This window comes from Archocentrus centrarchus, chromosome 3, assembly GCF_007364275.1.
Source record: "Archocentrus centrarchus isolate MPI-CPG fArcCen1 chromosome 3, fArcCen1, whole genome shotgun sequence".
In the NCBI taxonomy this organism is placed as follows: Eukaryota; Metazoa; Chordata; class Actinopteri; order Cichliformes; family Cichlidae; genus Archocentrus; species Archocentrus centrarchus.
The window spans coordinates 20,246,865-20,302,151 of record NC_044348.1 but is presented as its reverse complement, the minus strand read 5'-3'; the positions used below and the strand labels follow the sequence as shown (position 1 = coordinate 20,302,151).

Here is a 55,287-nt window from a genome sequence, read left to right as displayed (position 1 = left end):
TGAAACACCATTATAGAGCTTTTAGAACATGCAACGTAAAACTCAGAAAATAGTTTTAAATTCTTTGCTGCAATGTAGCTCAGGATGTAACTACTCAGGATCAGTAGATCCCGCGTGTATAGCTACATTTAAATCTAGCCACATATTAGTTAGTACGAGACTGTTTCTGAGATCTTTCTCTATTCTGTACTCAGAAATGTCTTGAGACACTGTGCCACATGCTGAACTTTGGCCAAGTCCTATTTATAAAACTAGCTACAGTTACAGCTAGACTATTCCTGACACACTGGAGGAGCTGTGAAACACATTTCACATCTGAGACAAAATCACATGAGAGGACGGCAAAAGGGGAAGACGGAGAGATTGGCATGATTGTGGCATCACGTGGTACTAGTGACATAGACAGACAAATGTGAAACAAAAGATAAGAATACAAGAAAAAGTGATACCTGATTTAAACATACATCAGGTCAGTTAAAAATGAATGTGATTGGGGATTAATGTGATTCTCTGAGTATTTTAGCAACAAAGAGAGAAGCTGGGTTTTTTTGTTTGTTTTGTTTTGTTTTGTTTTGTTTTGTTTTGTTTTGTTTTGTTTTGTTTTGTTTTGTTTTGTTTTGTTTTGTTTTTTTGGTAACTATTAAAGAAACACTTTATTTTGTCTATCAAAAATTTAGGTGAGCTTTTCCAAATGAAAGAGATTCTGAAGAAACATTTATGAAACACCAGGAAGAATGCCCGGTAACATGTATCAGCAATATAAACAAACCCCAACAGTAATTTTACAGCATATACAAGAATATCCTGCTGGAACTCATCCACAACATCTGTGGCCCACACAGATATAAATGCCTTCTCTCTACATGTCGTCAGTGTTGTGTTTCCTATACTGATATTGCAGACAAACTCTGAGATGCTGAAGCACGGACAGAATTATGTTTTTAAAAATGCCAGACAATGTAAAGATAATTCAGAGCAGACTGATTGCTTTCAGGTTATTACTCTCAGCTCTATTTAAGCACACTAACACCTTCATTGTACATCAGAGGCCTGTACTACGAAACAGGATTTTGTCACACCCGGGTACTATGAAGTTGGATCAGCATGGTAACGTTTGCCCTCAAACCTAACCTGCTCCAGATTCGTGATCAACAGGTCTGAAATCACCTACTAACAATCAGATCTCCAGACAATAGCATCACCATTCCTGGAAGACTTATATGCATTGAGAGGAGGAGGGTCACTTTTTTTTTTTTGATTAAACTGTCCTGTCTAGCAGCTGTTGCAATCAGGCTCATGTTGTGCCAAATACATTTGCTTTTCCAAGATGATCTCTTTAAACTCTCTATAGCCTAATCTTGTTAGCATTTTTCTTTTATTACTTTATTAATTATTATTAATATTCACATGCATAAGTCTGCAATACAGCTATAGTTTAAATCCACAGAGATACCAGAACTGACAGATAGGGGGGAAAAAAGACAGAGAGGGAGAAAGAAAAAAGGGGAGAAAATAAGAGAAAAGACAAGCACGGCATCAATTACTGCACCTGCAAGAAAACACAGTGCAACAATGTGAATGTCTGTGTCTTTGTAAGAAAATGTACTTGATAATGATGGTGATGAGCAACAACAACCCCCCGTCAGGAGCCAGAGGCAGACAGAGAGACCCAGGAGATCTGGGCCATCCACAGCCTTCAAGGAGCACTGCAGACCCAAAGCCACACATCCCGATGGCAACCACGTGTGCACCCTCTGAAGAAGAAGAAGGAGACAGGCCCTAGACAGAGCCCTTTAGGCCAGAAAGCAAGAGTCCCAAAGAACCAGAGGCAACAGGCAGTCACCCCACCTCTCCAGAGGCTGGTCATCCCAGCACGAGCTAAGGACAGGGCTCCAGGTGCTCGAGAACCGCCTGACATCCAGCAGAGGTCATTTTTTCTATAATATTCAAGATCAGAAGCTCCTTCTGAAAGAAAATAAAAACTGGTAAATTTCACAGAGACTGACCTCTGCAAGAAACAAATCTCATAATCCTGAATTTTTAAATTCTTTTTCAGTGTTATAACATGTCAACATATTAAGCAGACAGTCGGTAATATTAAACCATCCCCTTAATGCCCTTTATCCTGGACTCTAATCTCACAGTCAAAGTCCCATCTGACTCATCTAGTTATGCAGTAGAATAACTGAAGTTTAGTCTCAATGAAAATGTGTCACTGGGAGTGAATGCAGTCACAGGAAATATTTAACTTGCCCACTTATATTTTATGTTATTTCCTTAATTTGTGCAATATAAAAAAAAGTGTTTTATAAACTCAATTTAATCCATATAAGATGTATTTTACTGCTGTTCACCATTGTAACCTCTGCTGTGTGGTAGAAAAAGAGCCCTCTGTTGGCCATTTAGTAGTACACACTAACACTCTAAATCAACTAACACTGAGGCTGAAAAACAAATTTATATTTTGAAAGTTGAAAACAGACTGTCTGTGTGTGTGTGTGTGTGTGTGTGTGTGTGTGTGTGTGTGTGTGTGTGTGTGTGTGTGTGTGTGTGTGTGTGTGTGTGTGTGTGTGTGTGTGTGTGCAATATAATAAGGCTCTGCTTCTATGACTGCATACACTTTTTGACAGAAATTGGAAATGTACCCTTCATACACTGGGTGGCTGTAGCTCAGGAGGTAGAGCAGTTCACCTACAAATTGTAAGGTTGGTGGTTCAATTCCTGGCTGCTCTGGGCTGTGTGCCAAATTATCCTTGGGCAAGATACTGAACCCCAGTTTGCTCTCCGATGCAAGCGTTGGAGTGTGAATGTTAGACAATAAAAAAGCACTTAGCTTAGTTACACATGGAAGTGCTTGTGTGAATGGGTGAATGTAAACGTGTTGTATGAGTGCTCAGAAAGAGCAGAAAAACGCTATATAAGAACTAGTCCATTTACATTGTTAGTTTGACATACTGGCCAATAATGATTGTTTAATTAAAGAGCACTTCTATGTCTGGCCTATTCATTTAGCTTTGAGTGGTTAGTGCAGAGCACTTTAAAAGGTGAAAGTGTGAAAATATTTAACTGAAGAAGCATACTATAGTATGCATGCAATACATTTAACTAATCTTCTGCTGATGAAATTTAAAGGCAATTTTGCCAGTAGTGACAGAGAATAAAATCAGCTATCATGAGTTCATCCTGAGCTTTTTAATCCTCTGTTTAGCTGTCACACACTTCCTGTTTGTGTGTCCTGCATAGCTAGTGGCAGCTTGCCAAAATCTCCAGCAGCTGTAAATGCACTGAGTCACAAATGAAATGTACAGTGTAGAAAAACTCAGATTAATTTATTTTGTGTTTTTCGGTTGTTTTTGGTTCTTTTTGTTGTCTCCCATTGTTAATTAAAAGGCTTGACAAACATCAGACTTACAACATTTACAGAGCTATGTTGTTTCTTCCCATATCATCAAAAAAAGTGCTAGAAAGGACTTTTTTTTATGAAAAAAATAACATCGATGTAAAAGCTTAGCGAAAATATGGCCTATATTTCAGTTTTTGTCTTCAGTTAACCTCTGTGTTTAAGAATTGTCCATGTAATGGCAATGACTATGTAATACTTTTGTACAGTAATTCTAATATGACGTCCGTGGTATTAAAAACATATTCAAAGTTTTTTTCAAATCATTTTTGTTACACTGATTGAATGACGTTCAGAAAGGGACGTTTGTATACTGTTAAATCAGCGAACCGGGTTTCAAAAATCCGTTGTGAGACTTGGATACAAAAATAGCCGGCAGACTCTGGACAATAAATAAAGCAATCGAGTCTGCTGCGTAATGACGCAGACCGGTGCGGCGCTTCTAATTGGCTAAGTAAACAGGCAGGTAGTGACGCGACTGTAGGACATAAACAACAGACAACAGGCTGCGGGCTGTTTGTGTATGTGCGAAATACTTAAACCGAGACAGGTTATCTGTACAGGAAACTGCTCGACGTTTATCTAACTACTAGGAGTTTCGACTGTGACGTATCCGACACAATTTGAGGTGATTTTTAACATTATTTTTGTTAACCGCTATAGTTTAAATCCAACGATGTATATGTAACACGATCTCTTTGCGGTTTTTCCTAGGCTTAGTTAAGGTTTTCGCAACGTTAGATACCCCAGCTAAATTTGATTTAACTAACCTCCAAGAAAAGTACTGATATCCTGCACAAAGGTCGTTAAAAGTTGCCATCTCTTTGTTTTCTTAACAACAGGGTGAGGTTAGACGAGTTTACATGGGGCAGGAACGGGCTGGCAAAAGTTTACGTATTAGGGTGGAGTGTAAGTAATGGAGGATCCGCATTTAAAATACAATAGGTAAATTGATTCAGTAAAAAAAAAAGCCACGAATATCGTTTCACAGTATTTGTAAAGCGCGCGAGAGAGAAAAGCTCTGCACCACCCATCAGGTCATGTTATAACACATTTTTTAAACAATGGTTGCGAAGCTGAGCAGAAAAACCGCTCACAAATTGATCTGAGTAAGTGCTCTGTAAATGGCAGTAGAATAGCTGAATACATGTTCAGAATTGTCGCTGACTTTGTTGCTTTGCTGTATTGCCACATACCTTGTTTGTTCTAGAGGAAATGCCAACTACACAACAGTGGCAAAGAGTTTACCAGAGTTTTGGGTGGTTTAAACTGCATTTTATGTCTAGAGAGAGAGAGACTACTAGGGTAATATTTTTGTCACCTGCCTTATTTTGCTCTCAAGTGAAGCCCTTATTAGCACTCACTTCCCTTCTGTAGTGGTTTAAAGTCAGTACCCAACCCTAACCCTGGCACAGCATAGAAGAGGTGCCTCAACAGGACAAGACTCAGCTGTACATCTGCACCTAAAGGACAAAGGACGCTCTTTTGAGGATGCTAATGTTCACATTTTGGACCGGGAAGACAGATGGTTTGCAAGATGCGTAAAAGAAGCCATCTATGTCCACTGTGAACAACCATCACTGAACAACCCCCCCCCCCCCCCCCCCCCCCCCCCCCCAGGGTGCCTCAACCCCCATTCACACCTCTCTTCAGGTGACCTCAATAGCTCAGTTGATAGAATGGGGCAAAGTCCCAAATTGGTTTCACCCAAAACCACTGATTGTGGTGAGCCACATCTTTCATACCTTGGAACATGTGATTATGCAGGTGAACAATAGTGAGTCACAACCACCTCCTGTGGACAACCCACACTGGGGTTTAAATGCCTGGGTCTCTCCACCTTCTGGTTTGAGAACTGAAGAAGCCTTTCGGATGAGAAGTGAAACATATTCAAGAAACTTAAATAAGTCCAGTCACCTTTTTTCAAGCTCCAGAGATTAGTTGAAAGCGTTTTGATTGTCTGTATGCGTGTGCATGTGCATGTGTGCGTGATATATATCTTCATCAGAATCCACAAAGGTGCATGCTTACAAAGTCTACACTGTAGATGTAAATTTAATATGGATATTGTAGGAACCTGGGTTTCTGATATTTACTGCTGAGTTCCACATGGAAGGTGCTGTTTATTGACTAACCTGCTGTTTGTTTTAGGACAGCCATGAGGCTCTGCTACCCTTTACTGGTATGCCTGGCAGCAGCTGCATCCTCTGCTTTCATAATTTCATCCCAGTAAGTACAGCCAAATATGTAGACAGTGACATATTAGAACATTTATAGTTTTATGTAATGATAGACTGGATTTTTTTAATAAGAAATATTTATATATTTCAGACATGTGTGGACCAAAGTGATCCTGACCCACCACTGGCCGGCCACTTTTTGTTCAGTGAGTTTCTTTCTTTCTTTTTTTTTTTTCTAGGGTTTTTTGTTTTGTTTTTTTATGTTACAGTTGGAAAAGCAGAGGTATAATTAATGAAAGGAATGATTTCCTGAATAGTGCGCAACTAGTTTCTAGACTGCCCTGACAAGTGAAAAAGTCTTCTATAAAAAAGGAGAACATGTACTCTTGGGAATCACACCCAGCCTGAGTTCTGCTTACTGATTTGTGGCATTTTTTTTTTTTTTTTTAAAGGGTTATTATCAAAGTAACGTCAAGTGCTTCATCTTTCCTCATCTTTTTATCTGTCACATTCTTAGTTTACGGTTCCTTTCCAAAAACATTTGATGTATGCCGGGTTTGATTTGGGCTTATCCAGGTAGCTTGAAGGTTAAACATAGGTTTTTAGTATTATGAAAGTGGTTACCAGAATAACTTATGCTGTAGATTTAACGTGCTCTGGATTATGTTGTAGATTAGAGATCAGCGGATATGAACTCAGCAGCTACTGACTGATCAAATCTCTGGGAAATAATGTCACCCTTCTTGGAAGATCACTTGGACCTCTGTGCGTGGGTAGTAGGAGGTTGTAACGTTTTTCAGTAGCCGCTAACGTCTTTCTGTGATGAACATCAGTAATAAAGGACACATAATGCCTGCAGCATTGTCTGCAGCAGCTGTGTTACATTCAGTCTGCATTATGTCTTTAACCTCTTCATAATTTTCTAATATTATAATTTTAACTTCCTTTATAAAATCAGCTGCCGTCAGTAGACCTGTCCGTTTGTGATTGGTTAGACGCTGCCAATGCCACTCCTTTCATGCGCTTGTAGCTGGGAAACCTGGGTTAACTTATCGAGTTGATGGTCACGTTGGTGTGACCACTTAGCCTGTTTTAGAGGAGGTAAAACTGGATAACATAAAGTTTTCCCTGGTATGTTCAACTTCCTATGTACCATCCCATTGCAGCTCTATTGTTAAGCTTTGGCCTGAGTCTCCAAAAAGCAGATTTTGTTTGAAGTCCTTCTGTAGTACTTCCATGTACTAAAGAAACGTTTCCACTTGATGATGATATGCGCTCACTTTACTTCAGCTTTCAGATGATGTTTTCACATCCATTTAGTGTGGGTTTTTTTTTTTTAACTTGATATGTAGTGCTGTCTATTCTTGTTAAACAATCCAACCTTAGTATCAGCTCAAAAAAGTATCAAGGTCTATAATAAATATTTCTTTATTTAGCTGGTTGAAGTTTGTAAATGTACATAGATTGATTGATACTTAATGATTATCATGCAAAGGAAACATACCGAGCTTGCGTTTCTCAAATATCACATGATATCTTTGTGTGCAGTTACCATAACTTGTGACTCAAAATGAACATCTCCTTTTTTGTGGTTTTTGAAAGTACTTTTCCCGGTGATTGTTCTGTCTTGTCTGAATGTGCATGTCTTTGAGTGATCTATTAGGATTTATGTCACATGCTTGAATGCATCAGAAGGACATATCTGATGTGGTAACATCAGATATGTCATAATCAGACGTGATTGGAGACTCCTGCTCGGTTGCATTTTTTATTTTTATTTTTTTATTTTTGTCACTCATTTGCTCAGGATATCGTGATGTGTTTCTGCTCTCATTTATGTAAACCGGGGTTGAAATTAGTAAAAACCCACTGAACTAAAATAAAGTGCAACAACACAACAAACTACATCCTTCAAAATTACCTCAAAAACCCTGCCTGAAACTAACTACATAATTATTATTTTAGCCTTCATGAACATGGGATTTACTACTTAAGCCTTATGTATTATGCCGCGTCATTTTTTTTTAGCTAGGCTGACTTCAAAAAATTGTCAGCTGTGTGTACGAAAACCTAACTGCAAAGGCACAAAACTAATGAGCCTCTCTGTGAAAAACAGTTCTTCTGTTTTTTCACAGAGAAGGTAATGCGTCACAAGCACTGAAGTGTCAAAGGGGTTCCTCATTTCATCAGTCAGTTCCTAACTCCGTAAATACATTAAACCATACTTGGTTAAAGTTTCTGAGATGGAAAGATTATTAGAGCTTTGGAATTTTGGGCCAGACAAAGTCAAGAAATTTATATAAAGAAATGTTTATATTTTTCAGATGGAACACTGTCATGCCAACTTTAGCTACTGGACACTACATGGATTCTGGTAAGAGAGAGTGTGTGTAATACATCCCTGTGATACATGTTTTCCACTATACCTACTATATTAAGTGAATACAGTAGTTTGTTTTTTTTTACTTGGCAAAGTTAAAATCTTTGGCCAAACAAGTCCTTACTGCTGTTATTATTGCTTTGGTGAAATATGTTTGTTTGTGTCAATATCACTTTTTTTTATGAGTGAGTAAAGTTTGAATCTTTTTTTTTTTTTTTTTCAGGCCAAATAGCGGCACTTTCTGCAATTCATCATGGCACTTCAACTCTTCCCAAATACAGGTAAAATACCATTCAGACTTAGTCTTTTTTTTCTAATTAGGTGTGTGTAACTCTTAACTGTAATAAGGCTGGAATTAATTCATGGAATGAATACTTCAGTCTCCAGAGAGTTAAATGAATAGCTCTTTTAATGTAAGGCAGACAAAAGAAAAACAAAATTAAGCATAAAAAGAATTTGAAAAGGTAAATTACGTAATTCCTTACTCCTTTTATCCAGTTTTTATACTTTAAACCTTTTAGTGATGAATAAAACGATGCAAGCCTTTGGTTGTATGCTTTCAGGACCTGCTGCCAGACATGAAGAAGAGTTGGCCTGACTTGTTTAAGCCCTCGTCTCCTGAATTCTGGTATGCCTGAGCTGTTAGGACATGTTTTTGTCCTTTTCAGTCTTTTTCAATCAGCACAGGCTGATTGGCTCAAGGAAGGCAGGCAGAGAGATGATTGGACTAGAAGTGATGGAGTCAGCACTGAGTTTGACAGTGTGGGAAAGTGGAAGTGATGTAATATAGAGAATTAGCCAAACACCTGGGAAAGTAGGCAGATGAGTGATTACGGATCTTCCTTATTGAACTTACGCCTAAACTTCATTTAGATTTTCATAATGATCTAAAATCTTACTTTTGAATAGTGCTGATTGTAGTCTTGCACGGATGGAGAACTATGTAGTCATATTTATCTAATTTTATTATTTTGTTACATTTAGATTATATTTTCAGGAGCAGCACATAACACTTGTCTCCAACTATCCAGGAAATACGAGTGGCGGAAACACGGGACATGTGCAGCCGAAGCCATTTCCCTGAACAGCCAACATAAATACTTCAGCAAGGCACTGGAACTGTATCACAAACTGGATTTGGACAGGTACAGCCTACATACACACACACACACACACACACATTCAGACCATTATACATATGGACCAACCTCTGAAATATCCAAATGGAAATGAGTGTTTCTTTTATTTTAGCATCCTGAAGAAGTTTAATATCAGCCCTTCTGAAAAATACTATAATGTAAGTTTATTTATATTTATCCTGTCAAATCTTTAAAATTTGTATTAGAATAAATTTGTGGATTGCAAGTGCATCATAATATTAAATGTCATAAACATTGCGTCTCTTATTTTGCTCCTCATGTGTGTGTTTAGTTTTCATATATTGAAGGAGCAATAGAAAACTTCTACAACGTCAAACCCAAGATCCAGTGTGCCAATTCAGCAAAGGTACATTCCAGGTTTATTCAAAATAATTTTTAAAATGGTTTTCAGCATGTTGACTAACACTCTGCTAGATTGCTAATTTGCTAATTTTGTATGTTTGTTTTTATTTTGTTGTTTTGACAGAATGATGGTGTCCAGGTTTTGGGGCAGATTGAGTTATGTTTCAACCCTGATTTCACCCTAATAGACTGTGTGGAACAAATTTCCACAAAATCTGTTTCTGATACAGATTTGAATGAACCCATGGGTGTTGACAAGGCATCAGGCTTAAGTGTGTGTGACTATGATGTGCCAGTTTACTATCCACCTCTTCAATAAAATACATACACGCACAAATTGAAATTCATCAGCACACTAAGATCCTTCTTTTTTCTTTTTTTTTTCTCTCTTTTTACACCAATACATTTTGTAGGAAGCCTTTGTCTTCCAATGCAAAGTGCCCAGAGTGTACTATATTTTTGCTATACTATATCTGAAAAAAATAATCTGAATAAAATAACACACACACACATCTTGTTTACAAATGTGGTGTAATTTAGCACACAAACACCGATTGAATTCTATTTTTCTCAGGGTACACACTGAATATCATTTCTGTATTAATAATACAATAATGAAAATATGCAAAACAAATGGGATCAGTCAGTTCAGTTGGGGGTGTTTTTTTCCAAATGCATTAAAATTCTGGCTGTGACAAGTACTTGAATAAAAACTACCTTTGAGTGAAATGTTCTTTTTCTGTCCTACAAAAACCAGGACGCACACTCGTGCACACTCCACTGTCACTTTGTGCTTTGCTGGAATTATATCCCCTTCCCACTCCTGCGAGTAGATAAGCCTGCCAGTGCACAGCATGGGTTTTTCTGCAGCACAGCAGGGGGCATCATGGTAATTTCAAGTCAGGGCGGGCAGGCAGTTTATATACTACACATTTACATATCTTCTTAGTGCACATCTTTTGTTATTGTTTCTACATTGTTGTGCTTATATGCCACCTATTGCATGTCATCACTCCTCTTTTTTTTTTTTTTTTTTTGGCAGGATTGGATTTTTTTATTGCATCAATGTATTTTTTTAATTTGATAATTAGATTATCTAACACATCAAAATAGATTGTTTTCAGTTCTGTTATGAGTAAAATTCATATTTTGACAGATCATCTTTATAAGTACATAATGCCATTTTGTAACTGCTACACATTTTAGAAATAAACTAGCGATAAAATACTATGTGCCACTTTATAATTGCCAAGTATGTGTTTGATGTTTCCTATTTAGGAATGTGTCTATAAATATGAACTGTATACAGTAAATGCTTTGTTTACTTTTATATTCATTAGGAGATGTGAGTCTTAGCACAGTACATCACACAAGATGTCATGCAAGTTCACAGCACAACAGTTTTTGCTGACCTATGGCCTGAACAGGATTTTACTGTTGTTTTGGAAAATGTTATTAAACGCCTCACCGATCTGCGCGTGGACTCGTTTCTGTTGATGCTGTTTGACTCCGGGGTTTTTTTGTGCGTAGATAAATTCAATCATTTTGAATCTAATTAATTTTCTCACTGTATCTACAGTAGATCAATGCTGTGGTGTGAAATTACTGAACTGAGCATGTGTATCTTTTTTTTTTTTTTTTTTCTGTCAATAAAGCTTTCAGTATCCATTCAGTCTTCACTGTAATTATGTAAGATGCTGATCATTTGCTTTTTGGAGAAAGAAAAGTTGTACAGTATGCCACAAAATCATGTGGCGGGATGGTTTTAATGTGCATCATAACATGGAGTATAGCATCGTACCGGTGCCTGTCATTCTGTCTATATCGGTGTGTATAAATATTAATGTTGTGATCTCCTTATAGAGCCTTAATCCTACTGGGACAAAGACACCAGTCCATAATCCTGAATCTCCTCCCACAATGTTGCACAGCAGCATGATGAAAGACATCTGATTATATTTTCAATAGCGGTAAAGTGCCCTAAAACTATTTGCCAGTTAGATCCAAATATGATCTAAATCCTGTGTAACATGAAAATAGTGCCAAAAACTAAGTTTGTAATGTTCAGTGTTTAAGGAACATTTGAGGTGACCTGCCCTGGCCTTTAAAACCCCATTTAAAAATAATAATAATAAGCCTAGGTCAGCAGTGGAGACTTGACCTAGGTAGTGCGGAGTCCTTATTTATCCTTTACCCCCCCTTTTCCCTCCCACTCACTTTGGTATTTCCATCTCCCTCCCTTTTACTCTCTCTCTCTCTGGTTATGTAACACTGCAGTTCTGCAAAGCTGCTGATGTGACAGATCCAAGTACCTACACACACAGACACACACCCATATCCACTGATCAACCAGATTGCTCTGTACTCTCTGTGATTGTTGTCCTCGTTTCTGTCATCATTATTGATCCCAACATTGATTGCTGTCCTCAACATTTTATTGAACCCTGTTACTCTGATGTAATGCCACTGGATCTGAGCCGGTGTTTTTCATCTACTGGTATGCAGCCTACAACATTTCATCATTAGTTTTTCTTATTGCCCGTGTGTGTGTGTGTGTGCTTATGAAATTGGATGCCATGCAGGAGGAAAAGAGAAGGGACAGGAGAAGAGGGAGACAGAGAGGTAGCTATGTTACACCATGTGACCTCACCAGCTGTTGCTGTATGCTGTTGGGAGAAACGGAGAGGGAGGTGAGGGCCAGGAGCGCGCGCGGGGGAGGGAGGGGTTGGGAGCTTGCCGGCGCACAATGTGACTGGTGACAATCCCTTGGTCTGCAGAGAGTGAGAGAGAGTGAGAGAGGTAGGCAGCCGGGGATGAATAAACACATGCACGGGCAGAGATGTGAAGAGGGAGCTCACACACACCTCTCCTGATTCAGCGGAACAGATTTGGTCGTCACCTCTCCCTGCAGCCTCACGCAAGCGAGCCTGATGCAAAACACAAGGCAATCCCAAACCCAGCAGCACCGGTCCCGTTCGTCACCCCGCTGTCTGGCTGCATAGATTAACAGCTTGTGTTACAACTCCGTCTGCGTGCTCACTGGTGTCCACTGCAGTTGAGAGACACGGAAGAGGGGACTGTCTGAGAAGCCACCAGAGAGACAAGCGGCGCATGTGAATGATGGGAAAACTAAAAAGCGAGGGCTGCATTGAGGATGGGCCAGTGGTGAAGCTGCGGGACAAATAAATAAACCAAAATAAAAGATCTGTTTCTGCGTCTATACCTTAGGACCCCCTGCAGGGAGATGATTATCATTATGGGATAGATGCACAGGTCTGCTCGTTGCCATGGATACCAGCACGCGAAAATTCACAGTGCGGAGATGGTTTTCTATTTACCTGAAGAACAAGGCAGCAAGGAACAAAAACACCGCTGGGTTCTGTCAGGTAGAGGTGAGTCACTTTAGCAGATCATTTGGACACAAGCAAATCTGTGTGAACCCGTGTTTGCTGTAAGGGGTGCTGCATCACATTTGCACCATGTGGGCTTGTGTGAACAGCCCAAATACCAAAAAAAAAAAAACCCCAGCCAGCTTACATCTGCAGCAGACAGATGTGTGTATGCACGTGGGAACGGTTGTGGAAAGAATGTATCTTATGTGGTTTGTTGTGGAGTGTTTCCCAAGTCATTCCTGCGTCGTTAAAGCTGTTGCTGCTTTACCTGGCTGTGGGGAAACTAGAAAATAGAGGGCCATGAAGGGAGACACTGTGCTGTGCTGTGACAGAGAGAGAGCGAGAAAGAGAAGTTGTATGGAAATATAGTCAGACAGAAACGCTAACGGGCAAACAAGCAGCAAGGCAGGCAGGCTGATAGATAAATGGATACAGACAGATTGATTCAGTGGTCAGCCCCAGCAGTGGAGGTTTATTTATAGCCCAAACAAACCAGCAGGGCAGAGAGAGGGAGGCAGTGAGCCTTTTGTTGCATATCTACCTGTATGTTTTGGATATTCATGGAATAAAAACACACCTTATCCCTCCTTTTCTTGTGGAGCAGTGCTGATGAATCATCTTGACAGACTACCTGTTAGCGTGATTGTCATTCTGGATACCAAATGTCTGCCTGCTTGAGTTTGTTTACCTGTCTGGTCGCATGTCCATGGAATGGGATGCTCTGATGCTCGATGAGGGGTGGGCTGAAATCGCTCCTGCTGCCCTGTTTACGGAATAAACCAGCGATTAAAAAAAAAAAAAAAAAAAAAAAGGTGGGGGGCAATCTGCTCACTGTGAGCTAAAACTTTTCATCATGTTACAGTTGAAGCCACATCCTCATTGACTTCAAAGTGACTGATGAAAAATATCATTACAATAAGTTTGACTTTATATTTTTAATCTGCAAATTAAAAACCATATTCTGGTACACTCCTCCAGGTACTCTGGTTTCCTCCCACAATCCAGAGACATGCATTTAGTGGTATTAGGTTAACTGGTGATTCAAAATTTCTCATAGGTATGAATGTGAGTGTGAATGGTTGTCTGTCTCTCTGTGTTAGCCCTGTGACAGACCGGTGACCTGTCCAGGGTGTACCCTGCCTCTCGTCCTATGACAGCTGGGATAGGCTCCAGCCCTCCCCTCAGCAACCCTGAAAAGCAGAAGATGGATGGATGGAAACTACTTTGGACAAATTGCAACTGTTTTGTCCATACTGTAATTAAAAAAATAACATTTGAAGGCTGTATCTATTATCATGACTTGCTGTGCTGCATGTTTTCAGTTAGGGGGCGGGGGGGGGGGGGGGGGGGGGGGGGGGGGCTGTAAGAACTTGGTGTCACTGGAGAAATGGATGAGACAGTTTGATTATTTTCAGCCTTATGTGGTCTTTCAGTCACTCTGACTCTCATTTCAAGAGATGAATCTCTTTCGTTTATCAAACTATTGCATACTGTTGATGGTTAGTAGCTGGTTACAAGCCACATAAATTACAATATCAACCAGTCATTATTTTATTGGCTACTTCTTATTTAATGTGTGTTAAAACTGTTGAAAGGAGTAGAAGTAGACTTGTTCTTATCATTCCAGCAAATTCATTAAATCAATGCATATGCAAACAGTAAATACAAAACACCTCAGTCAAATTCTGTTTTCAGGGAAGACAGAATCTCAGCAAATACTAAAATATGTCATGATCCTGGGCCGTTGGCCCAGTGCGCCTTATGTTTTTGAGTTGTGTTTATAGTTTGTATTAGGATTTTAGGTTATCACGGTTTTCTGTTATAGTTTATTATCTGTGTTATGTTTTGCTTCCCATGCCCTGTCATTGTTCCTATGTATGTTTTGTTCTCATGTCTTAGTCCCTTGTCTCATGTCTTGTGTTTAATTTGACTTCCCAGTGTTTCCCTGCATGTTGTATTTAGGTTTCTGTTTGGGTCGTGTTTAGGTTCCTTCTATGTGTCAAGTCTGCGTGTACCTGGTTTGGTTACTTCCTGTTTTATTTTGATACTACTTTGTCCTGTGAGCTTGTGTTTATTTTTGCTTCCCCTTGTCTCTTCTGTGTTATTATGTGCCCCTCACCTGTGGCCTGTTCCCTCATTATCCCTCTGTGTATATATTGGCTGTGTTCTCTCTTGTTCCTTGTCACATCCTTGTCAAATGCTCTGCTGTGTGCTTGATGTTTCATGCTGTGTTCTTAGTTATGTTCAAGTTTAGTATTGTGTACTGCTGGCAACTGACCAGCCTCGCTTTATGTTTGACGTTGTCAATAAAGTTTAAGCTTAAATATATCTCTTGCTTCTGAGTCCTATACAATGTCCAATCTAAGCTTTGCCTCTGGTTGGAAGTTGATCGTTTACTTCCCTAAGCAGACTGAATGAGCTGAAGAAGGCTGCTTATACTGTGCATCATTGCCAGTGACCTCAGCCCACATCTTGATAGCAATATAATGGCTTATAGATGGACATCTATCCTTAGGTGTGGATTTAATGAGCAATTATTAAAGTGATAACCTTTTTTTAAAATTCAACTTGAGGTCATAGGAACAACATTTAATCACCGCTCATGTGTTGGAAAGTGTAATTCATTATCTTGTTGAAGTCGCACCTTAACCCCAACACACCAATAATGATTTCTATCTTTTCTCTCATTAGGATGACAGTGTACTCAAGGAGTTTGACATCAGTCACCACGTTAAGGAGGGCTGTGAAAAAGCAGACCCTTCTCAGTTTCAGCTGCTCAAGGTGCTGGGACAGGGATCCTATGGAAAGGTACAGTAACTGCAACCATTCACTTATTGCAGCTTTAGAGCTTTTATCCAATAAAAGTGATGGGACCGGATAAATAAATAAATAACCCTAAAAGGTCTAGGTCACCTCTGAGACTACATGTATATGGTATGATCATCATGGTGATATTTTTAATCCTCACAGTTTTATTAGAATATATGGACTTCACACTATATGGCTAAAAGTAAGTGCACATTCATGTGACTGTTGAACATTTCATCCAGAAACCATCAGCATTAATATGCTGCTATAATTGCTTCCAGTCCTGTGGGAAGTATTTCCAAGATAGCTTGAAACCACACTGCAGACACCAGAACGTTAAGGTCACATAGTGATGTGGTGCAATATGGCCTGCCTTGCAGTCAGTGTTGCAATTCATCCCAAAGGTGTTGGATTCAGTTGAAGTCAGAGGTCTGCGCAGACTGATCGAGGCTTTTCATACAAACCCAGGAAGTATTTTGTTTTTTGGGTTGTTTTTAGGCCTTGCTTTGTGCAGCTGAAAAGAGGAGAGCACTTCCCAAAATGCAGCTGTAAGATCAGACGTGCACTATTATACAGTCCACCTCGAACCAAGTTCCTGCCTAATTCTAAAAAAAAAAAATAGATTCAAAATAAAAGCACACAGAAGTATGAGGGAGGAGATGTCCGCTTGCCTTTTGGCATGATGAATGTGTGCGTGTCTGATTTCAGTGCTACAACTGATTATGTTTTACCAGCCAATCATCTGCTAATGATAAGACATCCACTTCCAATTATCTGTAGATTAGCTGCCTTGACAGCGGCTTCATAGATCACTAAGTTTGTTTAAATTAGCAAAGGCCCACTGATTTGTTAGTGTTACTGTAGATTAGAGGGTTGAATGGGTCTTATATGAAACTTTGGCAGATGTTTCCAAGGCTGCAGGCAGGGACAAAAGGTCACATCACAGTGTGGCCCGGATAGTAACTTTACATAGCTTGTTATACATCTGCTTAATAAGCATTGGACAGACTTTGTTTAAATCATAGCTGTTGTCTCTGTTTCACTGAAACTGTATTTATGTGGCTCTTTTATGTAATGCGATGGTAAAACTATCACTTGATCCAGCTTGGTACCCTACAAATGGCTGTTAAGGGTGAATATAGCCTGTTAAAAAAAAAAAAAAATTTATATATGAAATATTTTGAAAATAAAAAGGATGGAAAAAGAGCTTTTCAAACTTTTCACTAATTATCAGTTTCTCCTAAACAGTCTCACAATGTGATGGTTATGGTGATTATTTGCAGGTGTTTCTGGTTAGAAAAATAAGAGGAGTGGACAGAGGACAGCTATATGCCATGAAGGTCCTGAAGAAAGCCACACTAAAAGGTGATTAAGTAATATTGCATTTGTTGGAAAATTAAAAGCTCAAATGCAAGCAAAAAATGCAAATACACTTGACACATTTTTTACACAAAGTAATGAAAGAATTGTCCCAGTGGACCCACTTATAAATATTAATCACTGATAGATATTTTTATAATGGCATAACTTGCCCATGTTCAGATTTTGAATATGAGAAATTAAGAAAAAATTTTCTTTAAAAAAAAAATCCCCTTTGTATCATGCTTTTGTTATGAGGCTATATTTAGAAAGAAACAAAACAAACAGACCTCCATAGAGGATCTGAGTCATGGTCATTAATATTGGTTTCATACAGGAGCAATGGATATATGATTGCCCAAGTTCTCACAGTGCCCTACATTCAGGGGGATTTTGCCTAAAAGAGGTTAGTTTGTACTTTTGATTCAGATAAACTGTTGTGCGTCAGCCGAGATTATTGTAAACAGGGGTGTACTGTAAAAGCAGGTTCAGATGTCATGTGCTGATTTAGTGGCTTTATGCAAGCCCTAATCCTCTTAACCTGCACCCCTGGAATCTAAAGAGTTACAGTCTCATCTTGTCAAGGAGGCAGATGTTGCAATGACACTGTTATTGTGGTTTTCACTGCACAATGAACCAGCAACACAGCAGTATGGATCTAATTTCATCTACATTCATCAATTAAGGAAAATGCTCATGGTATTAGAAGCTTGTGACATTTTATAGAATGAACTGGCTGAAATTTCATTAAAAATTTCTATCTCCAATTCAGTTCGGGATCGTGTGCGATCGAAGATGGAAAGAGATATACTGGCAGAAGTGAACCACCCATTTATAGTTAAACTCCACTATGGTGAGCAGGAAATGCTTTGATTGCTCAGCATGTATGTGTTGGAATCTGTTATGCTTTTCACTGCTTTTAAGTTGGCTTAAAAGGAGGGAGAAGAAAGCTAAAGTGGCTTGCTTCAGATAGTAGATCAGAGGGTTTGTACTAAGGCCCAGGACAAGGCAAATAAGGATATTGTTGAACTATGAATCATACAAAGCTACTTTAGTAGAGTTAAAGAATAAAGTTATGGAACCAGAAATGAGCATAATAAGTCTCCTTTAGGGGAAGTCATTGAAAATGAAGTGGTTAATGTTATTTCCATTTATTTTATTTTATTTTATTTTTTTAGCAAATAATCCTTTTTTTTCTTAGTTGACCAAATTTAACCCCTTTCTCTCGTCCTTGTGGATTTACATCAACAGCCTGTTTAAATCTCTGTTTAAATGTGGCTCTGTGCTGCTGAGGGATTTCAATAGAGCAGTTAGCTAATTAGTCACTGTGAGCTATTACACAAAGAACAGGTGACATTTCACAAGTTATTTTGATTGCATACATGCTCAGAAATTAGGAAAAGGTCATTGTTATCCACCATGATTTTTGTCTTGCACTGTACCTGAATTTGATAAGCAGAAGATGGATGGATTGATGGATTGATGGATGGATGGATGGATGGATGGATGGATGGATGGATGGATGGATGGATGGATGGATGGATTGATGGATTGATGGATTGATGGATTGATGGATTGATTGATTGATTGATTGATTGATTGATTGATTGATTGATTGCCCCAAACTCAATAAGTATTTAACTTGCATTTCTGTTTGTCTATGTATTTATGCATTTGTGTAGCCTTCCAGACAGAAGGGAAGCTCTATCTGATCCTGGACTTCCTCCGAGGGGGAGACCTTTTCACTCGTCTGTCAAAGGAGGTAGGCTTGCTAGGGATAGGCTTCCTGGCTCAAAGCATAATCCTTGCCTGTTTGCTGTTTGGTATAGGAAGGTGTTAATGTAACTTCCATCATTCACTTGTGAAAGAGATAAAGACATTTTCTGTACTCTAAAGGAACCACACAAAAGGTCTTATAGGTATCATCAAAATTATGTAATCTCTTGATGTAGAGTTGTAGATTATATGTACATTATAACTATGGTGACTGATGGGATTGATGCATTTTTATCCCTTACCCCATCACATATATTAAGACAGTGTATCATATTTCGGTTGACTCTTGTGAAAAGTGAACGCATCTCATAAGAAAGAGCTCAAAAAGGAATATGCTGATCAATAGATGCATCTCTACTGAGGGACGACAGAGCACAGCAGCTGAAATAACAGTTAATAGGCCTTCAACAGAAAAGGCCAAAGACAATTCTGCAGGTCCATAGAAACAAACTGCACTTTCTATTTATGCTTACAGAAGGTTGGAGAAAATAATATAAAATGCCTATATCCTCCCCATGATCAAAGCCAAACCTGTAACCTATGTCTCTTTTATAGTCACTATATCAAATTTTACGCCTTGCTGCTTTTATTTTTCTAATGATAATTCTGTATTTTTCTGATGTTCTTTTCTGTTTTCTTTGTCTTTGTACCAGCTGTGTTGGTATTAACTTTTTCCTTTTTTTGCACATTAATGTTTCATGTTACTTAACACATTTGTTCATTTCTACAAGGTAATGTTTACAGAAGAGGATGTGAAGTTTTACCTTGCAGAGTTGGCTTTGGCCTTGGACCATCTACACAGTCTGGGGATCATCTACAGGGACCTCAAGCCGGAAAAGTACTGTCTCATAAAAATCCCGTTTGTTATTTCCATGGATTTTACAAAAGAATATTTTAAAGTAGATTTTAATGCCCTCTTTTTCCTTATTAGCATTCTTCTGGATGAAGAAGGACATATTAAGATTACAGGTCAGTACATCTGTTTACAAACAACCTATAATTCTCTGCTCTTCTGCCTCTATTTTTCTGTCTTCTTACTATGATCCCCTTTGTCTTTGTCTCACTATTCAGACTTTGGATTGAGTAAAGAAGCTATTGACCATGATAAAAGGGCTTATTCCTTCTGTGGAACAATAGAGTACATGGCTCCGGAGGTTGTAAACAGGAGAGGACATACACAAAGTGCTGATTGGTGGTCATTTGGGGTACTTATGGTGAGAACTGTTTAACTTTGACAATCTCTCTACATGTTTTACATGCACTAGTAATTTTCCTGTGACCATGTCGTCACTTTGCTTGCTGACTTGAATGTTTTGTCTAGTAATGAATTAACTGCATTTTCCAAGCTACAAACTCAGCTCTTAGATAATATCCCAGTGCACTGATCTCTTAATTTGTCTTTCTTCTGGCAGTAAAACAGCTTTAATTACCGTATCTGGCAGATTAGGTCCCATTATTTTTGTCAATCGTGCATCTGCTGGATGCTGCTTGTTTTGCTAACCTAGTGGCTTATTTTGTTAATGCTGAGAAGCTAAACATTCACTGACAGCTGGCAGCTACGCCAGGTCAGTAGGGGAAGATGACACCCTGTCTTCCCTTGGCTTATATTAGGAATGTACTCATATTAAAACAAACAAAATAAATGGAAGTCAACTGACTAATAAAACTTGAACGAAGCATGTTGCTGAGATAATCCACCTCCACAGCTTCCATTAGTAGGCTGATGTGTTCTGACAGTTGTTATGTTCTGTTTTCCAGTTTGAAATGTTGACGGGATCATTACCCTTTCAAGGAAAAGATCGGAAAGAAACAATGGCACTTATTCTAAAGTAAGACCAATTACTGTCAGTGTTTCTGAAGCTTTTTCTTCAGAACTTATGCAGGTTGTAATTGGATTTTTAAATGTTAATTTTTTTCTCCAAATTTCTGATGAGCTGCCTCTTTTCTGCAACTGCATTTCACTTATCTATATTCTGTTTCTTATTATCTTAAAGTATATGTGATTTTTCTGGTTTATTTAGGATAAGCTGCTTATATAAATCTGTAATTATCAATCTCAGGATATCCCACTATACCTGAATGAACATAAAACATAAAGCTGTTAGCAGAGATAAACATGCATGAACCTGTTTCTTGGTTTGTCTGTTCAGGGCTAAGCTGGGAATGCCACAGTTCCTCAGTCCTGAAGTGCAGAGTTTATTAAGAGCACTTTTCAAGAGGAATCCTGCTAATCGACTTGGTATGTATGAAAGCACTTGAACCCTTACAATCAAATGTGTTTTCAGAATAAACCTCGAACATTTTTTCTATCCCTCTGGTTAATTTTAGGTTTAGTTCTTACTTTGCAGAACTGGATGCAAAGCAGCTGCAGAATATACACTCACGTTCTTGTAGTAAGAAAGCACTTTGAGTGCTCAAATTGAGTAGAAAGGTGCTATATAAGTACCAGTCCATTTACTATTTTACCATTTACTGGCCACTTTGATAGTTACTCCTAACCAGCAACTCATTGCATTGACATGGCCAGATGGGCTGTACTGAGTATTTCAGAAACTGCTGATTTGCTGGGATTTTTCCCCACAACCATCTCTCAGGTGTACATAGAATGGTCTGAAACAGAGAAAATATCCAGTGAGTGGCAGTTCTGTGAAAATAGCTCATTGATGCAGAAGAGTACATCTGAATGTACAACATGTTGAACCTTGAAGCAGACGGGGTACAGCAGCAGAAGACCACATCTGGTGCCGCTCCTATCAGCTAAGAACAGGAAACTGAGGCTATAATTTACACTGGCTCACCAAAATTTACATTTAGATGGTTGGATCAGAATTTGGTATAAACAGTATGAAGCACACTTTGGGCCCTCTGGTATCAATTGAGCATTCTTTAAATGCCACAGCATATTTGAGTATTGTTGCTGACGATGTCCATCCCTTTATCACCACAGTGTACCCATCTTCTAAAAGCTGCTTTCCGCAGGATAACACACCGTGTCACAAAGCTCAGATTAATCTCAAACTGATTTCTTGAACATGACAATGAGTTCACTGTACTCATATGGCCTCCACGGTCACCAGATCTCAATCCAATAGAGAACCTTTGGAGGTGGTGGAATGGGAAATTTGCTCAACTGGCAAAGCTGCAGCAACTGTGTGACGCTATCATGTCAATATGGACCAAAATCTCTGAGAAATGTTTCTAGCACTTTGTTGAATTTGTGCCACAAAGAATTAAAGCAGTCCTGAAGGTAAAAGTGGCCAAAATATGACTTATGCAATTATGCTATGAGGCTAACAGTATACCCATAAGCCCATTAAGTCAAACCTTATTTTGATTTGATAAAATTCATTTCCACAAATCATCAGTGTTCACTGAAGGAACCAGTAAACAACTTCAGCAAAAGTAAAAATAAAGTGATTTTATGAGATGTTCAGCAATATCATTTATATTACAAATCTACCATTGAAGCATTGGAAATCTTACTTTGTCTATTCAAGGTTTACTAAATGCTAACTTACTATAGTCATGATCATACAATTTTTTTAAACAGCGGTCTAATTGCAAGAGTGAGATACCTCTAAAGAGCCTTAAAAATCACTAAAGACAGTTCTCAGCCCGGAGACTTGCTGTTTGATAAGGATAAACAGATTAAGGAGCAGTTCTTATCCAAGTGTAATCACTGTTATAAATCAAGCATGATTATTGTATTGCACCATGGCACTTTTTAAAAAACTTCTTACTCCTTCGTATTCATAATTATTTATTATCGTCTGCTGAAAGGGTTTGGTTTACTGTGTGAGTGGTTCTGTTGCTTAATTGTGAGAATGGCTTTATTTGACATTTATTTTGGAGGCTCCTGCAGATGTAACAGTTCAGTTTTATTGTATCTTATAATTCAGTGACAGTAAAAGGTATTCTGATTCTGATTGGCTTAATCTGTGTTACTGATAGGTGCAGGGCCAGATGGAGTAGAAGAAATAAAAAGGCATCGCTTCTTTGCATCAATAGACTGGAACGTAAGTACAATCCATTAAGACTATTCTGCATTATACATAATTGGATACAATAAATTTGTATTATACACTTGTATACAGATTGTTTTATAAACATGGTGTCTCCCACATTCCTGATTAAAACTAATTTCTTACTGCACCAGCTACACTGTTGTGCTTTTGAGATGCAGTATTGAGATTACTGACCTGGGTTAAACTTAAAATCAGCATCATGTGAATCACATGTACTTGGCGTGCCTCGTCATCAAAGCAGCTGCTCCTTCACTTCCTCAAGAGTTCCCCACAGTCATGAAACCTTTAACATGCTCAGTATGAGATATTGCTTAGTGGCAAAATCCCTAACTTCCCTTTCTGTACAGCGTGCCCAACTTTGTTTGTAACTAATCTTGTTAGTTTTTTTGCAAATTTGTCACACTTTAAACAAACACACAGACTTTAACATTAGACAAAGATGACCCAAGTAAACGCAAAAGCAGTTTTTAAATGATGATTTCATTTATTAAAGGAAAATAGCTATCCAAACCTACCCGGCCCTGTGTGAAAAAGTAATTGCCCTCTAAACCTAATAAGTGGTTGTGCTACCCTTGGCAGCAAGAGCTGCAATCAAGTGTTTGTGATAACTGGCAATGAGTCTTTCACCGGGGAGGAATTTTGGCCCACTCTTCTTTCCAGAATTGTTTTAATTCAACCACACTGGAGGGTTTTCCAGCACAAACAGCCTGTTTAAGGTCAGACCAATGCATCTCAATCAGATTCAAGTCCAGACTTTGACTAGGCCGCTCCAAAACCTTCATTTTGTTTTGGTTTTTTTGTTTTTTTTTAGCCATTTAGAGGTGGACTTGGCGTGTTTCAGATTATTGTCCTGCTGCATAACCCAAGTGTGTTTGAGCTTCAGGGCACAAACTGATGGCCAGATATTCTCCATCAGAATGTTCTGGTACAGAGCAGAATTCATGGTTCCATCAATTACAGCAAGTCATCCAGATCATGAAGCAGTAAAGCAGCTCCAGACCATCGCGCTACCACCACCATGTTTGACTGTTGGTCTGATGTTCTTTTTATGAAGTGCTGTGTTAGTTTTATTCCAGCTGTAACAGGACTGAAACCTTCCAAAAAAAATTCAGCTTTAGTCTCGTTCTATTTAAGTAATGTCTTGATTCAACAGGTCTGGCAGAGATCAGGCCTGGGTGTGGCTAGTGGAATTGAACTCAGCTTTCCAAAAAAATGTGGTTAATCACAGTTAATTCATGATTTAAGAAGGGAGGGGGCAATTACTTTTTCACACAGGGCCAGGTGGGTTTAGAATTGTCAGGTTATCATTGTCTAATATTAAAATTTGTTTGGATGGATGGATCTGAAATATATAAGTGTGACAAATATGCAAAAAAACTAAGAAATCAGGAAAGTGCCAAATACTTTCTTCATAGAACTGTATATTCTATGTGGTGTACACATAAGACACGAGGGTAAACATGGCATTCTTGAAAATACAAGCTGTGCTTAATGCATGTTAAAGAAGAAAGCCCTCCTGCATTAGCGACAATTTGAAACATTTTAAGAGATGGAGAAAAATACATGTTTTTTTTTTAAATTGAAGGAGACATTTTACTGAGAATAACTAGGTTATTTAACCCACATTCAAAGACAATTAAACTGTTAATACAGAATCACCTTAAAAAACTGACACATCATCATGTTTGTGGTCTTATCAAGCTTAGATGCGCACACCAGCAATCCCATTGACTGCCATACAAAGGGATTATTTTCTCCTTTAAATCAGTTTTGAGAGCAGAAATCTCAACAAAACAACCACAGACTCATTTGTTTTATTGATTGTAATCATGCTCCCTATAAATATCTGCTGTGATCTCTTAAAGCACTCGTCCTTTTTAATCACAGATGTTCAAAAGGCTTGGGACTCTCGTTTATCTGCTTTTGTGACCTGTGACGCTCTTATTTCTATCAGAATCCACTATCATCGGCTTTACATGCCCGCTAATCTCTGCCCTCACCACAGGCTCCCATTGCAGCCCTCCTCACTGCATTACTACCTGCTCACTTCCACACCACATTTTCCCATTTACACATTGTGTTGCTGACAACTGTGAATAAGAGGCTTATGCTCTATTCTGCACTATGCTAATTACATCACTGTACTCTATCAGGCAGAATGACTCCACCATCATTTATCAGAACCTCGTCTGACTTTGAATCTTTGTCTTTCTTTCACGTCTTGGTCTTTAATGAGTTATTTTTAATATAGATGATAAAGACTTGTAGCTTCACCTTCTCAGCAGTTATGCATCATGAACACTATCAAATGCAAAGCAAATACTCAAATGCATCACATGACCATTTTTTCCCCAACTGCTAGTGGCCTCTGTTGGTTACTTTACATGTTTACTACTAAGAGGAACCCTGCAAGCAACAATGGGCACTGCAGTGGTGACATCTGCAGGCACTATTCAGTATTACAGCTTATGCATTTCTACTCTTACATGATGGGCATTCAAGCAGCCATTAACGTATATTATTTATTTTTAAAAAATGGTTATCAATTATTGGATATTCACATTCATTCATAAGTCACAAGAGGTGTTTCAAGATAGGTGCCAAGTTGCAAGACTTGCTTCTAGAAGGACTTTCCTTCATATTCTAATTTGCACTATTCTTTACACTTCCCATAAATTAGGCCATAACTGTTTCATCACCATCAGTTAATGAGTAAGTTCATTTTTCATGTGCTGCAGTTTTGCACACAATCTGTCTGCTAGCTAAGGGTACAGCAGCTGCATTTTCCAGGGAGGAAATTGAATTGAACTGAATTGAAATTTATGAGAAAATCTTGCAACACCACGATGGTGGTGGAAGTATGACTTCCAGGGGAAAAGCTCTTAAACTGGTTGTGGTTGCCTTATTTTGTGTTTTGGGTATGTTTGAATTTGTAATTTTGTCGTATGCTATTTTTACGTTTGATTAATTTGTACAGCACTTTGGATTTTCTATGTTTGAATGTGCTAAATACATTTTTGCTTGCTTACTTACATAAAAAAACCTAATTTCTGTGCAAGTCAGCAAACTTTTAGGTGATTTCTTTAATCAGATCTGACTGAATATTCTATAATGGAGTTTTTATGTCCTGTTGACCTCTGAAATTAGTTAATTTAGATAATGCTTCAAGATAATTGCAAATATAAGTGCGCAGATACAGTTCAATATGGCTGCTGAGTAACAGAACTTGCTCCTAGAAGGAGTCATCAATTTGAATTTAAGCTTGTCATGTTCTTTCGTAACACTTGCAAAATTACACCTTTATACTGGTTAGGGGTTAGAAAGCAGCCATAATGGCTTATGTAACATGGGTCTATAATATAATGTAATATAATGTAGATGGTTAACTACAGAAGGAGCAGGATAAACAACCTCAGGACCAGAAGCAACACAGGTCAGCTGATCACAGCCTGTCTACAAAGAAAATCTCCTTGAAGTTCACAACAGAAAATATTATGTGACTTACTTTTAAGTGAGTCATTTTCCCTCACTGCACCACTACTGTGGAATTTAGGGTTCCCCCAACCTGCCAAATCCTACTTTAACCCCTGACCACATGGCCATTACTACATAATTAAAGTCAAACTTGCATCATTACATGGACATTTCACTTTCCTCTATTCTCTCTGACACTAAACATGACAATGGGAAGCATTTTTGCGTGATGTTGTCTTGTGAATTGTATACCAGCTGTACAGATCATGTGTCAGTATTTGTATTTCTCACTTTTTGCCTTCGTCATTTGTAGAAGCTGTACAGGAAGGAGGTGAGGCCTCCCTTCAAACCAACCGTTGGCAGGCCTGAAGACACTTTCCATTTTGACCCCGAGTTCACCTCCAGAACACCAACTGGTAATTAAAACATGTACACACACACACACACACACATGCAAATACAGAGGTAACATTCATGCTTGGATTAAAGAAGATTGCTTAAGTCCAGTTAACTAAGTATACTAATTTGGTTCTTATAGGTGATACATTTGGGCTCAATGAGGAACAAAAATATTAATACTTCCACATCAACCAATCATATTTTCTGAAAGCATGTTTCTAAAACATTGTCAAGCACTCTGCAGATGTTTGGTTCAATGTGTCTTGGGATTTCCAGATTCTCCAGGCATCCCTCCCAGCGCGAACACACACCAGTTGTTTCGTGGTTTTAGCTTCGTTGCAACTAATCAAAATCAGGAGTCCAGTGTTGCTACAGTAGCACCTACTCCTCAAGAGCTGAACATCAACCCCATTGCACAGGTATAACTCTACATCTCTATACCATCTCTAACACACAGTCTGGTTTATTAACTATGTAAATATATCCAAGTTTATTGACAGACAAATAGACTAAATAATAATGAGACTGACCTTTCTAAACATTACCCTAATAAATCCCTATGAGCTATTTATTATTAAACAAAGAATATATTCATTCACATAACATTTGACTCTGACATGTATATGAGGTGTGATGTTGTAGGTGTGTTTGTGCATCTGATTATGTGTGTCCTTTGTAGCATCTCTGTGGTGATCTGGCCTTCGGTGACGTTTATGAGCTAAAGGAAGAAATCGGACACACGGGAACTTCTGTCTGCAAAAGATGTCTGCACAGAATTACTTCAGTGGAGTATTCTGTGAAGGTAGTGCACACTAAACCTGAATACAATTTATTTTAATCCACTATAGATACACTCTTGGCTTTTACAACGTGGTACTGTAATAGGTTAGTTGTGTGGCTGAAATATTAAGGTATGACTCTATGTACAAGGCAGAGCATCTTGCTGTGCACTCATAAGTAATATTCTTTGTTATGATGATGTTGAATATAAACAGGGCTATTTGTTAGCTTCTGAAATGACTATTCACATTTTACGATCACGCGTGATCGTAAAATGTGATGTTTGACCTATAAATCCCACCTAAAAATGTAGTCGAACAGGACTGAACTGTAACTCAGAGTGAGTCACTGTGGGAAGTACAGCATGCGAATGTTGACTACAACCACAAAATGTTTCCAGGTATGTTTACAAGTTTTACTTCATGCTAATTTGCTGTGTGTCTTTGTGTCAGATTATTGACAGAGCAAGGAGAGATCCAGCAGAAGAGATTGAGATTCTGTTAAGATATGGACAGCATCCAAATATTATTACCCTGAAAGATGTAAGTATAACACTAGAGTTAGCAGATCAGAGTGGTTTTTAATTTGAGTTGGATTTTTCTTAAGCATAAATATAAATGTTTTTTTTTTTTATTTGAAAGTTATTTGTGTGCATCTCTTTTCTGTGTTCACGTTTACTTATAGGTGTTTGATGATGGCCAGTGTGTGTATCTGGTTCAGGAATTACTAAGAGGGGACGAGTTGCTGGACAGAGCTCTGATGTGCCCAAATTTTACTGAAAGAGATGCATCAGACATCATCTGCACTCTAACCAAAACTGTAGAATATCTACACTCACAGGGGGTAAGCTGGAAGAACAGGGGCCTGGAAAATACTCTATGCGGACAAAAGTGTTGGACAAAAACCACTTAATCTTTGAATGAAGGCGTTTTCAGTGCCTTTGCTACAGATGTATAAAAAAAATCAAGCACCTATACATGCAGATGGGTTGTTCTAAATAGCTCACTGAACTTGAGAGTGGTACTTTAACCGAATGCCAACATTGCAACAAGTCGGTGAAATTTTAGGAATCGCAGCAACTCAGTTACAAAATCGCAGAACACGTGAAGTCAGTAACAGCAGAGTTCCAAGCCTCCTCTGGCATTAACAAAAATTGTGTACCACAAACTTCATTGCATGGGTTTCCATGGCTGAGCAGCTCTTGTAGGTCTAATGTCTAATGCCTGTAGGTGCCTCCAATGTTTTTGTCCGCATAATGTATGTAAGTCTGTGTACATTCTGAAGGTTTAGTGACTTCATTCTTTTTTCTTCTTTTTTTCAGGTTGTGCATCGAGACTTGAAGCCCAGTAACATCCGCTATGCAGATGACAGTGGACTCCCAGAATGCATCAGGATATGTGATTTTGGTTTTGCCAAACAGCTCAGAGCTGAAAATGGTTTGCTGATGACTCCCTGTTACACAGCTACATTCATGGCTCCTGAGGTATATCAGCAAACATTACAAGATGCCTCTAGCTAGCAGACAAATTATTTAACAGCTATCAGTGACTAAAAGTGTGTGTTTTTGTATATGTGCAGATTTTGAGGAAACAGGGTTACGATGCAGCCTGTGATATCTGGAGCCTGGGGATCCTGCTCTACACTATGATAGCTGGGTCAGTTTATAAGGACTTAACAGAACTTATACTGATTGTGGTACAGTTCAGCTTTCTGGTGGAAATGTGTAAACTGTACGTTGCAATTTTCTTCAAAGAATCTCACTGCAGAGACAATAAGAGAAAATGTCTCGTCTCAAATCAGAGGTCATGGTTATCTATAGTCATACATTTTTTTAATAGATTGAATTGCTTTTTGTAAATATTCATTGTTGTTGGTCAGTTTCAGCCCATTTGCCAGCAGTCCCGAGGACACAGCAGAGGAGATTCTGGCTCAGATCGGCTGTGGGAAATTCATTATCACAGGAGGGAACTGGGATCTGGTGTCAGACGCAGCTAAGGTTCAAACGTAACGCTTTCTGATCTGCATAAAATGGACATTTTGCCAACATCAGAGTATCAGTGCAGAAGCAATATATTAACTATGTATGTTTCCATTTGTTTAACAGGATATTGTGGTTAAGATGCTCCATGTGGATCCTCACCAGCGTCTGACTGCCCCACAGGTAACATTAGTAAACAGCAGAGATGGGTCTGTAGTATCCCTTACTGTGCCCTACTATGCTCAGGGTCCCACCTTGACACTTTTATATGTTCAGAGTTTTAGTAATGTACATTTACCATAATATTCATCATGACACAATTACATTACAGATAACGATTTTATTCATTTGGACAAAGGCAATACAATTGATTACAAAAATGTATACATTACATTTTACATATCATTTCGTTTACCCCATATGTACATATGTCCACTGAGTCTGTGAGTTGAAATCCAGACAGTATATAGTGTGTGTTAGCTAGACTATAATGTTTGTACTATACTAGAGGTATATCACATTTGTGGTCATCTGTTATCATGTTTTATACATTCAGAGCTGATATCATTTTTCTGTGATGCTCTTTAGGTTCTCCGTCACCCCTGGATTGTCGAGAAAGACCAGCTCTCTGACAAAAGCCTCTCCAGACAAGACGCACTCATCGTCAAGGTCAGACCCTTTCTGAATACATTTGTATGTGGATGTATGTAATTACTGCTATAAAGATAAGCGTATTGCTCCCTGTAGCTTACTAATTTAGATACAGAAATTAGTGTAAGCTAGGATATTTATAAAGCAATACTGCGTAAACTTCCAGTTTACCTTTGTACCCTTCGCTGTCCCAGTACCAACAGCTACCAGCCACACTCCTGCAAACTATGAGTTCTGACAGATTTGGGAAAAACAGCATTCCTTACTGTGAGCTTTAGACATGGAATAATTTGCAGAAAGACTTAAACACACTTTGCTGAATCTAAAAGCATCATAAGGAAGGTGTTCAAGGAGACAAGGGGATGTTTTTCTTGAAGGCCACTAGTATTTCGTGGTGGGTATTTGTATATTGTAGATCTTTTATTTTATGTTGTTAATGTTTTGAGTTTGTACGGCTGCTATCTTTGTGAGGTCTCCATTGTAAAAGACATTTGATCTCATTGGAACTTCCTGGTTAAATAAACACACTGCTCAATTTATTAAAGGAACACTTTTAATCACAGTGTATCAAGTCAATTAAACTTCTGGGATATTGATCTGGTCACTTAAGTGGTAGAGGGGGTTGTTAATCAGTTTGAGCTGCTTTGGTGTTAATGAAATAAACAACAGATTCACTAGAGGGACAACAATGAGACAACCCCCAAAACAGGAATGGTTTTATAGGTGACCACATTTTTCTCCCTTCTCATCTTTTCTGTTTTTTCACTAGTTTTGAGTTTGTCTGGGGTCAGTGTCACTACTGGTAGCATGTAGTGATACCTGGACCCTGCAGAGGTTGCACAGGTCATCCAGCTCCTCCAAGATGGCACATCAATGTGTGCCATTGCCAGAAGGTTTGCTGTGTCTCCCAGCGTGGTCTCAAGAGCATGGAGGAGAGTCCAGGAGACAGGCAATTACTCTAGGAGAGCTGGACATAGCCATAGGTCCTTAACCCATCAGCAGGACCAGTATCCTTTGTGCAAGGAGGAACAGGATTAGCACTGCCAGAGCCCTACAGAATGATCCCCAACTGGTGTGAATGTCTCAGACCAAACAATCAGAAACAGATTTCATGAGCATGGCCTGAGGGCCCGACATCCTCTAGTGGGCCCTGTGCTCACTGCCCAGCATCATGGAGCCTGATTGGCAGTCACCATAGAATTGGCAGGTCCATCACTGGCACCCTGTGCTTTTCACAGATGAGAGCAGGTTCACCCTGAGCACAGGTGACATATGTGAAAGGGTTTGTAGAAGCCGTGGAGAACGTTATGCTGCCTGTAACATCATATGCATGCCCTGCAAGTACATGGGGGCCATACAAACTACTGAGTACTATTTTAAATTGCCGCAATGAAATTTCAGCAAAATGGACTAGCCTACCGCATCATTTTTTCACAGATTTTCAGAGTGTCTTTGAATTTAGCTTCTGTAGGTTGATCATTTTCATTCCCATCAAATGATGTGACCTCCTATCATTCCTAACACATTACCCAGCCCATAACAGTATAAATAAAAGCATGATTTTTTCCTGTTGAGATCTAATGTGTTTTCAGTGTGTTCCTTTAATTTTTTTGAGCAGTATATATGGAAATTAATTCCAAAATTTCAAATGTTCAGAATATATTCAAACAGTTAAAGTGACTCAGACCAACAGTTTTACCTTAAAAATGAGAAGTTTTGCTTCATCTTTTATCTTAAATGTATAGTCCAAAAAGTGTCTTGAAAATAAATGTGTCATTCTGATGTGTTTGGATAGAGTGAGTTCATCTTATAATTTATGAAATATGTCCCATTGTAACAAACTGTGATGTACTCTTGAGAGTACATCAGGTGCACTACCACTTACTGAGTTATTTAATATATTCCACCAGGGGTTGCAAACCTGAAGCTCCAGAGCCCCATGCAGCTCTTTTGCCCATCTCCAGTGGCTCCTTGTGATTTTGACACAAAAAAAAAAAAAAAAAAAAAAAAAAAAAAAATATATATATATATATATATATATATATATATATATATATATATATATATATATATATATATATATATATATATATATATTTTTTTTTTTTTTTTTGTGTCAAAATACATATATATATATATATATATATATATATATATATATATATATATATATATATATATATATATATATATATATATATGAAAACAATCTTAGTAATTACAGTTCTCTAATTTAATAAATGCCACCAAATGCAAAGATAAAATACTAAATATCATCAATAGAAAAACTGCAGAGTAGCCATATTTAGTAAATTTTTATTTATTAGTAATGCTGATAGGTAAAGTTATACATATTATAATTTAATGTTTGCTATTAAGTTAAATAAAAGATATACTTTATCCCCAAAGTTTGGAAATTCTTTTGTTATAACAGGTAAAAGTTAAGCTAAACACAACAAACATGTCATTAACAGCTCATCTCTAATATACTTAAATAGGTAGGCATTAAAAGGGTCTAATGTGTTTTTTTAGCTCCACACATCTTTAAAATGGCTCTTTAGATAGTAAAGGTCGCCAACCCCAGATTATAACACTGATGTTATACAATGTATTTTCTTTTTATTCCACTAGGGGGCGCTGTCCGCCACCTACACTGCTCTGAGGCGCTGCGCTCCTGCTCCTGTCCTGGAGCCTGTTCAGTCTTCTGGCCTGGCTCAGCGTCGAGGGATGAAGAAAATGGGGAGTACGAAAGTAATTTCAGATCCTAAAGAAAAGGAATAGCCTCAACCATCTGAACGCAGCACAACTGTAATCTTAGCTTTTATTCATAGACCTGCATTCTGAAAAGCACAAATTACATCTAATAAACTATTATAGAACAATAAAGAGGCCTACTTGGCATCAGGATTAGATTCAGGTCACTCAATGAAAAGTTTCCAAAAATGAAAGTACATCGATGCTGTGATATAAAATTCATCGTGTGCATCTTAACTGGAAACTGTGAAACGGTGTGGCTTGAGGAAGTCGAAAAATAGATCTTAAAAATAAATGATTCTTAATTTTGAACAGAGAGGTGTTTAATTCAAACATGCAGACATCTTGTTAAATCATTTGCTTCCACCTTACCCATCCTTTCAAAGCTGGCCTTGATTTCAGTTGGTTACAACAAAAAACTGGCAAAGCTGTCTTACAATATACACAGACAAACTGTTATCTGCCTTTAATTACTGTATATCTGTAGGAGACGCTGCAGTTCAAAGTGCGGCAAACTAGACTGAAAAGGGAGTATTCAGTGCCACAAGCAAGAAAAGTAGCAGTTTAGTTTATGTATTTACCATATGTAAGTCAAGAAAAGTTCATGGACAGCATAGCATTTATTTTTCCAAATTAATAAATCTAATATATATAGACACAATATATATTTGAATGAGGCAGTCTCTCTCAGATTAGAATATTTTACTCCAATCTTCAGAATTCTGCAGACTCATGCCTGCTATAAATGTAAATATCCTACCAACGGGAATTATTTATTTAAAGACGCTATCTACTTTCAGAACCACTGGATGTTACACTAGAGCACCAGCAGAACAACCTGTCATAAAATGCATCGCATAGCTGTGATACAGTACAATAAAAACACTGAAAACCAGTACCACTGGCACATTTATCTATTTTTTGTTCTTGTTGCCAGATTGAGGATGACTGTATAAAATAAAAAAATATATTTTGTACTAGCTGCTTTGTTGATGTCCGAGATGGATTAACACATATTGGGAGGCCTTTTTTTTTTTTTTGCACTTAGAACATCTCAGCAAGTTGTCATCAACTTATCTCCACTTAGTCTTACCGTTACAAATATGGTCAACATTTTTCTTGCATTATTGTCGTCGTCTTCCACGGCCTTTCATTCATTGGCTCAAGAGTAGTCATTAAAACATAAAAATAAAATAAAGGGGAGCATTTGATGGTTCTCTCCTACATGACACACTCTGCAATCTATACATTTTATTAGAATCAACACCCAGCAGAATTCATCACACTGCATGTGCTCAAGAGTGCATACGAGTAGGCTTCCGTTTGCCATTAGAAAGCCAAAACATTTGAGAATCACTGTGTCAGAAGTTTGTATATACTGTCCAATGCTGCCGCCCTGATTTTATCTGATGAGATGTACACTTATAAAGACGAGGTATGATAGAACAGGGTTTTGGGTTTTTTTGCAGATATGCGTAGCACTTTGTGTTGTACAGTTAAACAATAGCAATGTAGATTATACTGCTCCACAAGCTAGAAACATATTTGCTGATCAGAGGTAAAACATACAGAGATGTGTAACCAATAAGCACTGTAGCAGAGGCAATAAACTCTTAAACATAATTATGTTTGCTAATATGAAATCTGTATGGGTTGTGTTGCACTGCACAACTGCAAAAAGGTGTAGCTAGGGACTGATGAAACTATGAGTATGCAGATAAGGTTGTAGATATTGTGCTGTACAACCGTAAAGGTAAAGCTGTACATATTGTTTATTAATTTGGACTGTACATACTGTTGTGCAAAACTGACAGTATGTTGCATCAACAGGCTTAGTTGTACAACTGTCAGCAACCAGGAAGACTGATATATTGTTTAGCAAATATATTGGGACTGTATATATTATATTGTGTTGTGCATCCATTGCTGTGTACATACTGTCTATACCCAGCCAATTGTTGAAAATATTGGCCAGAATGCCAAAGTTTTACAAATAAAGAAAAAGAATGGAAATGGCATTGACGTGTGTTAGGAGTTGTTCTCTTTTCTGTTTTTTTGCTCATATTCTAATTATTTTAAGTAGTGGCTTAGATGTTCCTGTATGGATGTTAAGCCTTTAAGTTTTTATCAAGTGATTAACTGACCGAGAAAACAAAGTCCTGGTCCAGATATCTGCTGGACAGGTCCCAATAAACTGGCTGCTCACAGCTAACACTATGTCAGCAGACAACCCGACTGTTCTTAACAAAACCAAATGGTCCTCTTCTATTCAGTTGTACCAGTAAGTCAAAGAGACAAAACTAAAGCAGCTAAAGAGAATTTAGCCCCCATTAAATGTATTATTTATACTAGCATTTTCCTGCCATGACACTGTGAAAACAACTGTGAAAGAGGTATATTACTCTGGTCTGGGCTGTTGTCATGTCAGTGTAGTTTTATATTTAATATGGAGGGTCCCACTAAAACTATTTTTGGCCCAGACATGAGAAACTGATTTCCTAATATCTATAAATGCTGAAAAGAAGCTTTTAAACTAACCTACCTATAAAAGGTGGGGGAAATCTCTCGTTACCTGTCTTTGTTAGGACTGAAATTTACTAAATCCAACCGTTTAAGGCTTAATGGTGTGGTAGCAGGCCCTAGTCAAAGCCACTAGATGGCAACCAATCATAGTCTATGCTTTTGATCTAGTTCCACTGCTTACTCGAAGTTGTCCCTTTATAGCCGTAATCCTTGAAAAAGAAGGAGGAAAACTCTTTAATTTATATCAACCACCAGGCACACCATAAAAGCTTTTAGCAGGCACTGAGCTGATGTGTCAGGTGGGTGTGTCGGGCTCATCAGCCCTGACATTTAAGTGCAGTAGTACTCAGAGAAAAAGGGATTGCAGAATATGAGTAGATACAGATGACAAGCCCCCCTGCGAAGATGATTGCAGTGGAGTGACAAGAGGAGACCAAACAGACATAGCAAGGAGAAGGTGTCGGGAGGGGAGAGATGAAAGGCAAAAGAAAGAACAAGAGCTTTGAGAAACAATAACTCAACCCGGCAATTACGGCTTTGTCAGATTTTACGTTATCTTTTCATAAGGGGAGAACTTCAAGAATGTACTTGTGCTTACAAATTTAATTTTCTTAATTGAACCTAGCAGATTGCCATTTTGATTTTACGTAAACATAATGTCTCTGCACCGTTGTAACTTTAACTTATCATGACTATATGGAAAAATCCACATTTCTAGGTTTGGGTCTTAGGATTTGAATTCATTTCATTTTTCTGTGTGGATATTTAAGTAAACCATGAGTTGGAAAGCTGGTTTGCACCTGTAATATGCAAGTATCAAAATGCCTATGTAAGCAACTTTCTGATTTAGTACTAACAGTAGTGTTGCCCTAACATGACCTCTGACATTTCTGCAAAGATGAAGTTAAGACATTAACATTTACAGTATTTTGGTCATCTCACCACCAAATTTATATATATATATATATATATATATATATATATATATATATATATATATATATATATATATATATATATATATATATATATATATATATATATATTTAAAAAATAGAGGTGTGTCATTATGGAAATCATCTTTGACTGACCAACTATGGAAGCTCCAGTGACACTAAGTCTGTCAATGACAGATCAGTCAAGTTGTGCTCCAGGCTCCACCTCCTTGTACCATGGGAGATATACCCTACTTCCAGATTGCATCAACCCTCCAGAAGCTGAGCTACAGTTCTCCTCAGAATCTCAAACTGGATCTAAAGTACAGCAGGTGTAGTACCTCAGTGTACAACATCCAGCCTCAACATAGGGTTTGACAGGCCAGTAGTTCTATGATGGCTCCATCATCTAAGACACACAGGCTGGATTGGGCTGGAGACACAACTTAATGAACCTCAGGGGCAAATGGACAAAGCCTGTAGCTCACTAACCCATTTGGGTGCAGTTAGAGCCAATAGTAGAGCAGTTTGAAGTGAGAGAAACCTCAGCCCCACCTCACTGGGTTCAAAAAGGTGGTGGGAGAGGATGCCTAAAACAACCAAGAGATCCCATAATAGGACACGTGGCCCAGAAACTGGGAGTTTGAAACAGCACAACAGAGGGTGCTGTCCAGCAGGTCTGTCACCAAACCCCACATGGCACATTGATAGCTGCCAAATAGACCTTGATTATAGTGCAAGCATTTCCTTTGTCTAGCAAATCTTGTAGAAAACAGAGCACCTCCATCACAGAGCACTGAAAAGGGATTGTCTGCATTTCATAGCACTCCTCCTCAAAAGCCTAACATTTACTGCTGAAAAGAGAGCAGGTGGAGGAGGCACTTGCATTCAGAATAGTGTCACTGGCCTTTGGGGGCAAGCTTGCAGTATTCCAATGAGACAGATCCTGAGCTACATTGTGCCCTAGATACTCCATACATGTTGTAGGTTCCAAACTGCTCTTTTCCCAGTTGATTTTGAAGCCAAGCTCTGTGAGGTGATTTACCAACACAGCAGAAACTCTGACACTGCTAAACACTCCTAGTGCTTGCACGCTACGTTCTAATAAGTTTACCTGATATATTTTCAGTCCGAAGATTAAACGTCAATGTGAAAATACTCGCCTGAGATGTCGATTGTAACAAACCAGTTGCCTGGGTGAACTGAGCGACAGAGTGCTTTGTGTGTGTGTGTGTGTGTGCGTGCGCGCACATTCTGAACATGTATTTTCGTAAGTATTTAATACATGCAGCTCCAATATACGGCAGAGTGAAACCACAGATTTTGGTGGTTTCACAGCAAACTGATGGACAGCACACCACTGTTCAAGCCAAGCCAAGCCAAGCAGGGGACCTTGGTGATGCTCAAGTGACATCATTGTCTTGTCAACAAGAAGTGCGGGAGCTTCTCCAGCTGTTGATGAAGGGATATTTTTGTTATTGGCGGGGGACTCTGTCCTCAGTAAACGGCCTGGCCCCAGAATACTAATTCTTTTGTTACCCCCTGAACAAAATGAAGTGGTCACACTTGCTGATACTAAAAGTACTTAGAAGAGATTGATGAAATCACGGAGTGCTTGGTGACACCGTCATTTGTCCTAGAATCTCCTCTCTTTCGAACTAGAGGAGGTGGTAACTGATGTTGTGTTTCATTGACCCTGGAAGTTGGAGCTGGGAGTGATGTCGCTTCCAAGTTGAGCATGTTCCAGTAGTAGTAGTAGTAAGAAAATCAAAGAAAAAGAGGATTTGTTTTGCTCCCTAGCAAGGTAAAGGTGAAGGAGTCAATTATCCACTACCAACACAATGCAACTTGCAATGTGTTGTTTTGTGTTTTTCTGTGCACTCAGAAACATCGTTACAGCACACTGACGGAGCCTGGTCAGTGTTTTGCACATATCTTATTTAGTGAGTCACAGTCAGCTTTCCTGTATTGCCACCATCTTGGATCATAAAGTCGCAGCTGGTGGGGCTTCTCCTACTTTCTGAGTTGGAAATCCAATTTGAGGGGACATTCCAGTTCAAAATTTCAACTTGGAAGTCGGGATTTCCACAGAGATCTTCTGATGAACTACAAACCCAAACCATGAACTATAAAGGGGTTAGTTCCCACTTTCAAAACAACGTGCTAGCTCAAATGTTTCTTCTTACCCTGGTGTTGTGCCGGGCAGTTCACTGAAAGAAATCCTTTCCCCTTGGCCTTGAGTTTTCTGCCTTGGCCTCCTGAACAGATGGTGCTGTTGTAAATTAGGTTTTTGTATTAAGCAGAGGGTGAAAGCTTCTCCCTCTTGCTTCCTACATTTGCTTGTTTGTTTCATTTTCTCCAAGCTTGGGCCAAAAGAGACCTTTGGCGGGGACACATGTAGCATCCATGACTCCAGCCTTCTGAGGCCAAGATTGACAGGTTTAATGACAAGGCTGTCTCACCTGAGATTGTGAGCCTTGGACTGCTCCCCAGGAGGAAGAGCATAATTTAAGATTATTAACCACACAGAATTTATCCCAACGGGCATAAAATCTAAGAGCCCATGTCCCATGTCTCTCTCTTTATACACAAACAGCAGTGTGACCATGTGGGGGGAGCATACTGACTGTGCTACTTGTATATCCTCTGATAAAGATCCAGAGAAGTGAAATGAATCTGTAATTAGGGTGAAGGTGCTAAAAGCTCCACCAGGGGGGGTTGGTCAAGTCCCCAGCTCAGCCATCCTTTGGATCTCCAGCTTAGAACAGCCCTTTGTTGGAAGTGTACTCTTAAAGGGGCTAGTAATGGTTCATTTCTTTCACACAACCATCTGGCTCACCCTTATTTCCATTGAGCAGCCCCTCGAATAGCAGGGACATGACCAGGGACCCCGTCCCTAATCATATTTGCCCAGCTTGTGGTGGCTCACAGTTGATGGATGTCAGTAATAGAATTAGTGGCTGACAGGCAGGGGTACTGCTGCGGTAGCAGCTACAGTCATGGATCTTGGAAAGGGATGAGACTTAGCTATACCAGGTTCATCACAACACGTTAGCCTATCTGTAGGTAGTGCTAGTGTCGGGGTTAAAGCCAAATTGACCATGTTTGTACGAAGGGGTAGAGACCAGAGTACGGCTCAACTGGACTGTCACCGAACAACATGGCATAATTGGAGTTTCCATAGTTGGTCACACTGGGGTGATTCCCATAGTGAAATACTGAGCAAAGTTAGAAAAAGAACAACAGTGTATTTGCTGATAAATTCAAATAACATTCTCTTGGTTAGTTACATCTTTTTCTTTTTATTGCTACATTCCTCTTCTGTCATAAAATAGAGGTTTGAAGAAAAGAAATATACACACTGACAGGGACAGTTATCCCACCACCTATGGCACTGGATGCGCATACATGCACGCACACATGCGCACACACAAACACACACATACACACACACACACAAACACACAGACCCTTGGACACCCTGTGGCATTACAGCTCGACCTGCCACTCGGACATTCACCAAATCAGACGGACAAATCTCTAACAGACGGCTCCTGACAAAGAGATTATCGCCGTGACAGGAGAAGTGTGTGCAGCTGTGGGTGGTGGAGTTTACAGCAGGAAGATGGGGGTAGGGAGCGAACTCTGTACTTTCACACATTTTGCTCCTCTTCTCTCTCATCACACCAGTGTGCATAGTCAAAGTCAGACTTCTGTCTTTTTGAGAGGCACGTGCATTACCTTTTATTGCATCCATATGTGTGTCCATGACCATATGTCAGGCCAGAGGAGTGACACTCAAGGACAAACATATATTAGGATGGTTTAAAACATAAAACAATGTCAACAGTTATGTTGAAGTGTATTCAGCACTACTGTTCATTAAAGACCTCATAACAAGTCCAAGTGTAGCATATGTCATTCTTTCAAATTGTGTGAGAAGAACTTTCCCTCAGTGATTCCCTCCCTCTACACCAACTGAAGCCATATTAATAGCAATATCATAATATTAATTCAGCCAATAACTCAATTTTATAAATTTCCCAGCTATATGCCAGAGTTCTGTCACATACAGCTGCAGTACATGGCACAGTGTAGTCCTCCTAGACAGTAAATTGCACACACCCTTTTTCTGTTGCATGGCTCATCAAAGCAATTTTAAGCCAGCTTAGCTCCTGAAGGAAGAAAACTGTTTCCTTCAGCACTGCAACATATCTGCTGTGGCTACCGTGTCTGATGCACATCAGCTATAACCAAAGAGAGAGAGAAAAAAGGAAAACATCTTCACCACTTTGACAGCACTCATTAAATTGATAAGAAACACTGTGCAAATTTTAAGAAATAGAACAAGTACAGCAAACAAAGGCAACATGAAGATTTAGGTGCAATGCAAAACATGATTAGTAAAAGGTTGCCAGTAGGGTAGGTCTAATATCTTCAGTGATATTAATGCCATGCTATCAAAGTGTTACATTTAAAATAAACATTGTTCATTCATTTTCTACCATCAGAACTGAGTGCTCAACTTCAGCATTTCTGTATCCACTAAGAATTTCAATACATACTTTATGTGATATCAAATTGGTGAACTGGTGCAGGGATTTTATTTAGCTGTTAAATTTAATTCTATGTTAAAGTGTCATTAAAGATATTCAATAGTGTTTAGACATAGAAATAATAAGAAATAAGAGTAATCGTAAAGTTACTCTCTGTATGGCTTCATAATTGCGCCTACATTAAATTTACCTTGAAGAAAACTTTATTTCATTTATAATCACAAACTATTTAACCAAGATGCCATCAATCTTTGCTCTAATTGTACAGTTATCAAGTAGCCACTGTGGGTGAAATGGCTGATGGGACACAGTTTGATATTTTCAAACACAGTTTTGAACAAACAAACCACAAATTGCTGCAAAGACGGTGATATAATCATGTAATTCAAACACAAATACACTCACAAGTCAAAGGTGCCAGTGGAGGATAAGTGAAGCTCTGCAGAAAGTCAATTAATCTTTTCAGCGGTCCCCCTTCCCTCCGCCCTGCTTAAAAGCTTCATTTACCTCCTATGGAGAAGAGATAGAAACACCATTAGTGAGATGATGGCAGGACTGGAAAGGGGAAAGGAGAATCTCACAGTTGGATGAGCTGAAACAGTATAGGCCCCCATCTCCACAAAAAGTGTGTGTGTGCGAAAAAGGCGAGAGCATCTTCTGCATGGGTGAGCTCAATTAGGTTCTATCTTGATTATCAAAGGTAGTGGTGTACAACTTTTAAAGCGGAAGTGTGCCTCAAATCCTGGTGATGGCAAAGGGTGGTCTGACCTGCAGAGTGAAGCAAGAGTTGGGTTGATTGGAGTGGAGATGTGGCTGAGGGGCTTTTTGCTGGATAGAGGTGTGATACAAGGCATACATTAGGGAATGAGACCCTAACCACTATTTCCATATCTAAACTAATGCGCGCACATGTGTGTGTGTGTGTGTGAGAGACTGAGAGTGTGTGGCATTCGAGCCCAGCTGGATAAGTGATATTCATGTGTGTTTGCATGCACGCGTTTGGGTGTGTGAAATGCCAGTGAGCATATAGGCTCTGCTTCACTGAGCTCGGCTGGCTACTGGGGCACAATTGGGGGCCTCTCTGTGTGAAAGAGGTCAAAATACACACACACATACAGAGGCACAAACAACAATAAGGAAGTTTGGCTGAATACACAAGGCTCTGATAATCAAATGGTATGCAAATCAGCCAAATCCTATGCAGAAACAGACAATTCCCACGTGAATATCTGAGTTAGAATAAGTTGCACTATGAACAATTCTGAACCTCACATAACGTTATATATGTCACAGTGTTGCTGTATTAGTCTGTATACATCTTGACATTTAAATTCAAGCCACCTGAGCTCACCAGTTTCAAAATTATGTAAGTCGAGGTGCAATACGTTCTCTCCTCTCCCTGCTGATCGTAATTACTGTAGATCTGATCTCAGGGCCGTAAGGTTTTACTTGGGTTAATAAACTTGCTGCCAGCAGAAGGTCAAGCTGAATCGATAGAAAGAAGCTAGACAGACCCAGGGCTGAAATCTTGGAGGGGTAACTACAGGCAGGAGGCCAAGTCCCCATCTTCTTAATTACAACCAGCTTCCAGTTTTGACCCTAAAGACGACTACAAGTCAATAACATGCACGTCGTTCAATATCTGTTCTATTACTTGCGCCGCACAGCTCACACTCCTTCAGGGGATAACAGGCCACAGGCTGAATTGAAGATCTGTCAAACTAATCACTAAGGAGTTGGGGGAGGGGGGGGGGGGGGGGGGGCACTGTTACATTTCCTTTATCTGAACACAACATTATCTCTACATCTTCTCCCATGTGAATGTGTGTGCAGCTCGATGTGTCTGTGTGCCTGTTTGTGCTAGTCTAGTGTGTAAACAAATGTTTTGTCCCAGTTAACTGGGTCCCAGTCGGACCAAACCTATTTGGCATTGGTCCACTGATGCTGGTGCGCATGCATTCAGGCTACGGCAATATATATATGCAGGCATATGTGTGTGTTGTGAACACGGCAGCCAGGGGGATAGCATGCTGCTGCTGCTGACACTGGGCCTGTCTGCCTGGTGTGCCCCTTTCTGCACCAGTAGAGCTGGCACTACCTCCTGCCTCTGCCCAGTGCGCCAGCTGGGCACTACCAGGAGAGGCCCTGCAGAGAGAGGACACAGGTCAGCTGTGACAGAGGGATGCAGAGACAGAGGGAGGTGTGGAGTAAAGGGGAAAGGTTTAGATGCAGAACAGGGATAGGGGGATGCAGCACAGTCATTGAAAGTTAAGGGGAAGCTGAATACAAAGCAAGGAAGAACGTTTTAATGCAGAAAAATGAAATATGTCCATATGTCCACATCCATAAAGATTAAATTGATAGTTAAACTTCAGGAAATACTTATTTTATAGTTAAACAATAACATTTAGTTATGTTATGATCTATTAAATGTTCTTGTGTACTAAAAAGTAATAATTTTATCAGTTATATGTACTGTTATGTATGGTGATATGTTTGACTAAACATATTCACTTACACAAAATTTCACTTATGAGATATGATACTAAAGTTGCTGGTATCTCAGATATCCGCATAAGCTGGCCTTTAGTGTTGATCCAGTGACGTGTGTGAGAGACGGGACTTCATATTTGGCATAGTTTAATGTAAATCTTTTTCTAAACCTAACCAAGTTGCTTTGGTGCTTTAACCTAACCAAAGAGCAAGTGCAAACTAAACTGAATAGTGTATGACACAACACAGCAGGCTCCATCCTCCTACTTACCCACTCTGAACATCAGTCTCAGTGTTATAACTGAAAATTAGCATTAATTTCCACTTTCTCTCTAACATAATGTCAAAAGGTGGATTCTGAGAAATCAGATCTGCCAGCATTAACCATTTAACAGTTTGCAATTTTGCTGTTTCTTTTAGATTTGAAGTTTAATTACATAATATTTAGATGTATTTGATATTTACATTGATATGATGGAATTTGGGTGCTGTGTTACAGTCTGTGTGGTTCTGAAGTAATTTTAGCAGGGGTATCTGGGTTATGTTATTATGTTAGAACTGTCAATTGCATTGGTATTGGTATAATTTGTTTCTCGATGTGATTTTGTGTATTTTGTTATTTGACTTGCCCGGGGACTGCAAATGGAAATTAGCTAGGATCTAAATCTAGTGCAATGCATCTCTTAGGAGATTAATATTCTTGCACACAGTCCCCGATAAATAAATATAATACAGTACAATAACCATCACCACATGATTACAGATTTCACTATACAATATTTATTACCAATTACAAATATGTATAAACATCAGTGTCAACTTTACAATTTCAGAGTCAACTGTAGAATATGAGGTTACATTTCCAGAGAAATAATTGACTGTCGCTTTTAAAAACTGTAAAAGCAACCCAAAGGCAACCTTCTTATCAGAAACTATGAAAAAAAAAAGAAAAACAAAAACAAAAAACCTTTTTTATGTTCACTACATTTACACCACTAATTTTAGATTTATTTTTCCTCTAGCCACTGCAGTTAACTTGTCTGGTTAAGTGAGCTTCACTCAGGATATTTTAATCAAGACATTCTGTTTAGTGAGATAATTACTCTCTCTATGCACTATTACTTAATTAGCACAATCTCAAATCAGCTTTTTGTTTGCAGCCTGCAGCCAGGTGCAACAAATGAGGAGTTATCTCAGGAACAGCTGACATAAACTAAGATTTGCAAAGATATCTGAATTGTAGATATAAAGGAACTATGGGCCTATTCTACTCTGGTACATTCAAGTTATATGCAAGAAAGCAAAGTAGGATACATGGGATCATTTGATTCCTGTAACCACCTAAAGATCAATGAGGCTCTGTGTTTCTTGGTTTGCTCATCCATGTGTAAATGAGACTATTTGCATTGTACAGTGATGAGGGAAATTAGGGACCTGCTTAGGGGAAAATCACACTGTGTCCTCAGCCACAAGCAAGCAAGGTTGTTGCTGTTTACAACTGTCAGATACTGACACAAAGCTGTGTGAGATTTCCATATGGCATGAGATAATATTCCTGGAGGGTAGAATGTGAAACTCCTCTTAACTTAAAAATTTTCCATAAATGTTATCTTTATGTCAATAATCTACTACACTTGTCAAAGAACCAAAGTTGTGTTTTAAAATATGTCAACTTACCTGGATTTACATAAGTATCAAATAAAGAGCTCTCCATTTAAAAAAAAAAAAATCGAATGAATCCTGTCTGATAAAGCAGAATCACCAACCACGTCCGGTATGGTGTGTCTTATATTCTCAGATCAGTTTTCTGGGGTTCAGTTTCCAGCCCCCCCTCCCAGTGATTCAGTCAATGCAACAGAGATGTTTCATTAACTGGCATTTTAAACGAAAAATCTTGTAAAGTCACTGTCATCTGCCTGACTCTGACCAAGTGCATTTATTCACAGTCAGCGTTTGCCTAGAGGCATGCAGAGTTTATCCAATTTAGCCGCACAAGATTTTGTGAAGTGAGCCAATTATTCAGAATTACTTGATTATAATCCACTATCACAAGGAAATACTTTACACAAATCCCATCAATTGTACATTTTGATAAATTTGGTTACAGTTGAGATATCATGCAGTTTTACAACAGTTACGAGTTGCATGAGTTGATTGGTGGCAAAGCTGATTAAAGTTTAGGGCATGCAAACTTTGCAGAATATTTTCAAAGTCGCACATACACATTAATTGCATTTTGTTACGTAAAATACATTTCTTTGTTTACTTGTACACATTACTTACCTATGCTGCATTACAAAAGTGTGTTGAGAATAATTCAAAAGAAGAAAACATTACCTTATAAATCACACGTTTGTAATGTTCCACTGCTTAACTTTTTCAGGATCCACAACTACCTCATCAGCAAAATAGACGTTTCAAGGGTCAATCAATGAAGGGAGTAAAGCTTAATGATACTGATTGGGATTTAGTTACTAACACCTTTGTCCCCCAAGTCAATCCACAAAACTAATGACTTTAACTGGATGGTAAATAGCAATACGGGCACGTCAAAGGTCTCTGACCCTTCTGCTAGAGATTTGCAGTGGACTAGATAGAACAAAACAACAAAACCCTGTTGAGCTTACATCAAAGTGCCATAAGCAAGTCGCATTGTCTCTTGTCGTTCACTTTCTGCGCCAACCCGAGGGCAGTCAATGGGGCCAAAACATTTGTTGAGTAAATTATTCACTGAAAATGACAAAGTTGAAGATCTTTGTGTGAACAACTTTGAGACGGAACACTGACAAGTCCTTCTTTTGTGATGTTTTTGCAAAACAGCTTCATGTTAAATACAGAGAATAAATGTAACCCTGCTGGCTTAAAGGATAACATCTGGTCTAGCATCTATAGTCACTATGCTACAATATAGTGTAGTTCAAAGCCCAGCTGTACTGGCTTTGACATGAAAGAGCCGCAGGGCCATCCGTTAAGCACCGGAATCAGCGGGATGAAGTCATTACACCAGTATGAGAGAAGGAACCTCGATGCCCTCACCTCCTTTCTTCTTCTACTCCCATCCTCCTGCCACACCACAGACACTCCCTGAACACCCCGCCCCAAGTCCGCACCTTCTCCAAAGCGTCCTCTCTCCTACCCCCTTTCTCCATGGGCCCTGGGTCTGTGGCTGGCACAGCTGTGCCGGGAGCCGTGCTGTCACAAGCGGTTAGGGTGACAGCCACTCACACTTCATAATGTCCCTCTCACAGGTCACCGAGCGACAAGCTGGGTCACCTCGCTCCAGCAGGCAGCCCCAGGGGAAGCAGAGTGCCCCCACCACCTCCCCAATCCCCCCCTCACCCTCCATCTCTCCATCAAATCCCCCAACTTTCCACCCTCCTATTGCCCACAAAATAGAGAGACAGAGGGTTTTGGAGGTGGGGTGTTTTTTTGGGGTGTTTTTTTTGGGGGGGGGGGGGGGGGGGGGGGGGTCAGGTGGAGGAAAGCGATGTTCTATTCTGCAGGGATGGTCCACAAGAAACTCTCCATGCTGGAGATTATGCCAGGCCTGCAATCACAGTAGGCACTACTGCTAGTTTCTCTGATAGAGGTGAAGCTGGCAGTGTGGGTTAGGGCCCGTATCAGCTGCTTAGATGGGTAATTGCAGACCTCAGAGGAACATGCTAATGTACTGCTTTGCTGTAGATATTTACTGTGGAATGAAATAAAACACTGCTACCATATAATCATGTAACAATGTGGGAAAATGAAACAAGATCAAATGTAATAATTAAAAGCTTTATTCTTCAAATTATAGATGCCACAAAGTCTTTAATATACATTTGATTTTCTTGTCATTCTCCAGATGGGTGAAAGCGTGGTATGAACTTGGTAATGGCCATAGGAGAGCACCATATGCTCCTCATGTCTGGCATCCAACTGTCATTAATGTGCATTATCTGTACTCTCAACCTCATTGTCTAATCTAAGACAACATTAAGATTCACATTATTGGGCCCACGCTGACACTCTCTCTAATTGGTTTGCCATTTTTACCTAATGCACAGCTTTCAGGTCATCACCATTAAAACTGTCTGTCTGAATATGTCGCATGAATTAAGTGGCTCTTCCATAATGATTCAGAGTATTTATAATATTAAAATTTCATTTGAATTGCATAATTAAAACAGATTCAAAATATTTTTTTTTTAATATTTTAAATTTATAAGAGTTCAGATGCTGCAAGAACTACACAGAGAAACTGAGAACTACTACTAAGCAATGTGGTGTTCATAGAAATGTTTTCCTGCTTTACGCACTAACAAACGACAAGTTAAGCATGCGAATTTGGGGGGCAGATAAGCAAAACTGGATGCAATGTCTGGTGTTGGCTTCAGCTGTGAGTGAGAGGCCTCATACCTAATTCTCGTTATTCAAACAGTCACACCCAGAGAGCGGTTAATTCACTAAAGGTGCACATACACCCACTGAACAATGTGTAGCAATTAATTTCGCTCTCCCTCCCACATCTGGCGCTTTGGTGTGACCCTGCCTCTGCTGTGCCGTGTCACTCAGGCTAGGCAAGCCTCTGTAATTTCACACGTAAAGGACCCCAATGAAACGTGAAAAGAATATGTGGCATTGTTAAATTGCATTAAAGAGTTTAAAACAGTTGATCTGTAGCCCTCCCACTCCCACCCCCTCACCTCCAAGTTCCAGAGAAAACAAAGCAGTAAATGTGATCAAATGCTCAATGATGAGATGTGACATAATGCAATATGCACAGAGGATGCATTTTCACAAAGGGGAAAATTTCATTACAAGGCCCTCTGCTGACATGATAAACACCTCAGGAGAGAGAGAGAGATGAGCTTGATGCCACAACAGAGGTCACACTAAAGGGGCTGTCAGGCATCTCCAGTTCTTGGACTAATTGTCCCTGTTTACACTATATTGCCAAAAGTATTGTCTCGTCTGCCTTTGCACGCACATGAACTTGAGTGACATCCCATTCTTAATCCATAGGGTTTTATTATGATGTCGGCACACCATTTGCAGCTATAACAGCTTCAACTCTTATGGGAATGCTTTCCACAAGGTTTAGGAGTGTGCTTATGGGAATTTTTGACCATTCTTCCAAAAACACATTTGTGAGATCAGACACTTATGTTGGATGAGAAGGCCTGGCTCACAGTCTCTGCTTTAATTTCTCCCAAAGGTGTTCTGTCAGGTTGAGGTCAGGACTTTGTACAGGCCAATCAAGTGCTTCCACACCAAACTCGCTCATCCATGTCTTTATGGACCTTGCTTTGTGCACTGGTGTGGAGTCAAAGAACAGGAAGGGGCCATCCCCAAACTGTTCCCACAAAGTTGGGAGCATGAAACTCTCCAGAATATCTTGGTATACTGAAACATTAAAAGTTCCTTTCACTGGAACTAAGGGGCCGAGCCCAACTCCTGAAAAAGAACCCCGCACCATAATCCTCCCTCCACCAAACTTTACACTTGGCACCATGCAGTCAGACAAGTACCATTCTCCTGGCCCAGACTCATCCATCAGATTGCCAGACAGAGAAGCGTGATTCACAGCAGAGAACATGTCTCCACTGCTCTAGAGTCCAGTGGCAGCTTGCTATACACCATTGGATGCAGCTGCTCAGCCACGGAAACCCATTCCATGAAGCTCTCTGAGCACTGTTCTTGAGCTAATCTGGAGGCCATATGAAGTTTGGAGGTCTGTAGCAATGGACTGCAGAAAGTTGTCGACCTCTGTGAAAATTGCACTTCAGCATCCGCTGACCCCACTATGTCATTTTATGTAGCCTACCACTTTGTGGCCGAGTTGCTGTCGTTCACAATCACCACTTTATTGTAATACCACTAACAATTGACTGTGTAATATTTAGTAGTGATAAAATTTCTCGACTGGACTTGTTGCTGGAATTCAGTGAGCTCCTGAAAGCAATCCATTCTTTCACAAATGTTTGTAGAAGCAGTCTGTATGCCTAGGTGCTTGGTTTTATACACCTGTGGCTATGGAAGGGATTGGAATATCTGAATTCAATGATTTGGAGGAGTGAGAGAATACTTTTGGCAATATAGTGTATTTTGAACTTCATGTACGTACCTTGAGAGTTAAGACCAAGGTGAACTACACGGTCTGGACGTTAGCATGTTTTATATGACAAAAACAGATTGTGGAGACTTTATAGGTACTCTGCAGAGCAACTTTATTATTTTTTTTTTTGAGTGGGTCTTACTTTTCACTTTTTACGTGTCGCCCTTTTCCGTGGCCATGAAACTTTATAACACATTAAGTGATAAGTTTTTGTTTTTTACAAGGAAACTCTACAGTGTGGCCTCAAATCCAGCTCTGGAGCTGCACTGTTACAGCCATTTCTTCCATTTTCAGGTATTATTTTATGGAAGATTTTTGAGCCATTTTACGCCTTCATTTGATACAGACAGTGGACACAGGCAGGAAACATGAGGAAACGATTACAGGGAGGAGAGGCAGCAAAGGTGTGGTCAAACTGAAAGCTCACTGCTCAGGGAATTTATGTCAATGTGGTACCCACTCTAGACACTTAGGTACTGGGCTGCCCACTTTTCTAGTATTTAAAAATCTGAACAAAGGATGCACTGATATATTAACTTAACATTCATTATTGACTAATAGCAACCTATCAGCATTTACCAACCAATGTGGTTGATGTTTCTCTTTTGTGTTCCACCAATTTTTAGTTGGCTAAATGTTCAAAAATAGTTTGACAGAAAACTGTGAGTCTGTGTGTGTGTGTGTGTGTGTGTGTGTGTGTGTGTGTGTGTGTGTGTGTGTGTGTGTGTGTGTGTGTGTGTGTGTGTGTGGGTGGTGGTTCTGTAGTTTTGACCCGTTTAACTTGTTTCTACTGTCATATAACTGCTTGCTTGATGACTGTGAGATTGCTAGTATACAGATATCCTCCCCTAAATGCAACCATGAAGAATTCTGCACTGTTCTTTATGTTTACTATTTATTCTTAGCCCTGAACACACCCTACATACCACACACACTAACCACCCCCCGCACCATGTCTCTGTCTCTCTCTCGCTCTCTCTCTCCTCTCTCTCTGTGCCACTGTGCCAGTCACCATGCTCTAGGGCTCTGAAGATATTTCAAACATATCTGAGAAATCAATCTTACAGCAAACTGAAGGAAAACATCGAATGTCATTGAGCAATAAGTATGAAGCCTGTCAGAGGTGGAGCTGAGAGCTGGGCCTGCGGCGAATAAGGCCTGCCAGTATCTCAGTGAGAGTCCTCGTCAGCTCGGCCCCCATGCTCACACACACAAGCATACACACGCACGCACACATCTGACAAAGACAATTTCAATGTCGTTGTACTGTTTTTGATTCACACTACTTCCTCTTACCTCTTCATAGTACACCTTACTTCACCTATCTATTCATCTTCTACTTCTACTTCTGTTTGTCTAGGATTTTTAAATAAAAAAAAAAAAAAAGGTGTGCATTTATATTGTGCAGTAGATACAGACAGAAAACATGCAGAAAGACAGCAGGGGAATGACATGCAGCGGAGGTCAAGCAAGCTTGCTAAATACAAAATAAACCCGTAAGGCCATGCAATAATGAGAATTCAAATAAATAATTAGAGCTCCAATTAGCTATTACTTTAATTACCGATCATTATGACAATAATTTTGTTTTGTCACAATCCATTTCAATTTCACAGGTGCACAGTGGCATCTTGCATCTTGTATGACGAAAACCAAAACAACTGATGCTCAATTTAGTGTCACAGAAGGATAAGCAGCCTGTTTTTATTTTATTTTTTTTTTTTTGCCATTTTGCTTTAAAAGAATTACACAATTACTAGATTATCAAAATTGTGTGATAACTTAATCAAGCTTGTTTTAGTTTTAAATACTGCTATTTACTCTAAATTGATCTATGTTGCAATCAAATGCTCATATTTTTAACTACTAATTTTGAAAAATCTGACTGATTCCACACCAGCTGCAATTTAAAATAAAAACAAATAAAATGAGTTTCTGATACATTTCATGTTCATACATTTTCAAAGTATAGAGATGAACTCTGGTAATACTAATTCATATTATTAAACACAGCCATAACCGGACACTGTATTGCAGAATACGACATGCTCTGAAACTGCAAGTCGTGCACTACGTGGCTCCGGGTAACCCTTTACATCTAGCTGAGAGGAGAAGCAGATACAGGAAAAGAGGAAATGAAAACATGAGAGGAAGACAGATTTCAGTAGGCAGCAGGGGTGAAGGGCAGGAGATAAGGAGAGACCCAGCCCAGATAGACAAGTGAAAGGAAGCAGAAGTTGATGAAACAAGATGTCACCACTGATGGGTCAGTACACCCAAGTAAGCATGGGACACTAGCTGAGCTTGCACTGCCCCCACCCCCCACTACTCCTTTTTTGTTTCCTGAGCAGACAGTAACTACTTTATTGCTATTGGCTTCTTCTCACCATTACTTTTCAAGCTCTGTGGCGATTATCCTCTCGGTGCAACAAATCACTGCAACTCAGTGTAGCGACACTCCAAATTGGCCCTGTTATATTTGCGTACACATGTGTTTACATCCCCAGGTCAATTGAATTAGGCCTTATAATGAGCCTGGGTGCTGAATATCTAGCATACCCAAGCACACTGGGGCATGAACAGGCACAAATCAGGTGAATCCAGTTAAGAGAGTTTACACTTAACATCACATGCACCCAGTGTTTGTCTCGTAGTCCTTTGCTGCACCCATTCTCTTGCTCATCATTATCACTCCAAGCCTGAATGAAGATCAGGGCAACGGAGTCTACATAACGCCACATCAACGGGTTGAAGGTGTGAGATCAAAAAGCAACACTAATCTACAAATCCCTAGTGTGAGAGTTTAATAGTAAAGCTCAACCATTACTTGGTTTGAAGCTTACTCATTATTTAGCCTTCTTATCACACAGCCACTGGCCACATCACAAAGATGAGCCAGTTAGGATGCTGAAACGGATGCAGAAAGTGAGATGTTAACGTATGGAAGAACACCGATTGCTATTATTCAAAAACATGCCTAAATCCGATGAATCTGTGATCTGCCAGTGATTTAGGATGATAATGAAATGTTTGTTTCTGGTGATGGACAGGGGAGCCTGGATAAGTGATGCGAATCTGACCGAGTGGGTTCTGACGTCCTTGAGTTGTTCAGTGGCAGTGAACAGAGAGGTCATCATTAAAATGTAAGGTTTTATGAGTGTTTACTGTCTTCTATCAACCACTACATATGTACATACATGCTCACTGCACCTAAAACAAATATAAACACATTCTTTAAAAGCTTAATGACAAGCATAATTACCTTACTTAATATGCAATTAGATGAGTCATATCTCAAAAGATATTCACTGTAGATGGAAATGTATTAGTCTATATTGTATATGAGCCAATTATTTTCACTCAAATAAAATCAGAAGCGCATGCAAACAACACAACACCCCCCCCCCCCCCCCCCCCCCAAAAAAAAAATAATAAAAATTGTCTTTTGAGCTTCAATATCGCCATCAATCAAATACAAAATACCAAACTAATGTAGTCAGTATCAGATAAGCATTTCAGGTTTTCACACATGAAGTGAAAGAGCCCAGGGGGATCTCACATCAGTTTTCATGTGTGCATTTAGACTAGTGAGTGGAACTAAAACCAGGCTTGCGAACCAACGCATCCTGGCTCCACTGGGACACACATAAGCGACAATAACAGCCGAATTAACCGTGCACACTGCAGACGCCAGCTCGCTGAACTAATACCAGCGAGCTGTGGGCTCAGTCAGCGGCCTCGGGTCCACTCTGGTCCACTGATTCGAGGGACTACAATGAACTGTCATGCGGCTACGGTTCTGCGATGTGAAATTAGACTGGGGTGTGAAGGTGGAAAAACCAAATAAGCATGAGGCTGAAATACGGTATCACGCTTTCTCATGCCCATCCCTCAACACTGTCAAACCAGATAAAGTGGAAAATTGTACATGATCAGAAGTGTCTTGATTTCTTCATTGTGACTAATGTGCCATTGGCTCTGGCTAGTTGAACTACTGTCTCCTTTATCTCGAGCCTGAATTACAGAGCCACACACAGATACTCAAAACAGAATTAGGTAGTTAAAAAATAAATAAATAAAAAAAATCAGAGGATAAAAGTTGCTTTATTTATTGGCATTTTAAAACATTTTAATGTTTTAACCTCCTCACAAGTGAATCCCTCCCTACTACCTTGTATTTTTATATTTACTTCAACAAACTACAACTGAGAATCACATGGCACTTATTTTTTTTTTTTTCTGTCCATCTGAAATCTTCTTTTTATCCTGGACATGCTGCTGCCTTCATGCTGGCAGCTCTAATAGCATCTGATCCACAGAGAGCAGACCAACAGTGCCTGGGCCACACAAACACACACGCAAATAGCTCCTGGTACCCCTTCTGCAGCAATCCTGTAACACTGATAACTGAGTTCCTCTCTCCTCTTTCCTCGTGTACTGCACAAAGGTCAAAAATGCATTAAACTAACATTTGCACAGGCAGGCACGTGCACACACACAGACCTCACAGAGGTATTAAAGTACACACACCCCACCCCCTAAAATAAATAAATAAAATGCACCATGAATAGAAGACAACACAAACAAAGACACTTCTCCCTGTTACCTGGACTTCCAGGGGCCTTGGCTGCCTTGATGGCATCTGAAGGTGGAGCCTCCACTCTTAGTATCCATGACCAAACACACACACACACACACACACACACACACACACACACACACACATACATACACACTCAAAGCAGCTCAAACAGTCAACATGGGCTGGCAGAGAGCTGGTCTCCGGCACTCTCACCACACCAGGCCTAGTTATACTCTGTCTGTGTGAGGTACACTGATTACTGATATTACACACACACGCACACACACTCACTACCTTCACTGCAGGGTATGTGTAAACTCACCATGCAGAAGCAGGTCGCTGCATTAAACACAAGCATATGCTAGCAAGGAGTCTTACTATGATCTTGCACACAGCACTCCACTAGACTGGGCTTCAACACGCTACACTAGTCTGTATTCCACTGCATTACATTGGGCAGGCTAACGCTAGCTGATGCATTGCCACAGTGTTAACAAGTGCTCCGTCCTTGCTAGCAGGTTGCTAGGCTAGGCTAAAGCAAATCAAGGCCTCCTGCAGTCATTGGTGTGAGAGCCCATTTTCACAGTTCACACCCGACCTGCTAATGGCTGATCATTCATTCACGCTCTCTGTTGATTACACAGGCAGGGGGTTGGCCAATCGTACAGTTCGCTAATGTACCGTACATAGTGAGGATAATCGGTGAGAGCAATAAGCATGTTAATGTTCTGTTGGCCATGAAAACTGAGGTCTGGTAAATCTGGGAATATTTTTTTGAACAGGATCATCTCAGGAGCCGTGTTTGGTTCGGAGCTACAGGTCGGTACAGTAGAAGATTCCTTCATTCATTAAAGACAAACTTGTTCAATCCGTGACATCTGAGGGTGATCGTAATGTTACAGTTTAAATCTACGCACCATGTTGTCCAGTAGTGGTTATATTGGAAATGCTAAGTGCTGATACAGACCTTTTAATGCTGCATGTTCTGAACTTGGAACTTGAATATGCAGGTATTTTGCATAAACGTTTTATTATCCAAAAGTAGGTTTGATCTTTGATTATTGCTGAATCTGTAACAACACAATGATGATATAGTATACCTAAAAACACGTGACCTTTCATCACCATCAGGACCCTAATCCACCAGCATATACTAAGTCATGAATGTCTAGCACATCCTGATTTTTTTTTTTTTAATTGTCTGACACATCGTTATTCTTTAGTGCTAAATGTGTCAAAATTT

At 39.4% G+C, this 55,287-nt stretch overlaps 2 protein-coding genes and 1 long non-coding RNA gene across 4 annotated transcripts; 2 read left to right on the top strand and 1 right to left on the bottom strand.

Moving 5' to 3' along the window:
* Window positions 1–3,871: 3,871 nt before the first annotated feature.
* rnaset2 (ribonuclease T2) lies at window positions 3,872–10,882 on the top strand. Of its 2 annotated transcripts, none has more exons than XM_030722436.1 (10): window positions 3,872–4,028; window positions 5,557–5,629; window positions 5,732–5,786; window positions 7,905–7,954; window positions 8,184–8,241; window positions 8,524–8,588; window positions 8,992–9,105; window positions 9,212–9,257; window positions 9,392–9,466; window positions 9,587–10,882. In XM_030722436.1, exons 2-10 carry the CDS (start codon window positions 5,559–5,561, stop codon window positions 9,779–9,781), a joined length of 729 nt encoding a protein of 242 aa, XP_030578296.1. In that variant the 5' UTR covers window positions 3,872–4,028; window positions 5,557–5,558; the 3' UTR covers window positions 9,782–10,882. The 2 variants fall into 2 exon arrangements, with proteins under 2 accessions (XP_030578296.1, XP_030578290.1); XM_030722430.1 differs by having other exon boundaries at window positions 5,552–5,629.
* A 1,370-nt stretch (window positions 10,883–12,252) lies between these two features.
* On the top strand, window positions 12,253–32,885 carry rps6ka2 (ribosomal protein S6 kinase, polypeptide 2). The gene is made up of 22 exons (XM_030720215.1): window positions 12,253–12,854; window positions 15,546–15,662; window positions 16,946–17,027; window positions 17,794–17,874; window positions 18,704–18,783; window positions 19,529–19,635; window positions 19,729–19,766; window positions 19,869–20,011; window positions 20,556–20,626; window positions 20,948–21,036; window positions 22,749–22,813; window positions 26,610–26,712; window positions 26,972–27,114; window positions 27,375–27,497; window positions 27,928–28,017; window positions 28,160–28,318; window positions 28,797–28,958; window positions 29,054–29,130; window positions 29,354–29,471; window positions 29,580–29,636; window positions 30,042–30,122; window positions 32,736–32,885. The coding sequence occupies exons 1-22, from the start codon at window positions 12,750–12,752 to the stop codon at window positions 32,883–32,885; spliced, it is 2,241 nt and encodes a 746-aa protein (XP_030576075.1). The 5' UTR covers window positions 12,253–12,749.
* Window positions 32,633–54,175, bottom strand: LOC115773473 (uncharacterized). The gene is made up of 3 exons (XR_004019102.1): window positions 54,069–54,175; window positions 41,278–41,382; window positions 32,633–32,868 (listed from the first exon to the last, which is right to left on the bottom strand). It is a non-coding gene; the product is annotated as an uncharacterized LOC115773473 (long non-coding RNA).
* Window positions 54,176–55,287: the final 1,112 nt, after the last annotated feature.

Bases quoted from the DNA above. Each gene is read 5' to 3' on its own strand.
- rnaset2 (XM_030722436.1), top strand. From the start codon at position 5,559: ATGAGGCTCTGCTACCCTTTACTGGTATGCCTGGCAGCAGCTGCATCC. The intron at 5,630-5,731 runs GTAAGTACAGCC...TATATATTTCAG, and splicing joins GCTTTCATAATTTCATCCCA to ACATGTGTGGACCAAAGTGA. The intron at 9,467-9,586 runs GTACATTCCAGG...TTGTTTTGACAG, and splicing joins AGTGTGCCAATTCAGCAAAG to AATGATGGTGTCCAGGTTTT.
- rps6ka2 (XM_030720215.1), top strand. From the start codon at position 12,750: ATGGATACCAGCACGCGAAAATTCACAGTGCGGAGATGGTTTTCTATT. The intron at 19,636-19,728 runs GTACTGTCTCAT...TTTCCTTATTAG, and splicing joins AGGGACCTCAAGCCGGAAAA to CATTCTTCTGGATGAAGAAG. The intron at 26,713-26,971 runs GTAATTAAAACA...TGGGATTTCCAG, and splicing joins CACCTCCAGAACACCAACTG to ATTCTCCAGGCATCCCTCCC.